This window comes from Lampris incognitus, chromosome 17 (assembly GCF_029633865.1).
Source record: "Lampris incognitus isolate fLamInc1 chromosome 17, fLamInc1.hap2, whole genome shotgun sequence".
Taxonomy (NCBI): Eukaryota; Metazoa; Chordata; class Actinopteri; order Lampriformes; family Lampridae; genus Lampris; species Lampris incognitus.
Window position 1 is genome coordinate 34,953,036 of NC_079227.1, and position 72,089 is coordinate 35,025,124.

The window sequence follows — 72,089 nt, forward strand, 5'->3', positions numbered from 1 at the left end:
GCAATGCAAACTCAACAACTGTGAACAACGGGAGAGAAAAGAGGGAAAAAACACATCACAACACGAGAGAAAGAAGAAAAAGAAAAACATATCCTAATGTCATGTACCAGGAATAAACAGAGCGCAAAGCCACGTGCAACCCAAATATCCACTCGGTTGCCATAGCGAGAAAAATTGAAAATAAATAAATAACTGTTTAGAGACAGCTAACGCAACTCTTCCAGGCCTTGTTATATACAGCCTCCCAATACCCTGAGAGACAGTCTATATTAAATGCCAAGGTATTTAAAACAGGGTAACGGCCCCACTTTATGGCCATTAATCTGCAGTGGCTTTGAGAGTGGCTGGGGCATGATGGTCTTGTTGCCCCCCCCCCCCCCAGGCACATATCCTTGGTCTTACTCACATTGAGTTTATGATTACGCTTATCAAGCAACTCGGTAGGCTCGGCAACATAGTCCACATAAGACTGAACATTGGCCAGGCAAGCTACCAGAGCCGTATCATCTGCACACTTCACTAGGGTGAGGCAGTTGTTGTTGCACATACGCTCCTTGGTATGAATAGAGAATAAAACAGGGGTCAGCGCACAGCCCTGTGGAACCCCTCTAGCTCGTCAGAGAAACGTCTGTTCAGACTGACACGCTGGGTTTTGGTTTCATAAAACCTCTCTGGTCCAGAAGATCAAGGTGGGTTGAACTTGCAGGTCACAGAGACACGTGGATGGAGGGCTGCTGATAGAGGGCGCTCCCGCAAAACACAAGGCCTGTAGCCAAGCAACTGCTTGCACATGATCAAGGAAGGTTGAATCAGTTCATCTCGACACAATCTTTATTGACAGATACGTGTCATCATCATCTAAGAGACAGCTTCAGTCTCAGCTGACTACAGGTGTCCCCACCCTTATAAACAACACAGTGACTGCAGGTATCCTCACCCTTATAAACGACACAGTGACTGTAGGTATCCCCACCCTTATAAACAAGACAGTGACTGCAGGTATCGCCACCCTTATAAACAACACAGTGACTGCAGGTATCCCCACCCTTATAATAGATAGAGTGACTGCAGGTATCCCCACCCTTATAAACAACACAGTGACTGCAGGTATCCCCACCCTTATAAACAACACAGTGACTGTAGGTATCCCCACCCTTGTAATCAATAGAGTGACTGAAGGTACCCCCACCCTTATAATCAATAGAGTGACTGCAGGTACCCCCACCCTTATAATCAATAGAGTGACTGCAGGTATCCCCACCCTTATAAACAACACAGTGACTGCAGGTATCCCCACCCTTATAATCAATAGAGTGACTGCAGGTATCCCCACCCTTATAATCAGCACAGTGACTGCAGGTACCCCCACCCTTATAAACAACACAGTTGCATAACGACCCAAACCAACGACCAGTTTCATATGCAGATATGGGGGTGACCATAAATTAGTTTCAATGGCCGTGTGTACTGTTCACAGAGGATTTGGGAATGTTTGCAACCACAGCATTGTAAGATGGTGACAGATGTACTCTTAGCCCCCCCCCCCCCCGCCCACACACACACGCACACGCACACACACGTACACACACATACACCACCCCCTCAGTTCAGGGGTAGTTGTTCCCTCTTCACACAGATGGCCTCTTTGACTCCCCTTTCAAACCAGCGTTCCTCCTATCAAGGATGTGCACATCCTCATCCTTGAAAGAGTGGCCACTGGCCTGTAGATGGTGTAGACTGTGTAGATGGTGTAGACTGTGGAGTCCTGGTCTGTAGATGGTGTAGACTGTGGAGTCCTGGTCTGTAGATGGTGTAGACTGTGGAGTCCTGGTCTGTAGATGGTGTAGACTGTGGAGTCCTGGTCTGTAGATGGTGTAGACTGTGTAGATGGTGTAGACTGTGGAGTCCTGGTCTGTAGATGGTGTAGACTGTGGAGTCCTGGTCTGACGTGTTAGCTCCCCTGTGTTGTGTCATCCTCTTGGCCAGCGTCTGTTTAGTTCCCCCAGTGTACAAGTCACGGCAATCCTCCCGGCACTTAACAGCGTACACTACATTGCTCTGGTTTTACCGGGGGACCTGATCCTTGGGGTGGACCAGTTTCTGGCACAGTGTGTTTTGGGGTGTGAAAGCAACTGGGACGTGGTGTTTGGAAAATACGTGTCTCAACTGTTCCGACACTCCCAACACATACAAAATCACCACTGGTTTTTAGCTTAAGCAGCTGTTGTCCTTCTCCTCTCTCAGATTGGGTGTTCGGGCGTCTTCCTGGCTTTGACAAACGCCCACTTAGGATAACCACACTTAACCAGGGCCTGTTTAATGTGGGATTTCTCCCCTTCCCCGGCCGCTGTGTCGGTGGGGACGTTGTCAGCTTGGTGGGACAGCATCCTGATGACTCCTAGTTTGTGCTCCAGTGGATGATGAGGGTCAAACCTTAAGTACTGATCAGTATGTGTTGGTTTACGGTAAACATCAACATTCAAACGTCCCCCATCACCAATTGTAATTTCACAGTGTAAGACGACTAACCTGTCATGTTTCACATCCTCCCTGGTGAACTTGACGTGGTGTCCACAGAGTTAATGTGGTCAATGAAATGTGGTACCTCCTGAGATGTAATTCTAACCCAGGTGTCGTCCACAAATCTGAACCAATGGCCTGGGTGGTGTCCCTGGATAGGATAAAAGAGCCCTCCTTTCCACTTCCTCCATATACAAGTTGGCCACTTTAGGTGCGACTGAACCCATAGCACACCCATGCCTCTGCCTATAGTACTGCCCCCTGTATGTGAAGTATGTGGATGAAGACATATTTGCAGGAGCAGGCACACTTGGTCAGTGTTAAGGGTGGTCCTTTTGCGAGGGGTGGGGTCGTTTTTTAATTTGATACGGACCATCTCCACTGCTTCATCAACAGGAACGCACGTGAAGAGAGACGTAACATCATAAGAGACCATTGTTTCATCCACCCTCCATAATGATGTCCCTCACCTTATCCACAACATCCATAGTGTGCTGAATGTGATGTCCATCACTGTCTACCAAGGGGTTAAGAATAGATGCCAGATACTTAGAGATGTTATAGGTCACCCAGTTAATCATATAAACAATAGGCCATAACGGCACATCCTGTTTATGTAGTTTAGGTAACCCATACAGACTAGGTGTAGCGTCCCCTGGGTATAATCTGTGGTACAAAATTCTGTCAATATCATTGTCCTGTTCTAACAGCTTCAGACAATCTACCATTTTTTCTTGTAACCGCTGCCTGGATCTCGTTTCAGGGGCTCATAAGTATTTATGTCGCTAAGTAGCGTCATAACGTTCTCATGATAGTCTGGTTTAATGCAACAGTGCATCCGCCTTTGTCCGCCGGAAGGATGATGATGTTATTGTCCTTACTGAGAGTCGTGAGGGCATTCCTCTCGTCTCTGTTGATGTTGGACGGTGGTGCCTTCAGCCTTCAGCCCCTTAGCAAGGATGTCTTTCTCCACCTGGGTGAGTTGTCTGTCGGAAAGATTCTTCACCCACTTGTCCACATCACCGGCCTGTGTCTGGCATCTGTCTGTCAGCATGCTGTTGAGGGCACCTTCCTTTGTCTGCCGATATATATATAGACTCACTATACATACATACATATATATATATATATATATATATATATACATACATATATATATATGTATATACATATAGATAGATAGATAGATAGATAGATAGATAGATAGATAGATAGATAGATAGATAGATAGATAGATAGATAGATAGATAGATAGATAGATAGATAGATAGATAGATAGATAGATAGATAGATAGATAGACAGATAGATAGATATTCTGTAACCCTTCTTTAATAAGGATAGAATTTTACCTCAAGGTCAGGTGTAGTATGAGTTGACTGTGTGTGAATAATCTGGACGAGGCACAAGGTAAGCAGAGTTGCATGGAGTTATACTTTAGATGGATGTAGATAGGGAATAACAGTATGAACCAATATGGTTCGCAAATACAATAAATATATATATATACACTACCGTTCAAAAGTTTGGGATCACCCAAACAATTTTGTGTTTTCCATGAAAAGTCACACTTATTCACCACCATATGTTGTGAAATGAATAGAAAATAGAGTCAAGACATTGACAAGGTTAGAAATAATGATTTGTATTTGAAATAAGATTTTTTTGACATCAAACTTTGCTTTCGTCAAAGAATCCTCCATTTGCAGCAATTACAGCATTGCAGACCTTTGGCATTCTAGCTGTTAATTTGTTGAGGTAATCTGGAGAAATTGCACCCCACGCTTCCAGAAGCAGCTCCCACAAGTTGGATTGGTTGGATGGGCACTTCTTTGAGCAGATTGAGTTTCTGGAGCATCACATTTGTGGAGTCAATTAAACGCTCAAAATGGCCAGAAAAAGAGAACTTTCATCTGAAACTCGACAGTCTATTCTTGTTCTTAGAAATGAAGGCTATTCCATGCGAGAAATTGCTAAGAAATTGAAGATTTCCTACACCGGTGTGTACTACTCCCTTCAGAGGACAGCACAAAAAGGCTCTAACCAGAGTAGAAAAAGAAGTGGGAGGCCGCGTTGCACAACTGAGCAAGAAGATAAGTACATTAGAGTCTCTAGTTTGAGAAACAGACGCCTCACAGGTCCCCAACTGGCATCTTCATTAAATAGTACCTGTTAGAGCCTGTTTGTGCTGTCCTCTGAAGGGAGTAGTACACACCGGTGTAGGAAATCTTCAATTTCTTAGCAATTTCTCGCATGGAATAGCCTTCATTTCTAAGAACAAGAATAGACTGTCGAGTTTCAGATGAAAGTTCTCTTTTTCTGGCCATTTTGAGCGTTTAATTGACCCCACAAATGTGATGCTCCAGAAACTCAATCTGCTCAAAGAAGTGCCCATCCAACCAATCCAACTTGTGGGAGCTGCTTCTGGAAGCGTGGGGTGCAATTTCTCCAGATTACCTCAACAAATTAACAGCTAGAATGCCAAAGGTCTGCAATGCTGTAATTGCTGCAAATGGAGGATTCTTTGACGAAAGCAAAGTTTGATGTAAAAAAAATCTTATTTCAAATACAAATCATTATTTCTTACCTTGTCAATGTCTTGACTCTATTTTCTATTCATTTCACAACATATGGTGGTGAATAAGTGTGACTTTTCATGGAAAACACGAAATTGTTTGGGTGATCCCAAACTTTTGAACGGTAGTGTATATATATATATATATATATGCAAAATACAAGTATGAATTATACACTGATAAGTTGCAGCGCTGCAATACCCCTGTTGTGCACAACACCCAAGTAAACAAAATAATAAACAAAAGGAGATATCTCGTTGGGGCCCTTAACTGGAAGTTTTACTTGAATACATCCAGGAAGTGAATGGCTACTGGAACAGTCTTACTCTAATAAATCCGTGACGTGTTTCCTGGCTCACAGTTCATCGAGTTCGCCAACAGGAGGCGCTACGCAGTCAATGACGGACGATTTAGGACGGATGAATCTGCTGACCACATCCGGTCCCAAAGTGGAATAGCGGGAAGACGCAACCTTAATGGCTAGGTTGTGGGCCGTGTTCAAACACCAGTTCGCTAAAAAAGAAATAAAAATGTTCAGGCTTGCAACCACGGTAACGACTGGTGACCTGCCAGCTCGCATAGAATGTAATGCAGAAGAGTACCGCCCAGCAAGCCTGACGTAGGATCACGGTCTCTTAAAGTGACAGTACCGAATTAGGCATAAGTACCCATAAATGCAAATGATTTATTGTAATATCATAGGGGGTTACACTCTCCCCTGCTTAAAACAGGTCGTCCTCGACCTATGATTAAAAGGACATAACCCCACTAATAAGATACTTAACTGAAAGCTCACATTATACATTGCATGAGGAGTTTGTTCTGCTCCCGGAACATAAAACTCAGTTCCTGCATTATTTTAAGAAGCTGCTCTAAACCTGCACTTGACACTGAGGCTGTGACACACTGACAGTGTATGTCTGATTTCCCTCTTAGGTCATAAGCCTCCGGTCTTTTCGGAGGACGGCGCTCCCGATTTGACCTGCGGGGCAGGATTGTCTCTTGCTCTTGAGACTCAGTTGCATCAGCTGTCTCTTCTTCATAAACATGACCAGCATGTGCATCTCTTTTCTTTGCCTCTGAAAACATGTCATCCTCAATGACTTGATCACTTGTGTAATCCAAAGGTCCACTTTCCATAGCCACAAATTCGGGTGCATCTGGATTCAGAGATGCTGTACTATCATCCAGGATCGTTCCTGTCCCCCTCGTTACACTGGAATCCTCCATGTCCGGTTCCATATTTGGTCCACTGTTCCGGGTTCTATGTCGTAGTACAGCATTGTCTTCCTCCTCCATCTCTGGAGACACTGGAAGGAATCCACAAGGAAGCAGAAGGTCTCTGTGTAAGGTCCGCTCGCGTCCTTCACCCATTTCTGGTCTCATAACATATACTGGTATGTCTTCACTCAACCGTTTCACCACTAAATAAACAGTTGGCTCCCATTTGCCCGCAATTTTGTGTTTTTTACGAATGTTGACGTTGCACACTAAAACCCTATCACCAACCTCAATGGGAGAGGCAGTTACCTTATGATCCCACCTTCTCTTATTCATCAGCTGATGCTTCTCAGCCATTTGTGATGCCAGTTCATAGGCAAATTCAACTTTCTTTTCAAGTCTCTCACAAACTGAGAGAGTGTCTTCTCACTATGTGCTGCCGGGCTGATTCCAAAACATATGTCAATTGGCAGACGGGGCTCCCTGCCAAACATGAGAAAGAATGGCGATTCTCCAGTCACATCATTTCTTGAACAATTATAGGCATGCACTAATGGATGGACATATTTCCGCCAATTCTCTTTCTTCTTACCATTGAGAGTCCCCAACATGTCTAATAAAGTTCTATTAAAACGTTCTACAGGGTTTGCTCTTGGGTGATAAGAAGTTGTCCTTGACTTGACCCCAATAATCTTGCACAGCTCTTTTATGAGCTCAGAAGTTTGCGCCTTTATCACTATGGAATCTCTTTGGGAATCCATAGTGGCTTATAAAGTTCTCCCACAATACACTGGCGACAGTTTTAGCAGTCTGGTCTCTTGTGGGATATGCTTGTGCATATTTCGTAAAGTGGTCCGTCAGAACTAAAACGTTCCTAGTGTCACGAGTGTCTGGTTCAATAGTAGGATAATCAATGCAAACACGTTTCTAATGGCGCAAACGCTTTGATGTTTACCAACTCAGCAGCCTTTTCTGCACGGGCCTTTCTCCTGAAACATCGTTCACAGGTCTTACACTTATGTTCAACATCTGCTGACATTTTAGGCCAATAAAACCGAGCATGAGCTTAACTTCAAGTCCAATCATAGCCCATGTGGCCAATTTCATCACAACCCCCTCCAAGGCTCTGGCACGGTGACTTTTAGGAATGATCAACTGATTGCATTGCCCTTCCTGCTGGTTGCCAACTTGTCTGTGTAATACTCCTATTAAAGTGAATTTGGGCCATTCCCCCAACAGCAGACTTACTTCCAGCGGTTCCTCCTTCTGTGCCACTAACTCTGGTTTCCTGTCTTCTCTGAGTATGGCAACAACCCATCTTAAGTTCTCATCCTCTTCCTGTAGCAGCTTCCAGTCGTTCATAGACATGCTGGGGAGAGTGTCTTGCCCTGGCCAGGGTTCTGGGTCTTCAAAGTTACTTGGTATGGCATCCTCACTGCATAGAAGCATCTCTACAGCAGCCACTGAATCGCTGTGCCCCTCCTGACTTGGCTGGGCATATTCAGGGTTGGTCAAATTCCTCAACACCATCACCTGATGTCTTTGACACACAGCCACCAAGGCTTCCCGTCTGAAGACGGCTTGATCATCCTCCTGAATGGGTTGAACACGGTTCTTGAGGAGGGCAATGTTATCGTCCATCTCTAACGTGTCCTCGTCATCACTTAAGGCATCCTGAGTTCTGCGGGACAACCCATCACCGTCCACATTTTTCTTCCCGGACTTGGAGAAGATATCAAAGTCGAACATTGCTAAGGCTGCAAGCCAGTGGTGGCCAGTAGCATCTAGTTTTGCTGACGTCAAAACGTATGTTAATGGATTGTGATCAGTGAGAACTTTTAATTTCACTCCATACAGATAGTCTTGAAATTTCTCACTGATGGCCCACTTAAGGGCAAGAAACTCCAGCTTGTGTACTGGGTAGCTTTTCTCACTCCTGCTTAGGCCACGACTGGCATATGCCACCACTCTCATCTTCCCCTCTTGAACTTGACACAGAGCCGCTCCTACACCGGTCACACTAGCATCTGTATGTAAGATGTAAGGGAGTTGCCAGTTGGCAAAGCCAAGAACAGGGGTGCTGGTAAGTTTGACAATTATGTCATCAAAGGCTTTTTGACACGAGGCTGTCCATCTTCCCCCAAGCTGTTGATTCCCAGCTGGCAACCGTTTTCTGCCCTTGTCTTTCCGGGAGATTGGGTCCATCTTCAGCAGGTCAATCAATGGCTTAACTATGGCAGAGTAATGCTCAACAAATCTTCGATAATAACCGCCAAACCCAAAAAATGACCTCAGCTCCTTCAGGGTGTTAGGTCTCGGCCAACTCAGGATTGCTTCCACTTTCGCTTGATCAGGTTGTATGCCCTCCTCTGAGATGATGCGCCCTAAATAATTGACTGACTTTTGAAAAAGTTTAGACTTGGATGGGAAAGTTTTAAGCCACACTCTGAAATCCTCTGCAATACCTTCATTAAGCGTTCCTCGTGTTGTTCTTTTGAATCTGAAAAGACGATTAAATCATCGAGAAATGCAATAACCTCTTGAAGGTTCATCCCAGCCATTACCTTCTCCATAGTGTGCTGGAAAGTAGCTGGTGAATTAGTAAGGCCTTGAGGCATCATTCTAACTGCCAATTACCAAATGGTGTAGTGAAAGCAGTTTTGGGTCTGTCGTCTTCGTCCACTTCGATTTGGTAATAACCGCTTTTAAGATCTAATACAGAAAACCACTTTGAGCCAGAAAGCAATAAGAATGTGTCTATACGAGGGAGTGGGTACGCATCTCTGTTAGTGACTTTGTTCAGTCGCCTGCAATCTACTACCATCCTAAGTGTCCCATTCTTCTTACAGACCAAAACTATAGCGGAGGCAAATGGGCTACTTGACTCTTTAATTATCCCAGTGGACAACAGTTCATGAAGATGGTTTCTGAGATCTTCAAAAATCAGCTGGTGAGACACGCTGTGTTCTTTCCTTGAAAGGTGAGTGATCAGTGAGTTCAATTTTGTGTGAAACACCATGAATTTGTCCAACATCCAAGTCATTAGAGGAAAATGCCTGCTTCACATCTCTGGTAAGCCTGGATACCATATGCTCTTTAAAGGCCTCAGGCACTGGGGAGTTTGCCAGCATTGCATTGAAATCCACGGATTCTGATTCCTTTTCTTTCTCAGTCGTGTTCATGTGCATAGAGGTGACAGGATATTTGTTTTGAGAAAGTCTACTTTGGGCTATATTCTCACAGCCTAACTCTCTCACCCAAGTTACGTCCATGCATTCAGCTATAATGCGCTTTGGTTGGAGGGTAATGTCATGTTCTGAGATATTCTGCACCGTAAGTTTGACTTTTTGGTGGGACCTGGGAGACACATGTAATAGCTGATTGTACACCACTAGGCCTCCAGGGCAGGAATAGATTTCAGGTTCAGTTAGCAATGCTTGGAAACCCTTTTTGTTGGCCGAAATGTGAAAAATGCCCTGTAGAACCTGATAATATAATAAATCCCCGATAATGTAATAACCCTGATAATGTAATAAAAAATGTACTTGAGGCCATTGAAAATGCAACAAAACCTGATAATGTAATAACTTCCTGATAATGTAATAAAGTGCATTTCCCTTGTAATGTAATAAACTATATATCATAGCTAACCCTAAACCCTAACCCTAACCCTAAACCCTAACCCTAATAACGCCCCGTTAATGTAACACATTATTACATTATTGGTAAAAAGTTTATTACATTATTGGGACATGCACTTTATTACATTATCAGGAAGTTATTATATTATCAGGTTTTATTGCATTTTCAATGGACTCAAGAGCAGATTTTTATTACATTATCGGGGTTATTACATTATTGGGAATTTATTACATTATCAGGTTCTACATGCCCTTTAATTCCTTCACTTCATTGCTGGCTATAGTAATAGGTGATTAAGATTGAAGCCTGACTTGCATTGATTTTGCATTACCTTGACAACCGCTTTGCCTCGCAAGATAACTTGAATAGGCCACCGCCCACTCTGGGTGTATTTGTAACTGATGCCAGTCTTTGCCCCACTCTTTTTTTGACAGTCCCTCACAAGATTTTTCAGTACATTCATCCCCACCAAAAGTGGCATGTTACTATTGTAAGGTTGGTCTGGGCAGATAAGAAACAACATATTAAACTTGGATCCTGTACCACACATGTTTTTAGGAAACCGTAGTTCAACTTCAATATAGCCCAAATAGGGAACTACTTGCCCTGCTGCACCTTCAATATGTAATAGATCATTAACAGAATAGAGTTCTCTGTGACCTAAATTCTGACGATAAAATGATTCTTATGAACAGGTAACTTGAGACCCTGCGTCTATTAAGCATTTACACTGAACACCATCTAAATAGGCTAAACCTTCACACGAGTCTCCCACCAGCCCTGCAGGGATTGCTTCAGATGGATTTAACTCAGAACTATGATTCAACAGAGAAGTCGAGGATGACTGGACATTTTTCTTATCGCGAGCCTCTGTCTGTCCTTCAACAGAGGCTCTTAGCTGTTTAACTGCTCTGTTGGAGAGGACTCAAGTGGTTGTGACAGCAACATTTGGTAACACTTTAGTATGGGGAACATAAAAAAAACTTAATTACTAGTGAATTAGTAATGATCAAGATGTCACTTTAGTATGGGGAACATATTCTAAGTAAAAAAAACTTAATTACTGGTGAATTAGTAATGATCAAGATGTCACTGTAGTATGGGGAACATATTCTAAGTAACAAAAACTTAATTTAGAGTAATTTAACACTATGAACACTTGTAGTTTTGTGTTTTGTTATGTAAGAACAGACCATATTCATTAAGTGTTATTAAGGGAGAATAACTCTTCTTGTGGTACTACCACCTTATTAAGTCCATACTAAGCAAAGCATATTGAGATGGTACTACTAATAAGCAATACTTCTGAGGTTCTCGAGGGAAAACTCATAGTTAATGGCTTACTGGTTGTATAATAAGGCCATGCAGAATGAGGCATGAATGAGTACGTAACAATGACCAATTAAGAGCCAATATGTTGCTAATTTGCATGCTAATAAGCACCTAATTAATGGTGACTACGTTCCCCATACTAAAGTGTTACCCAACATTTTACTCTTGTGGCGAGCAATCAGCTTCCGTTGCACGAGCTCAGCATTTGCAGGGTTTGAGCAGTGTTGCAGGTGGTGATCATCCTGTCCACACTGATAGCAGAACCCATTTTGTTTGCGTGAAACCTCATTGTATGATCCAGAAGTATTCATTTTTGCTTTGCTCTTGAAGGGTGTCATGTCTGATTTTGGACCTCCCGTACTGCTGACTTTGAGTTTAGCTAGCTCTTTTTCCAATTGCTCCATTTTGTCTGACAGTGAATTTTCAGTGGAGGAAACATTCGTTGCTTTACTTCTAACCAACGGATCGGCTGCGACGTGCACACTGCTGTGGGCTTTCAAGGGAGTGTTTCCCAGATGGCGCTTCTTTCTACTTTCTTTTGACTCCCACTCTGCCTCGCACGACCTCACCATGAACAGAAGCTCAAAGTATGTCACCTGTTGTCTGTGTGCTTCTGCCATGTAATCTCTCAGTTTCAGATGGGTTATTAGGGAATCGTCCCAACAACCATGCAAAACAACTGCAAGTCAGGATTTCCTGTTCCACTACTCTCTGCATGAGTGTGTGAAGCCGGTTTAAGTAGGCTGAGCATTTCCCGCCATTATTCTGATGAGTCTCAACAAACTGGATATATAACTCTTCACCAGTGGTCAAACTACCATAAGCCTTTTCCAATGCTATGAAATAAGCTTGGGCATCTGCAACATCCCCAACATAGTATAATACTGTGTTAAGAGCAGGGGGCAGAAGGCTATCCAGGATTTTACGTCTTTTATCGTGGGCAGGGAGCTCTGGGTCATTCATCAACTGTCTAGCTTGCACGCTCCATGTTTCAAAATCTCCTTCCGTGCTGGGTTTAGGAGTCAACCCTGAGAATGTACACGCTTGGTGGGATTTGTGGTATTTGGAGATTTGATTATAGTGTTTAACCACGTGTTCCACAATAACATGCTGCACCTCCTCTGGGATGCTACTAGTAACCCTATGTGGCACGGTGTGACTATTATCCCTGGTAGACTTGTCCAAGTCGAAAGTAACTTTGGGAAGTGGTGTGGAAGTAGCGAACAAACATTGAGCCCCACTCATCTCGGTTAGGCATGCCACAGGCCGTTTGCTTAACTCTATGGCATCACCCTTGTGAACAGAGGCTACTTTATTAATATTCTCTTGGGACTCCTCCACCATACCCTGAATAACATCATTGAAAAACTGATCAGAGGCAGCTTCAATATTTTTAGATGATGGTTCGTCATACTTAGTAACGGGAACTATAGTCCAGTACTGTCCGGAATATGGGTCAACATGGTCTGAGTCTAGTAGCAGGACTGTTTCTTTATCCTCAAATTCACAAAGGATGCCAGACGGGATAACATTATCAATCTGTTCGAATTTAGTTACTTTTCCAAGTCACCGAAAGGCCTCTGATAAGTCATTATGGTCCGTCTGGGGCTCAACATTCTTTAAAATAACCGAGCGTTCACTGTCAAATTTATACTGTTTGCATAACTCCATGTTTTCTATAACGATGCCTGTGTGCTTTGGACCCACAGAAGATTATTTCAGTCACACAGCCCCACGTTGGGCGCCAATTAATTCTATGTAACCCTTCTTTAATAAGGATAGAATTTTACCTCAAGGTCAGGTAGAGTATGAGTTGACTGTGTGTGAATAATCTGGACGAGGCACAAGGTAAGTAGAGTTGCATGGAGTTATACTTTAGATAGATGTAGATAGGGAATAACAGTATGTACCAATAAGGTTCGCAAATACAATAAATAAATAAATAAATATATATATATGTTATATATATATATGTGCATATGCAAAATACAAGTATGAGTATATACACTGATAAGTTGCAGGGCTGCAATACCCCTGTTGTGCACAACACCCAAATAAACACAATAATAGATGTAAGGTAGTAATGTAAATCCGCCACAGGGTGGCACTGTTACGCTGTATGTTCCCCTGGGAATGCCGCAAATGGCGATGTTTGTCCCTTTTGCAACACCGTACCCCTAAGTCTTGTCCCGGGCAAAAGGCTACGTTGATCAAATGTTTTTTTGTTTCTTCTGCCGGAAGCTGTGAGTATGATGAGGCCAGCGGCCAGCTGATTGATGAGAGGTGAAGTGTAAGCGAGTGCCAATAAAGTGTCCAGGTCTCAGCCACGATCACAAGCCTCCGCCTCCTTCCTTAGGAGTGGCTTCGGGACAAGTCTGTGAATGTCCTTGAGTGGCCCAGCCAGAGCCCAGACTTGAACCCCGTTGAACATCTCTGGAAAGACCTGAAAATAGCTGTGCAGCGACGCTCCCCATCTAACCTTACAGAGCTCGAGAGGATCTGCAGAGAAGAATGGGAGAAATACCCCAAATATAGGTGTGCCAAGCTTGTAGCTTCATATCCAAGAAGACTTGAGGCTGTAATCGCTGCCAAGGGTGCCTCAACCAAGTACTGAGTAAAGGGTGTGAATACTTATGTACATGCAATATTTCAGTTTTTTATTTTTAATACATTTGCAAACATTTCTGCAAAACCTTTTTCGCTTTGTCATTATGGGGTACTGTATGTAGATTGATGAGAAAAAAAGGAATTTAATCCACTTTGGAATAAGGCTGTAACATAACAAAATGTGGGGAAAGTGAAGGGGTGTGAATACTTTCCGGATGCATATTCTCTCTTCGTGCACTGTTTCTTTGTATGATTCTTTGTTGAACCACATCAGCAGCTGATGATTGCACGACGCACGAAACAGGCCTGTACTGCAATGCATTAAAACTTTTTTCCTGTATCTGTGTTGATATTCCGCTCCTCATATATATATATTATTCTTTTCTTTAAATTAGTGACTATAATTGGTTAATTGTGTGATGGAGTTACAGTATTCTGGAGGTGGGAGTGCACAGTAGCAATCCACAATCTGGCCCTCTGGTAGTGAGGATTACATTTTTGTGGCCCTCTCTATCATCAAATATGCCCATTCCTGAGCTATACTCTAGAAACTCGTCGACCGAACAATGATTATGATGTAAATTAATTATGATGTAAATTAATTGAGACAGAATCCAACCGACCATGTAGTACAGGCCGTGGAGTATTCGATTTAAAGGCAATTAATTGTAGGTTAAGGCCAAAGGATGAGTTTTAAGTTTGGATTTAAAGGACTCAACAGAGTGATTGTCTGATGGCAGCAGGCAGGTTATTCTACAAGAATGGTCCTGATACCAAAAGGCCCTGCCACCAACTGACTTTTTTTTTAACCTTGCCTACACACAATAGCCCTGTATTTTGAGAGTGGAGAACTGAGATAGAATGTAGTTTAAGGAGATCAGAGAGGTAAGATGGGGCAAGCCCATTTAATATTTTATAAGTCAGCAGAAGCACCTTGAACATGGAAAGGAAACTAATGAAGGGGGTAAGAATTGAGTCAGAATCAGAATCATGTTTATTGGCTATGTAGGTTTGCACAAATATGGAATTTAATTCAGGTTTGGTGGCTCTCATTGCACTTAACATAGAATAACAACACTACAACACAACAATCTTCATATATATACACAAGGATTGACTATACACAGGCGAAATAAGAGGTGGTGTAATATTGACATATTATGGTCAAATTTTCTAGATTTAGTCGGGATTCTAGCAGCATCTAAATAATATCACCACTAGCATGTGGCAGACTGAAAACAGAACATTACAGTCATCAAATCTGGATGAAACAAATGCATGTATCAGAGTCTCTTTGTCAGCCACGGACAGGAAATACCACATTTTTACTATGGTATGTAAGTGAAAAAAGGCAGTCTTGGTGATTTCCTTAATGTGCTTATCAAAGGAAAGGCTGGGATCAAATGTAAGATCCAGATTTCTGGCTGCCACCCTTTGTGAAATCACAGAGTTGTCGATTGTTATCGTTACTTGATCAAATCGGTATCTATGTCTAGCAGGGCTAATGACCAGCATCTCAGTTTTATCCGAATTTAAAAGCAGGGAATTTAGTGACATCCAATTTTTCACAGCAGCGAAGCAGGCCTCTAAGTTAATCATTTGAGTATCATCTTCAGCCCTTATAGGCACATAGTTGAGTACAATCAGCATAGCAATATAAATGTATTCCTTGATTGCGTATAATTTGGCCAAGAGGTGAAATATAAAGAGAGAAAAGTAGACGGCCAAGAACCAAGCCCTGAGGTACACCATATTTAACAAAAAACATATACATATACAACAATGAGTGTGTGTGTGTGTGTGTGTGTGTGTGTGTGTGTGTGTGTGTGTGTGTGTGTGTGTGTGTGTGTGTGTGTGTGTGTGTGTGTGTAAGATGCAACACTTGTCCAGTATACCAACAATCTAAACTGACATCTTCAGTCTAAACCGACTGCAGGTATCCCCACCCTTATAAACAATACAGTTGCATAATGACCGAAACCGATGACCAGTTTCATATGCAAGTATGGGTGTGACCATTAACTAGAGTTTCAATGGCCATGTGTACTATTCACAGACTACTATTCACACATTCCCAGATCCTTTGTGAATAGTACCCAGGGTGGGGATACTATGGCAAGCCCTTTTACATTTATTAGCTAGTCGTCTAGCTAATACATGACTGAAGAAGTCGCTTAGATAAGTGAGGAAACGTATCTGTCAATAAACGTTGTATCCAGATGAACTGATTCAACCTTATTTGCTTTCCTTACCTGGATCATTTAGCATGCATAAAGATACATAGATGTTGCAGCATTGTACTGCACATTACAATTCTGTACCATTTTAATGTTAATTACTTTTATCAAAGAATGTGTCTTTCAAGAAACCAAGTCACAAAATACAAGACTTCAAACACAAAGGCAAGTCAAGCAATTAAAAATTAGACTTTTCCAGTAATCAATATAGATTTATTTTTTATTACAACTTCACAAAATAAAATCTCATCTCCTTTACAGAACTTATTTTAACTAGCCGTAGCAACATGTACCCTGGCTCTGCCAAATGACGCAAGCTAAACAGGTATCGGCTTGGCTAGTACTTGGATTGGAGACCAGACCTGAGTTGCTGCCGGAAGTGGGGTTGGTGGGCCAGTAGGGGGCAGTCTTCCCTCTGGTCCTAATAAAAACAACAAATATCAAATCCCAATGCCCCAGTGCAGTGAGGGGGACACTGTGCTGCAGGAGATGCCGTCCTTCAGATGAGATGTTAAACCGAGGTCCTGACTTACTGTGGTCATTAAAGATCCCATGGCACTTAAAGCAAAGAGTAGTGGGCTTTCCGGTGTCCTGGCAAAATTCCCAACCTGGCTATCTCCATCTGGCCACCTAATCATCCCCCCATGTAATTGGCTTAATGATTCCTCCCTCTCCACCTCAAGCTGATGTGTGGTGAGCGTTCCGGTGCAAAATGGCTGCCGTGCATCACCCAGGTGGTGCTACACATGGTGGTGGTTGAGGTGAGTTACCCCCTTCAATGTGAGGTGCTTTGGGTGTCTAGAAACGTGCTATAGAAACGTAATGATTAAATAACGTTGCATCATAATGGCTAGCAAATTCATAGATGAGCAAAACATGGGCTGGACCAGAGAATTGAATCAAGCAACTTGTCTTTGGGGTTCCAGCCCATTCTGAGAAAGATTTTAGCGTCTGTTCCCTGATGCAGTCCCTATGAAAACAGATGAAATGAGATATAGCCAAGACATCTGGTATCAAGGGGGAAAAACCTGAGGGTAACGTCAGACATGGGAGATGTGTATGATTGGAATAAATATGATTCAGAAATAAACACTTGTGATGTCCGGTTAATTGAGCCTTCTCCCATCGTCGTGGGTGTAGTAGGGGTTGCTGTGGCCTCTGCGCTCAGTGTACGGGTTTGTCTGGCTCCGGTTCTGGTATGGATTCCTGCTCCCCCTTTCATCCGGGTCACTGTATATCATCTAAAATGCAAAAAGAGAGAGAGAGGGGGGGGCAATGATTAAATCTTTCTTTATGACTGACACTTGTGGAGATTACTTAATCATAAAATCTATTAATCCATATGCAGCATCGTTTGAGTGACAGTGCAAAATGTAATATTTTGGGGCGCTTTAGTTTTACTCCGTTATCCTTTCAACTCTATAACTTCCCCTCCAGAAGCTCTGCTGTGTTGTTTAAAAGAGCACCCGGTCATTACGACTCATTATGTGTGCCGGTTGCCGAGGCCACAGGGAGGTGATGGGTGGCGGGAGGCCGGGCAGATATCCAACAGGAGGTCTTGCTGGGGTGTGATCCTTGGCCGCCATGATTAAGTGTGGGCCCCCCCCCTCAATCTTTTAAAAGTCTCTTGGTTTTAAAGTTCAATGTAGCGGGTAGAGACAAACACCAAAGCATCTGGTAAACAATTCTTCTTTGGGGGGGGGGGGGATTCATAGCATACATTTGTCTGAAATCTGATTAGTTGCTGCAATGCACATTTCTCACGCAAAAAAATTTGAGTTGAGAACGTATTGGGACATGGAAACTGAGTTGTATAAAACGTGAGCTCCTGGTAGCACATATTTCACTACTGATTAAAATTCACAAATCTCAGCATGTATTTTTCAAACGGGCGCGCGCGTTCCCAAATCTCAGTACACATAATTTGCAAATGTCTGTTTGAGCATGTTCAGTAATGAAGTTACGATTTAACTTCCGTACTTAATGTCGTAAGGGTTTTGCTTCGTAATTCTCGACACCACCTGACTTCTCTGAATTCTCTCCGATCCTTTGCCTCTTCATAAACATGCACGCACGCACGTGTTAGCATGAGCATATACCCACACACGTGCACTCACACACGTGCACTCACAAACACACACACCAGTCACACCAGTCACACATGTAAATACAGATATGCTTACTGAATTGCGGTTCATGGGGGCCAGGTTCTGTGTGCTACTTCTTGGGGCCATCTCTCTGGTGTTGCGTTCCAAGCTGTTGTTTGCTGTGGCCCTTGGGATCCTTGGCGCCCCAGCAATTTCATAGACTGCCCTGCCATTCTCTGAGCCACTTTTGGGAACTGAGGGTGGTGGGCCGAGAGAATGGCTGTTGTAGGCAATCATGGAGGCGTTCTTGGCTTTATTCTTGAATCCCTTCTTCGGGCTTCTAAAAGAAGTACAGGTTTGCATTAAAAACAGCTCTTATCAAGAGTCAAAGATGACGTTGGTAGAGAAGTACAGGGGAAAACCTTTGCGTATGGCACAAGCGAGACAGAGAGACAGCAAGAGAGACTGACAAGAGGCAGGGGGATGGATAGGTGATGTGAGTGAAGAGGTGTGGATAAGAAACTAGCCTGTTTGCCACTATAGCTAGGCCAATCACTGTGACGAGCAGCAGTCCTCCCAATGTGGAGCCAACCACGATTAATGCCAGTTTCCATGCTGAAAATAACACAAAGATATCAATTAAAGCAAGGGCAAATGTCAAAAACAGGCTTCCCGAAAGTAAATAACGACTATTCGGGTTGTTCCGCAGAATTGGGTGCATTATGCAAGCAGGAGAAAACCGTTCTGGTAAAAATCGAGGAAGGCCTGTAAGAGTCCAGGTGTCCTTTGGGAATTTCTACCGCCACCCAACGTGAGCAGCAACATTTTAGTTTAGCCAACTGGACGTGAATTTGATTTCCAGAGGATGAAAAACAAACAAAGAATATTCCCGAGAGAGGAGCCCGAGACGTTGTTTCAATGACACATTGTGCGAATGATAAACCTATGAATGTTTAAATGGCGAATTAGCAGTCAACGCAGAGATGCGGAGCAAGTGCAAGAGTTCATTCGCTTTTGGTGGAGGAAGAAACTCACTCCCATATCAGTTCAGATTTAGATATACCAGATTTAGACGGTGAACGTGCCATCAATTCGTATGTCAAGGGCCCAAGTTACCAGTCAACCCGACCCTCCAGAAATAACGCCGAGTGGAAATCTGTTACGGCCTTCAAATGATAAATATTTCTAACTGGACAGAAAACATCTTACTTTTGCATTATATTTCAAACACTGTGTACTTACATTCATTGCAGTTCAAACCAGAATAACCGTATGGACAACTGAAAGACAAAAATACATATTCAGTTCAGCTTTTGTCAACGCTCTACTTTACTCCCCTTTTACTTGTATTCCATCGAGTGTTTGTTGCAGCTATTCTAGACTTAAAACCTACTCTGCTGTTCTCATTGTACATGTACCAACTCTAAGATGCACTGCATAAAATGCTGTGACAGCTTTTTATAAATAAAAATGCATCTCATATTGGATATGATTGATTGTGAAATTACAGAACTGTTTATGGTTTCTAAACACGTACTTGATGCATACTCCTTTCTCCGCTCTTTGACCAACAGGGCAAGCTGCAGAAGGAGACAAATTGTGATAGAATGTGATAACAAGTAATGGCAGACATTTATTGTTAAGGACACACACACACACACACTCAACTCCAGATCTACCTTGATAACAATCTCTTTGAACAATTCTAATCTGGCTTTCACCCCAAACATAGCACAGAAACAGCCCTAATGAATTCCTTTGTGCAGCTGACTCCGGTCTACTCTCTATACTCATTCGTGACCTCATCGCAGCCTTTGATAGTATATCCCATCAGCTCCTCATGGATTGTTTGGCTAGCACTGCGTATCAGTGGTTTGCTTCCTACCTTACAGACAGGACACATGTTGTACAAATTCAGAATTACCAGTCAGAAAGTTTGATAGTCCCTCATGGAGCTCCACAGGGTTCAGTGTTGGGGACACTCCTGTTTATTATTTGCCTCCTCCCTCTTGGCAACATCTTGCGGCACTATGGTATCCATTTCCGCTGCTATGCTGATGATACACAGCTTTATGTGTCCGCTAAGCCCACTTCCACTTTCTCCTCCAGTATCCTCACTGCTTGTCTCCATGATATGCAGATATGGAAGACTAACAATTATCTGTAATTCAACAGTAGTAAAACTGAGCTACTCCTCATTTGCATTAAATCTACACTCTCAAAAACTAATATTTGCGTACTCCCCATTGCTGGAGCCACCACACCTGTCGCCCCTTGGACTAAGAGCCTTGGTGTTATCCTAGATAGTACCCTTTCCTTTTCCAGTCACATAGACAATGTCTCCCGGATTGCCTTTTTCCATCTGCAAAACATTTCCAGACTACACCCTGCTTTAACCCAACACCCCACAGAAGTCTTAGTCAATGCTTTGGTCACATCACGCATTGACTACTGCAATGTGATCCTTTGCCGTCACCCCCAACAAACTTATTCGCCGACTTCAACTCATGCAGAATTCTGCAGCACAGATTATTACATATTCAAAGTCCACTGACCACGTCCTCCCCCCTGCTGGTTCAATTACACCGGCTTCCCGTGTCACAGCGGATTCATTTTAAAGTTTTATTATTAACATTCAAAGCGCTTCACACTCCAACCGCTTCTCATCTCACAAACCTCCCTCAGACTTGCACCCTATCTCGCTCCCTGCGGTCTAGCCACCAACCTCGGCACAATGGGTGCCAGGGCTTTCTCCTATATATGCTGCACCCAAACCCTGGAACTCCATTCCCCCATCACATCCGCATACTGGACTCCGTTACAGAATTTAAAACTGCTGGTAAAACCCGCCTTTTTAAACTAGCATACTCACTTAAGCAGCGTTAACAGCATCAAATTCATATTGTTTTCTATTCTTGCTGATGTGTGCTCTATTGCTTATTGTGCGTTTTATTGTTGATTGCACCAATGTTTTTTTTTACTGCTTTGTTTTATTGTATGCAAGGCGACCTTGAGTGTCATGAAATACTGCTTCAAGTAAAAGGTTTATTGTTATTATCACACACAAAATGTCGAGCAGCTCCACTCGCCTTGACAAACTCTGTTGCTGAAGGTGTTTTTAACATATTCGTCCCGGCACTCGCAGCTGAAGACCCCGCTGTCTGATGAACAAGTGGTGGTTTGGGAATCACAGGCACCAAGCACGCACACGTCTGTGGCTGTAAGACAGGAAAGAGGAAGAAGGTAACTTTTCTCAAATTCTTAAAAAAAAAACCCAAAAAGCTGCACGTGGGCTGGGTCATTTTACAGGTTTACAGTACAGAAGAGTTTCCAGGAGCCCTAAACAAAATCCAGGTCTATATCCAAATATCTTCCAGATGGCTTTTTTTGTTGATTGATTATAATCGATATTTTTTTTATAAATTTATTTCTGATTCTTCCCTTTTTTCTCCCAATTTAGTGGCCAATCGATCCCTATTTTAATTCAAACACCCACCCTGCATGCGTTCGCCAACTGCATCTCTCCGGCCGGCAGTCTCGAAGGAGTCGCCTCCCCACTTCCGTGACAAGGCGACTCCAGACCGAACTACTGCTTCTTCAGACACGCGCAGAGACGCATTCACGTGACGAACACAAGCCGACTCCGCCCCCCTCCCGAAGACTGCTGCTTCATGGAGTCCGGCCATAGTCGGATCTGACGAGACCGGGGCGCGAACCCCAGACCCCAGTGGGCAACTGCATCGCCACAAAGCCGATGCTTAGACCGCTACACCACCGCGGACTATAATCGATATTTTGATTGTGCGTATTAAGATTCGGTTCAGTCATTGTGCCAGTGTGGTGTATGCTGATGATGGGTGGTGCTATATGGCTTTGAATTAGACCTTACTGTCCCACTGTGGGGCTGAGTTGTGTTGTTTGTACAACTCAAAATGTGCACTTCGCAATGGAAGTTGGTCTGACACAAAAATGTGCAAACATATCAGGACTAAACGCTCGCTACAAACGTTTCAGTGTTACCAATATGAATGTTATCGTTTATGTTTTGGCGTTCTGAGCGTCTGGATCCCAAACAGCCTGCAGAACAGTGTGGCTACTGCAGCTTGAGTCAGGCCAAATATGACGCCTTCACAATCCATAATACACCTTTATGTGTTTTGTAGATTGTTAAAGCAAACTTTTGGGGGGGGGTTCTCCCTCTTTTTTTGAGGGGGGGTTCTCCCTTTTTCTCCCCAAACTGTATCCGGTCAAATACCCCACTCGCAATTCCACCCCCTCTGCCGATCCGGGGAGGGCTGCAGACTACCACGTGCCTCCTCCGATACACGTTCGTTTCACCTGACAGTGAGGAGTTTCACCAGGGGGACGTAGCGCGTGGCAGGATCACGCTATTCCCCTCAGTCTCCCCCCCCCCCCTCGAACAGGCGCCCTGACCGACCCTAGGAGGCGCCAAGTGCAGCGACCAGGACACGTACCCACATCCGGTTTCCCACCCGCAGACACGGCCAGTTGTATCTGTAGGGACGCCCGACCAAGCCGGAGGTAACACCGGGATTCGAACCGGCGATCGCCGTGTTGGTAGGCAACGGAATAGACCGCCAGGCGTTAAAGCAAACTTTCATCAAATTGTACTGGGAATAACATTTTTGTGGTTGTTCACGGCTATGGTGGCACAAAGCAATTGAAGATTTTCCTTCCAAAAATAGAGAATTAAAAGTGGACGTTATGGTTTCTTGGTTGACTTGATTTTCCGTGTTCCATTCTACAAATTAATAATAGGACAAACTAAAACACAGAATTGTATTGGTTGAATGGCCGGCAATTCTTGAGACGCTTCCTCTAAAGTCTACATAAACGTCCGCTGGGGGACGGGATTGATTGTAATCAGTGCTGCCCCCCAGCGGTTGTTTGGAATAGTACTTTCTCGTTCTTTACCGCTCGAGAGCCACCGGGGAATTCTGATAGGCCCGTGTTTTCTGCATAACACTCGGGTAAGATGAAGACCTAGCATATCCCCTACTTGACGTACCTTTAAATGACGATCCACTAAGAACACAGTTGTCGTTCTCACACTTCTTGATCGCGTCCTCAACGCCGGCCAGAACCGCTTGGTCTGTGACGGCCGAGTTCCTCTGGAAGACGTTCTGCACGCTCGCGTTTACATTGCCCATGTTCCGCAGGGACCGGAGGGCCGGGGACGCGTCATCACTGCGATTCGAGGGGGGAAACCGAATAATCAATATGAGTTGCAGACAGTGGTGGATCTAGAGATTTTTTCCTGGGGTGGCAAAGGGGTGGCAAGACTGTGTCCCAGAGGTGGCAGCTGCCACCCCTTGCCACCCTCTAGATCCGCCCCTGGTTGCAGATATCGCCATTGTAATGCATACTCTGCAGCTGGAGACCCATGGCATTTAGATTACTTTAGATACGATAACACAGACTGGGCCCATTCCCCAGTATATGTGAAGACTAGCTGGTGTTTGTAACAACACATAACGTCTTCTAATATCATATAATGAGACATTTGAATCATTTTTATCTTTTACAGACATGGAGATTAAACAGCCCCCTCCCCCCTTTTCCTCCCCCCGGCCAATTACCCCACTCCTCCGAGCTGCTCCAGTTGCTGCTCCACCCCCTCTGCCGATCCGGGGAGGGCTGCAGACTACCACGTGCCTCCTCCGATGCACGTGGAGTCGCCAGCCGCTTCTTTTCACCTGACAGTGAGGAGTTTCGCCAGGGGGACGAAGCACGTGGGAGGATCACGCTACCCCCTCCGAACAGGCGCCCCGACCGACCGACCAGAGGAGGCGCTAGTGCAGCGACCAGGACACATACTCACATCCGGCTTCCCACCCGCAGACACGGCCAATTGTGTCTGTAGGGACGCCCGACCAAGCCGGAGGTAACACGGGGATTCGATCCGGCGATCCCCGTGTTGGTAGGCAACGGAACAGACCGCCACGCCACCCGGACGCCCAGATTAAATAGTTTGAGCTTCTCCCAAAAGCACAGGAAAGATAATATCAACCAATAAAACGTTGCTTTTCGCCCTTACCAGAGACTGAAAACGGTGGATGTGATGTACCCGTTGAGCTCATGGAGGCCAGGTAGGAGCTGCGTGTGGAAGGGAGATCCATGTTCTTTAAGACATTGTCTCACTGGGCACAAATTACTCCTTTTGTTCAGTTACAGTTATACAATCACTGCATCATGAAACGAAAGTCATATAATAATGTAGTACTTCCACCACAAATGTCATTGTTGCTGGACCAAAATAAAATATTGTGATTCAGGGACACTCCAAATATTCACAACCGTGGTCGGTGAAGACCAGCGAGAGCTGTCTGCGAATACATACATGTATGCATCTTGAATGTACATGTTACTCTGTGACTGCCTGAGAAAAGTTTTGCCAGGTGCCTTGAATGTCCAAATACTACTACTACTACTACTACTACTACTACTACTACTACTACTACTTTCGGCTGATCCCGTTAGGGGGCGCCACAGCGGATCATCCGTTTCCATCTCTTCCTGTCTTCTGCATCTTCCTCTGTCACACCAGCCACCTGCATGTCCTCCCTCACCACATCCATAAACCTCCTCTTTGGCCTTCCTCTTCTCCTCTTCCCTGGCAGCTCCATATTCAGCATCCTTCTCCCAGTATACCCAGCATCTCTCCTCCACACATGTCCAATCCATCTCCATCTTGTCTCTCTTGCTTTGTCTCCAAACCGTCCAACCTGAGCTGTCCCTCTAGTATACTCCTTCCTAATCCTGTCCTTCTTCGTCACTCCCAATGAAAATCTTATCATCTTCAACTCTGCCACCTCCAGCTCCTCCTCCTGTCTTTTCATCAGTGCCACTGTCTCCAAACCATATAACATAGCTGGTCTCACTACCATCTTGTAAACCTTCCCTTTAACTCTTGCTGGTACCCTTCTGTCACAAATCACTCCTGACACTCTTCTCCACCCACTCCACCCTGCCTGCACTCTCTTCTTCACCTCTCTTCTGCACCCCCCGTTACTTTGGACAGTTGAACCCAAGTATTTAAACTCATCCGCCTTCAACACCTCTACTCCTTGCATCCTCACCATTCCACCGTCCTCCCTCTCATTCATGTAGTATAGTTATTCCGTCTTGCTCCTACTGACTTTCATTCCTATTCTCTCCAGTGCATACCTCCACCTCTCCAGGCTCTCCTCCACCTGCACCCTACTCTCGCTACAGATCACAATGTCATCTGCAGTCCACGGAGACTCCTGCCTGATCTCGTCCAGCAACCTGTCCATCACCACTGCTCAGAGCCGAATGAATCAGAATGGCCAAGTACCAGTTCTGCATATTATCATAAGACAGATATTAATGATTCATTCATTTATTCAGGAGCTCATTCGTTTATTTTTGTTCTTGCTGGTATTCCAAACCTTGTATCTTAAAAGATAGTAAGATGAACACACACACACACACAAAGTGGTGAAAACCAGGGCGGTTTGGTGGCTTACCGCTTTGGTGATTTTTTGAGACAAGTCCTGGAACTGCTGAGAATCTTTTTTCCTTAATTCTTCTGTGCAGGGCTCATTGGGCAGGTCAAAATATCCAGGGAACACCTTGGCTAAAGCAGGACATAATCTACTCTTAACATGACGTCATGAGCATTTCTCTTCCAGCCGCTGCAGGATCTCAGAAAGCAGAGGTAAAGACCAGCTCGTCTGGTCTAGAGTTTTGATAGTACGGACGCCGACATGGTGGATTAACACAGGATGAACCCATCCATGAGATGGATGATCACTGTGTATATAGAGAGGTGTTTCAGTCAATACTAGCCCCCCCCCCCCTTTTCTCCCCAATTGGACCCGTCCAATTACTCCACTCTTCCGAGCCGTCCCGGTGGCTGCTCCGCCCCCTCTACCGATCCGGGGAGGGCTGCAGACTACCACACGCCTCCTCCGATACATGTGGAGTCGCCAGCCGCTTCTTTTCACCTGACAGTGAGGAGTTTCGCCAGGGGGACGTAGCACGTGGGAGGATCACGCTATTCCCCTGAATTCCTCCCCGAACAGGCGCCCTGGCTGACCAGAGGAGGCGCTAGTGCAGCGACCAGGACACACACCCTCATCCGGCTTCCCACCCGCAGGCACGGCCAATTGTGTCTGTAGGGACGCCCGACCAAGCCGGAGGTAACGCGGGGATTCGAACCGGCGATCCCCGTGTCGGTAGGCAACGGAATAGACCGCCACGCCACCCGGGCGCCCTTATCTTTTCCAACTCAAGATAAAACATAACACCCCTGATCCGTCTGACATGGGATGGGGGTCTTGAGCTCCTCCAATTTAAGAGCATCAGGCGCCGAGCTAGCAATGTAGTAAGGACCAGCAGTTTATACATATTAGCATATATACTGTGCAGATAGGGCTTTAATGTTAATTACATCCTCCATGCGCCAGGAAGATAAGTACAAGCTTTAGAGAGTAAGTAATAACACTCAAGTCATTTCAGTGTTTTGCATGTAGTGATGACAGCGGGACAGTCTCATGTAACAGGAGTATTATGGTGTACCACACATACTCACCGTCCTCACAGCGGCGCTGCACCTTATTGTAGGATTGGCCGGCCAAGCACAGGCAGGTGAAGTTTTGACCTGCACGCCTCTCGCAGGTGCTCCCGCCCTCGCATGGGTTTGAAGAACAAGGATCTTGAACATCACAGACATCACACAGTTGTATAATATATCTGCTGCGGTGATTTGCAACCACGTGCTGTGTTTCCAATCAAATCTTAAGTGGATTAAAATCAGATGTCGATCAAAATGTCCCTAAGTTCAGGACTGCATATGCCAAAATATTCAAGGTAAAACAAGGGGGGAATTCCACCTAAAGGGATCTCTAAACGTTTTGAGATTTCTTAGGTTAAGGTTTTCTTTTATTGGTCTTCAAAAGTTTGCCAAAAAAAAAAAAGGAGCTTGATGAAAACAAATATTCACGTCTTAATTCCGACCAAGCACAGGAACTGGTTTCACTAGGTACCGCCCTTAAGGGACTGTACTAGTAGTTGGTGAAATCAGCTGGTGTGGAATTTGATTGAAGTGAAACTTGCCTAGCCTTGGCCCTCTACGGCATAGGGTTTAGCTACAACTGGTCTGGGTGACTGGACCAACCCTCAGGACGCTCAACTTAAAAAAATCCATAGGACTAGAGTTGACTGCTACGGTTGCAGCTGAGGCCGCTGCGAGTACGATACCTGCGGGTTGTGTGGTTACAGGAGCTGCTGTGCCTGGAGTATCTGGAGATGTTTCATTCGAAGATTCTGTACTTGTTGGTGACAGTGTGGTTGATGACGTGGTTGATGACCCTTGTGTTACTGTGGTTGGAGAAGCCAGAATTGGTTTTGGGGGGGGAGAAGCAAATCATTAAACGTCATCATTCAATATCTGTAACGCATAGAGGATCCAGCCAGTATAATGTGGTGGATTGTCATCATAGAATACCTAAGATCCACTACAGAGAGTCACTGCAAGAACTTATTTCTATTTTGATTGTGTGCCATCTTTGAAATTGTACTCAGCTCAGGGGAAAAATGCCTGGCATAAAAGATGTATTCATAAGAGATAACTTGTGTAAGACCTAAAGCAGAAAAGGTAAAACCCATTCAAATAATTTTACTCCTTAACGTAACTCCTTTCAGTTATGACTATTTTACTGCTGGTGCTTTGTCTAACAGGCAGTGCTTTATGACAAACGCTGACCAAATTATCTTCGCCTTAAAGTTACAATAATGCATATATATAACAAAATATATATAGCTGTTTTTTTTCTCGGAAACCATCAGTGGTGTTGGTAAGAGTGCCCAACAAATGAGGAGCGAAATATTAAGATAGATATAGGAAAAAACCTCATCAGCTATATATATATATATAGTATGTTTATACTATATGTTTTATATATAGTATGTTTATATATAGTATGTTTATATAAATATTACAGGGAATTCGGGGGACAACGCAACCACAGAAACTGCCGCGGCCGGGAAGCGAACCCGTGTCGCCCGCACCGCAGGAGACATCGCTAACCGCTCGACTACCGGTGATACGTTATCATTTCAATAATATTTGAACGATCCAAAACCCAGACGGACGTGAGTCGCCAGTGCTGCCACATCAGCACTTTCTCCATTGCCAGTCAAACTGACATGGATGTTTTCATGGCTTTTAGTTGTTACTGATGTTGTTGTGTGTGCTGGTGTGTTTTACGGGCTTTATCTGCTCGGTTGGTAATTGCAGCTTCGCTTCTCCTTCAAAGTGGCCTACCCCCACCCTCTTCCGGGTCGCCGCTTCATTCAGTGATTTGAAATTCCATTAACAAATGATTTTAATCGTTCCGGGCAATAATTTGATTAGTGCAGCCGTCAAGTAAACACCCTAATCAAAGTCTTTGTCAAATTAAGGTCTAAATCGGGACGTCCGGGTAGCGGTCTACTTCCTTTGTCTATCAACACGGGGATCGCCAGTTCGAATCCCCGTGTCACCTCCGGCTTGGTCGGGCGTCCCTACGCGCACAGTTGGCCGTGTCTGCGGGTGGGAAGCGGATGTGGGTATGTGTCCTGGTCGCTGCTGCACTAGCGCCTCCTCTGGTCGGTCGGGGCGCCTGCTGGAGGGGGGACGGGACTCGGGGGAATCGCGTGATCCTCCCACTCGCTAGGTCCCTGTAGAACCTGATAATGTAATACAAATCTGCTCTTGAGTCCATTGAAAATGCAATAAAACCTGATAATGTAATAACTTCGTGATAATGTTATAAAGTGCATTTGCATGTCCAACTTTGTCCTGTTGGTGGCGCTAGAGCTCTGGCGCTAGAGTTGCCAACACAGTGTCACCACTTGAACCCATTAATAGGTGGTCTGCTGTTAAATTATTACAATATTGGGAAATTATTACATTATCAGGACCTGCAAAATGAAGGCTAACCTGATCATGTAATAACCTCCTGTTAATGCAATACTTTATTACATTATCGGTAAAAAGTTTATTACATTATCGGGAAATGCACTTTATTACATTATCAGGAAGTTATTACATTATCGGGGATTTATTACATTATCAGGTTCTACAGTCCCCCTGGCGAAACTCCTCACTGTCAGGTGAAAAGAAGCGGCTGGTGACTCCACATGTATGGGAGGAGGCACGTGGTAGTCTACAGCCCTCCCCGGATCAGCAGAGGGGGTGGAGCAGCGACCGGCACGGTTTGGAAGAGTGGGGTAATTGGCCAGATACAAGTGGGGCGAAAAAAAGGGGGGGAAATTACCCCCCCCCCAAAAAAAAGAAAAAAGGAAGGTGTAAATCGACAAGCGTAAGGTAACTAACAGACCTATGTTTTTTTACGAGTCATTCGGTGTAATGGGGTCTGTGTGAAACATAAGCAGACTTCTTGGGGCGTATTGATTGTGCGCATGCACCAAGAAGTCGGCGATTTGGCCGCGGACATGTGACCCAGAAGCAACAGGACAACAAGGTGAGTGGGGCACACAACCACACTGCTGGAGCGCACTCACACACTGAGCACAGATGTTCTGAAGAGTGTACCGTTAACCAGAGAACATAACGAGGGAAGCAGAAAGGGTCACGCGGCACTTCCTCGTGCAACGTCACTTCCGTTCCACAGCTCGACTACCACACGAGTCTTGCGAACTCGGATCATTGAAGAGATGGCGTCATCTGCAAACGTGTTTACACCTTTATCAAGCCGTCATCTTAATTTGATAATTCGCAGCATTCAGATGATTGACTGAACGCGAGGGAGTGCTGGAGCAGCTCTGGGCCATCTGACCTCAGGACTTGGTGCCCGCGTGTCTCTGTTTCTCGTTTCCAGACCTCGCCTCCTTGCCTGCCTGAATGCCTGCAAACTCATCAGTAGTGGACTGACCAAACCTGAGGGGGGAACACGTGTAAGCTTGGCTGCGTTCACTTCCTGGCTGGCTTGTGGCTCGGGACCTTTTTCCGTCTGGCGTTGTTCGTTTGGTTGATGCGCCCGTCAGCACCTGCGCCCACCGTACAGCTTTCGCTGCATCCATATACTTGCTCCCATCATACGGACAACTGATTGCACACTCCATGTCTTGATTTTATTTTTTTTAAATAAAAATAATTGTTTGGAAATCGATACTTTGTATACCGCACCCTTTGTTATGGCCTGAATGAGCAGCGCACAACATCCATCCGTTATCCAAGGCGCTTATCCTACTCTCAAAGTCACGGGGATGCTGGAGGCTATCCCAGCAGTCTTTGGGCGGAGAGACGCCCTGGACAGGCTGCCAGGCCATCACAGCAGGCCCGACTCACACACACATTCACACCTAGGGACAATTTAGTACGGCCGAGTCACCTGACCTACATGTCTTGGGACTGTGGGAGGAAACCGGAGCATCCGGAAGAAACCCACCGCAGACACGGGGAGAACATGCAAACTCCACACAGAGCACGACCTGGGATGACCCCCAAGGTTGCACTACCCTGGGGCTCGAACCCAGGACCTTCTTGCCGTGGGGCGACCGCGCTAACCACTGCACCACCGTGCCGCCCAGTGCACAACAATATGCCTTAAATCAGTTTTCCTGGGTATGACCTAACTAACTGACAGTAACCATTAAAATAAGCAGACACAAAGCTGCCAGGATCTAGATATTTGTGGATTAGGTGTTGTCTCAATTAGCCAGCTGTAGAAATATCAAAAACAACATTTGTCTTCAAGGTTCACTGTTTATGTGTGTGTGTGTGTGTCTGTGTATGTTTGCGTAAAGTTGCAAACTGAATATCTTGGTTTTGCCAACATAACTGTTCATCGCTTGATCGGATGAAATCTATATCAGCATAATGAACCCCCCCCCATGTTAGTGGTAAAACATTTTGCAGTGTTGAGGAGGTTTCAATCAGCTTTTCCTGCATGTGATATCATCATTCGCATAAAAACAGCTTGATGGTGAAGCAGCTATGGGATGCAAAAACTGGGTAGGTTTTCATTCTACCCAAACACCATACTAGCTGATTTCACTACCCCCCCCCCACACACACACAAACACACACAGTTGAGGCTGTTCTAATTAGTGACATCAGCAAGTGTGGCATTGGGTTGGAGGGGAAACCTGCATAGGCTGCAAGGCTGACCACCACTGGTCTGGACTGCTGGAGTCATCCACCGACACATCTAAAATGGAGTTATTGATGTAGAAAAAGATGACCAATGGGATTACAAATGAAGAATCTTGTAATTACAGCACCTGGGGCTTCTGTGCTTGTAGGAGGAGGTATGGCTGTAGTAATAGGAGCATGTGTAGTTGTAGTAGTTGGAGAAGATGTAGTTGTTGTCGTTGGAGATGTAGTAGTTGGAGGAGATCTAGTTGTAGTAGTTGGAGCAGATGTAGTAGTAATTGCGGAGATAGTTGTAGTAGTTGGAGCTGTAGTTGTAGTAGTAGTTGGAGAAGATCTAGTTGTAGTAGTTGGAGAAGATGTAGTTGTAGAAGCTGGAGCTGTAGTTGGTGTAGTTGGAATTATTCTGGTTGTAGTAGTTGAAAAGCATCTAGTGGTAGCAATAGTTGTTGGAACAGATGTAGTTGTAGTAGTTGATGAGGGTGTAGTAGTTGGGGGTGATACGGTTGTAGAAGATAGAGCAAGTGTGGTTGCAGTAGTTGGAGTAGGTGTTACTATATTTGTGGGGATGGATGTAGTTGATGTAGTTGCTGTGATAATATGCAGGCTCAGGATCAATGTTCATGAGATTACCAGGATCTGCCATTTACCAGAGGTTCTTTCCCTCTTGCTGGCTAGTTTCCGCTGTCACTTCCATTGGTCCACCGTCCGCCATTTCTGCTACTGGGGATTGCTATCGATGGCTACTGAGGAAAACAGAAGTGCTATCCTCTTTCTATTTTGGTTGCGTAGTGGCTGACACACTTCTTTTGCGCCATAAACCAAGCCTTCATTTTCCCACGAGATCGTGAAGCCAGTGAAAGCAAGGCTTATAGGGAACCTATCTAAATGCCGATGGTGCCATTATTCTGCCATCGTCCAATACTGCATGAGTGTTTAGTGCATGAGCGTCTAGTGACTTGTTTCCATGGCTCACAATTACTAGCTCAACTTTAAGTAGACCCTTCTACCCTGCTTGGCTGGGGTGAATGCAGCTCTAGTTGAAGGAGTGATGAGATAAACCCCTGAACCTGCCTTGGCGATAACAATGAAGAACGTTGAGGTGTATTTCCCGGGATTCACTACAGACTCTCTTTAGTGTGCATTCCCCTGTGATGTGGCTTATACAGCCACATTTCCTTCAACGTTTTCCCTCAGCAATGTTGCAATGTTGGGGCACTGGGAGAGATAACGTTCTACACCAGGGATAGGCAACATGGTCCAGAAAGGTCCGGTGTGGGTGCAGGTCTTTGTTCCAACCAAGGAGTTATACACTCGAGTCTACAAATTAAGGTCCTTAGCAAAGACTATTGGTTGACTAATAGAATCGGGTGTGTAACTGCTTTGTTGGAACAAAGACCTGCACCCACACCACACCTTTCTGGACCATGTTGCTTATCCATTTTCTACACTCTTGCAGAATAAACAGAGACATTTTGGATCTCTTATGTCTGACAACTGACTGACTGGCCTTGCATCGAGTTTTGTCATCCTTTTTGGTTTGCCTGCTTGTCCCTTGAGCAGGCTGAGGTGCTGGGAGGCCCATAGTGGGGGGGTGTGAAGGCCATGGCTCTGAGGTTGGTTGATATCTTAACTGAATGTGTGGGACTGGTGACGGTTGATCCCGGACTGCCCCCCGAATTCGTGAAGGAGGTAACTAGGCGGCCTAGTTACCTCCTTCACGACGACAGTGAAGGTCATTGTGTGACATTTGTGGGCAAGAAAATAGGCTGGCTAGCTGTGGCTAGCTGCCACAGCTAGCCAGCATTTCCATTCCAAGGCCCTATGCACCACCAGAGCTGGCCATTGCAGACACAGAACATACAGTTCATGTATTGTGTGACACGTCAGAGCAAGCATATGGCTCAGTAACCTACTTGACTATGCAAGAAGGAAAGAAGATACATGTCTTCTTTGTGATGGCAAGATCCAAGGTGGCACCCAGGCACCAGATTTCCATCCCATGGCTGAAACTCTGTGTGGCATTAAGTGGAGCCCAGCTGTCTGCCCTCATGCATCATGAACTGACGCCACACATCATCAACACATTCCTGTGGTCCGACTCAACAACGGTCCTTACCTGGCTAAATATGATTCTTGTGGATTCAAAGTATTCATCGGGACAAGGGTTTCTGAGATCCAGGAAATCACTCAAGGCAAGGAATGGTGATACATTATGACTTTACTCGGGGAAAGACAATAGCTGATCTTACCAATCCCAGATGTTGGCTCTGGGAACCTCAATTCGGCCACAAACCAGAGGACCAATGGCCCTTGGCTGAAATCACAGGTGAGGCCGAAGGTGCAGAAGAGTTTAAAGGAGGCATCTTCTGTGGACTCACTCAGCATCTTCTAACAGTTCAAGCCATAGATGCCACACAGTTTTCAAACTGGGCGGAACTGCTCGGTGCTGCAGAACATTCTGTACAAGGGGCGGAAGCCTCGAACCCCACAACATCACAGCCTGCTAAGCTCTGATGCTGAGCTTCATCTCCTGAGAGCCTGCCAGAATGAATGTTTCCCAGAAGAAGAGAAAGCCCTTAAATCTGGTCAACAGGTGTCACCAAGCAGTAGATTAAGCTGTCTAGCCCCAGAATAGGACAATTCCGACAATATCTGACAATTCGGATAATGGAGATCCTGTGTATTCAAAAACACAGCTCACTCATGCAAACCTAAAATGCCATCCATCCATCCATTATCCAACTCTCAGGGTCGTGGGGATGCTGGAGCCTATCCCAGTGGTCATTGGGCGGCAGGTGGGGAGACACCCTGGACAAGCAGCCAGGCCATCACAGTAGGGCCGAGAGACACACACACACACACACAAACACACACATAGGGACAATTTAGTACGGCTGATTCACTTGACCTACGTGTCTTTGGACTGTGGGAAGAAACAGGAGCACCCGGAGGAAACCCACATAGACACGGGGAGAACATGCAAACTCCACACAGAGCACGACCTGGGATGACCCCCCAGGGTTGCACTACCCGGGGCTCGAACCGAGGACCTTCTTGCTGTGAGGTGACCGCGCTAACCACTGCACCACCGTGCCGCCCAGTGCACAACAATATGCCTTAAATCAGTTTTCCTGGGTATGTCCCAACTAACTGACAGTAACCATTAAAATAAGCAAACACAAAGCTGCCAGGATCTAGATATTTGTGGATTAGGTGTTGTCTCAATTAGCCAGCTGTAGAAATATCAAAAACAACGTTTGTCTTCAGGGTTCACTGTTTATGTGTGTGTGTGTGTCTGTGTATGTTTGCGTAAAGTTGCAAACTGAATATCTTGGTTTTGCCAACTTAACTGTTCATCGCTTGATTGGATGAAATCTATATCAGCAAATGAACCCCCCCCCACCCCACCCCCCATGTTAGTGTAAAAATATTTTGCAGTGTTGAAGAGGTTTTGTTGGGGGGGGGGTTGCATTTACGATCAGCTTTTCCTCCATGCGATATCATCATTTGCATAGAACCAGCTTGATGGTGAAGCAGCTATGGGATACAAAAATTGTGTAGGTTTTCATTCCACCCAAACACCATACTAGCTGATTTCACTAACCCCCCCCCCCACACACACACACACACACAAACAGTTGAGGCTGTTCTAATTAGTGACATCAGCAAGTGTGGCATTGGGTTGGAGGGGAAACCTGAATACTATACTCCCTTCAAGGTGCAAGGCTGACCACCACTGGTCTGGACTGCACAGACACATCTAAAATGAAGTTGTTGAAGCAAAAAAGATGACCAATGTGATGACAAATGAATAATTGTGTAATTACAGCACCTGGGGCTTCTGTGCTTGTAGCAGGAGGTATGACTGTAGTAGTAGGAGCATGTGTAGTTGTAGTAGTTGGAGAAGATGTAGTTGTTGTTGTTGGAGATGTAGTTGTAGTAGTAGATGGAGAAGATGTAGTTGTTGTCGATGGAGATGTAGTAGTTGGATGAGATCCAGTTGTAGTAGTTGGAGATGTTGTTGTAGTAGTAGTTGGAGAAGATTTAGTTGTAGTAGTTGGAGATGTTGTAGTAGTAGTTGCAGAAGATTTAGTTGTAGTAGTTGGAGATGTAGTTGTAGTAGTAGTTGGAGAAGATGTAGTTGTAGTAGTTGGAGATTTTATTGTAGTAGTAGTTGGAGAAGATTTAGTTGTAGTAGTTGGAGATGTAGTTGTAGTAGTAGTTGGAGAAGATGTAGTTGTAGTAGTAGGAGATGCAGTTGTAGTAGTAGCTGGAGAAGATGTAGTTGTTGTCGTTGGAGATGTAGTAGTTGGATGAGATCCAGTTGTAGTAGTTGGAGATGTTGTTGTAGTAGTAGTTGGAGAAGATTTAGTTGTAGTAGTTGGAGATGTTGTAGTAGTAGTTGGAGAAGATTTTGTTGTAGTAGTTGGAGATGTAGTTGTAGTAGTAGTTGGAGAAGATGTAGTTGTAGCAGTTGGAGATGTTGTTGTAGTAGTAGTTGGAGAAGATTTAGTTGTAGTAGTTGGAGATGTAGTTGTAGTAGTAGTTGGAGAAGATGTAGTTGTAGTAGTTGGAGATGCAGTTGTAGTAGTAGTTGAAGAAGATGTAGTTGTTGTCGTTGGAGATGTAGTAGTTGGATTAGATCCAGTTGTAGTAGTTGGAGATGTTGTTGTAGTAGTAGTTGGAGAAGATTTAGTTGTAGTAGTTGGATATGTAGTTGTAGTAGTAGTTGGAGAAGATGTAGTTGTAGTAGTTGGAGATGTTGTTGTAGTAGTAGTTGGAGAAGATTTAGTTGTAGTAGTTGGAGATGTAGTTGTAGTAGTAGTTGGAGAAGATGTTGTTGTAGTAGTTGGAGATGCAGTTGTAGTAGTAGTTGGAGAAGATGTAGTTGTAGAAGTTGGAGATGTAGTTGTAGTAGTAGTTGGAGAATATGTTGTTGTAGTAGTTGGAGATGTAGTTGTAGTTGTTGGAGATGTAGTTGTAGTAGTAGTTGGAGAAGATGTAGTTGTAGTAGTTGGAGATGCAGTTGTAGTAGTAGTTGGAGAAGATGTAGTTGTAGTAGTTGGAGATGCAGTTATAGTAGTAGTTGGAGAAGATGTAGTTGTAGAAGTTGGAGATGTCGTTTTAGTAGTAGTTGGAGAAGATGTAGTTGTAGTAGTTGGAGATGTAGCTGTAGTAGTACTTAGAGAAGATGTAGTTGTAGTAGTTGGAGATGTCGTTTTAGTAGTAGTTGGAGATGTAGTTGTAGTTGTAGTAGTTGGAGATGTAGTTGTAGTTGTACTAGTTGGAGATGTAGTTGTAGTGGTAGTTGGAGGAGATGTAGTTGTAGTAGTTGGAGATGTAGTTGTAGTTGTAGTAGTTGGAGATGTAGTTGTAGTAGTTGGAGTTGGAGTTGGAGGAGATGGAGTTGTAGTAGTAGTTGGAGAAGATGTAGTAGTAGTAGTTGGAGATGTAGTTGTAGTAGTAGTTGGACGAGATGTAGTTGTAGTGGTAGTTGGAGAAGATTTAGTGGTAGTAGTTGGAGATTTAGTTGTAATTGGCATAGATACGGTTGTAGTTGTAGTTGTCGTTGGGGGTGTAGTTGTCTTACTTGGGGCTGTAGTTGGTGGAGTGGTTGTAGTAGCTGGAACAGATGACAAACATTTAAATTGATGGGATTGTGGACTAGAAAGGAGTGAATCAGAGAGGAAGGTTCGACAAATGCTCTCAAGCAACCTGGGCCTAGATGGCATTCATATGACGATGCTCAGAGAAGCGGTCAGTAGCGGGAGGGGGGAAAGCCGAGGAAGAAGTACCACTTTTGCACTTTAAACAGACAGAGTGCACTTCCTTCTGCCAAGAAGTGTTGAGGAGGTTTTGTTGGGGGGGGGGGTTGCATTTACAATCAGCTTTTCCCCCATGCGATATCATCATTTGCATAGAACCAGCTTGATGGTGAAGCAGCTATGGGATGCAAAAATGGTGTAGGTTTTAATTCCACCCAAACACCATACTAGCTGATGTCACTAACCCCCCCACACACACACACACACACACACAGTTGAGGCTGTTCTAATGAGTGAAATCAGCAAGTGTGGCATTGGGTTGGAGGGGAAACCTGAATACTACAGTCCCTTCAAGGTGCAAGGCTGACCACCACCACTGGTCTGGACTGCAGACCAGTGGATCTCCAGTGGTAGATATGAAGACTATTCAGAAGCTGTGCAACTGAGTAGGAAAGTTCTGTTGCCCAAAAGGAAAGCTGCCTGAGAAAGCAGGCGTAAATTAAATATGATAAGCTGGCCATCCCGCCCAGGGGTGAACAAACTCAATCATCGGCTTAAAGAGCTTCAAGGTTATTTTTTTCTTTTATAAAGGACTTTATCTTATTGATTGATTGATTGATTGATTGATTGATTGATTGATTGATTGATTGATTTTACTTGTTATACTGTTTTTGTTTGTTTTATGTGTCCAAATAACATCCAAATAACAGCACCACATCTTTGTTGTTAAATTTGCCATGGAAGAGGTTAGCATTAGCTCACTTATAATATATGCAGCCTGGGGATCAATGTTCATGAGATTACCATGATCTGCCATTTACCAGAGGTTCTTTTCCTCTTGCTGGCTAGTTTCCACTGTCACTTAGATTGGTCCACCGTCCGCCATTTCCGCTACTGGGGATTGCTATCAATGGCTACTGAGGAAAACAAAAGTGCTATCCTGATTCTATTTTGGTTGAGTAGTGGTTGACACACTTCCTTTGTGCCATAAACCAAGCCTTCATTTTCCTGCGAGATCATCTAGCCAGTGAAAGCAAGGCTTATAGGGAACCTATCTAAATGCCGATGGTGCCATTATTCTATAGCCGTTACACTGCGCAATCAACATTTACTTCATAATGAGTTAAAGCAAAAAAAAAAGGTCTACTGTAGCTTTAATGTTTATTCGTTAAAAATATTGTTTTAAATTAAAATTTAATATCCAATGAAATGTGTGATTTAGGGGGGGGTGTTGAGCACTTTTGCAAGGCACTGTATGCATGGCACATCCTCATTAGGGGCTGAGCCCCACTAAATGTCATCCTACAATTGTCCCTGTTTTCCACTCATATCTGTGGGTGTTTGATTTGAAAGAGAGCTTAATTCAATTTTAATTACAATTATTTTTTTTAATTTTCCCCCCTTTTTCTCCCCAATTGTATCCGGCCAGTTACTCCACTCTTCCGAGCCGTCCCGGTCGCTTCTCCATCCCCTCTGTAGATTCGCGAAGGGCTGCAGACTACCACATGCCTCCTCCGATACATATGGAGTCACCAGCCGCTTCTTTTCACCTGACAGTGAGGAGTTTCACCAGGCAGACGTATCGCGTGGGAGGATCACGCTATTACCCCCCTCCCCCATACAGACGCCCCGACCGACCAGAGGAGGCGCTAGTGCAGCGACCAGGGGCTGGGTGTCACAGGCTCTGCACTCTCAATGTTTGCATCCTACCTGACGGGTCGCTCCTACCAGGTGACATGGAGGGGCTATGTGTCGGAGCCTCGTAGACTGACTACAGGCGTTCCACAAGGTTCGGATCTGGGTCCTCTCCTGTTCTCCCTATACACAACATCCCTGGGTTCTGTTATTTGCTCGCTTTTCTTCTCTTACCGTTGTTATGCCGGTGACACCCAGCTGATCTTGTCCTTCCCTCCCTCTGACACAGAAGTAGAGACATGCATTGCTGCGTGCTTGACTGGCATCTCGGAGTGGATGGCGACACACCACCTGAAGCTCAATCTGGACAAGACAGAGCTGATGTTTCTCACGGGGAAAGGTTGCCCACACAGAGACCTAGCCATCACAGTTGACAACACCGTGGTGACGCCAACTCGGACTGCGAGGATTCTGGGTGTGATCCTGGACAACCAACTGTTGTTTGCTGCAAACGTTGCATTGATTGCTTGCTCCTACAGATTTCTCCTCTATAACATCAAGAGGATTCGGCCATTCCTCACCGACGAGACAGAACAGGTGCTCATCCAGACTCTGGTCATCTCCCGGCAGGACTACGGCAACTCCCTCCTTATTGGCGCCCCGGCGTCGGTCATCAGACCTCTGGAGCTTGTTCAGAAAGCTGCAGTTCGTCTGGTGTTCAACCACCCTAAGTTCTCCCACACAACTCCCCTTTTTTCGTGTCCCTACACTGGCTCCCAGTAGTTGCTCGCATCCAGTTTAAGACTTTGGTGCTAGCCTACAGCGCAGTGAAAGGAACAGCTCCTTTTTATTTCCAGACCATGGTCAAGCCCTACACCCCCGCCCGACCACTGTCGCTCAGAGGCCCCTGCTGCCGATCAACCCAGTCACGGTTCTTTTCTGTCCTGGCCCCACAGTGGTGGAATGAACTCCCCACTGATGTCAGGACAGCAGAGTCACTGCCCTTCTTTCGACACAGGTTGAAACACCTCTTCAAGAACTACTACCCTGCTACTTGCTCTTAGCACTTATTGTATTCACTCATTTAAAAAAAAATATTTCTTGCACTTTTACTTTAGCACTGGTTTTGCTCTTAGATGCTTGTTTTGATGAACTTATGACCTCTGATGACTAGTAGTTCTCCTGATTTCCTACATTAAATGCACTTATTGTAAGTCGCTTTGGATAAAAGCGTTGGCTAAATGACTTTAATATAATGTAATGATCAGGACACATAACCCCCTTCCGGCTTCTCACCCGCAGATACGGCCAATTGTGTCCGTAGGGGTGCCTGACCAAGCCAGAGGCAACACGGGGATTCAAACCGGGATAATGAAAATGAGGTGGAATGCAGCTAACTATTTGTGATTGAAGTTTCATGTATATTACAGTGCAGTGTTTAAAGGAAAGAGATTGTGGTTATCTTCAACCCTTGTTTCCCAAATGTGTGATGTCATCAGATCTATTAACGTGCTAGCGAAGTGCATTAAGGAATTATTTGTCCTGGGTATGATGTTAAACTGCAACCGTCGGGTCATCGGTGACTAACCCGGCACCTCCACTTCAACCCCTGGGTTGTTGTGAGGAGAGTGTGTGGACACCCAGCAGGACTTAACACAAAACCTGTCAAAGGACGGATGAGTTCCTCTGTGAACCAACGGCCATCCATACCTGGAGAGGCGATAGGGACCACCAGGTACTGAAACACAATGATGGCTCAACATGTTGAGGCATCAGCTGTGCTCCTATGACCTCCATAGGTTACGGAACTGATGATAATGATGATGATGACGATGATGAGTTATAAGATCATATGCCTATGTGAAACGATATATGTTTATTTATTTCTGTTTATATTTTCAGAAACCACACAGATCCATATCCTTTGTACCCCTCTCCAGGTGCCTAGATAAAGTTTGCAAACTATTACCTGCTTCCGTGTCCACTCCTTAATCAGAGTCACACTGTGGACGGAGATCCAGCTATAACATTAGGTGCTCACACCCAGTTTAACAAATATATTTATAATATTGGTCATTCGAGCCGGATACATTCACCCACAGTGAGAGCATGGAAGAGCGGAGAGCAACAGCATCTACTGACAGCATCCCAAACACACAAAGAAGAAAGTAAAGGTAGCAGACTGTTGCATCTGCTACCACGATGCAACGGTCTGCTACCTCTGGTTTGGTGCAACCAACATCTCTTCCAGCACCTGGAGCTCTTAGCTATTCAGCAACCTAGCCAACCTTTGTACCGCTTCGGTCTGCCTACTGGCCTCCGTCTATTGCTTCTATAAATTCAGTGCACCAGTTGTCCACAGTAACAAATCCTCACTCTTTGTTCTCACTACCTGGATCCTCAATGCTGTACACCCAAACTGCCCCCGCTCCACCAATGTACTATCAAGCTCCCTCGGGAATAATGTAGTCTACATGTTACCCAGCTAATATTACATTGCCGCAGCCAAAATCTCAGCTAATTAACCCAAATGCTGTTCAGCCGGTGTACCAACCACAGCCCCAAGCTCCAAGTGTAGCAGTCATCGTTCATCTGTCATCTGCTACCAAGTCACTGAGTACAGAGTTGTGGCTCATGGAGAAACCAACTAACCTGCAGGAGATGGCCTTTTGTCTAATGTGGCACTGGGAAAACAATAAGCTTGGCTACAAGGTGAGGCTACTGGAGAGCCAACTTCCCACATTGAGAAATATTTATTGTGCACTAGCAGCAGAGTATGATTGCCTGGGCCTAGTTATCCCCTTCACAACGAGAGCAGAGGTCATTGTGCGACATCTATGGGCAAAGAAAAGAGGCTGGGATGACCCAAACCTCCCCCCTGACCTCCCTAAGGCCTGGATTAGCTGGGAGAATGAGCTGTCACAGCTAGCCAGAATTTCCATCCCAAAGCCCTATGCACCTTCAGAGCTGGCCATTGCAGACACAGAACATACAGTTCATGTATTCTGTGACACGTCAGAGCAAGCATATGGCTCAGTAAACTACTTGACCATGCAAGAGGGAAAGAAGATGCATGTCTTCTTTGTGATGGCAAGATCCAAGGTGGCACCCAGGCACCAGATTTCCATCCCACGGCTGAAACTCTGTGTGGCATTAAGTGGAGCCCAGCTGTCTGCCCTCATGCATCATGAACTGACGCCACACATCACCAACACATTCCTGTGGTCAGATTCAACAATGGTCCTTACCTGGCTAAATCTGACACTTGCCGATACAAAGTCTTCATCGGGACAAGGGTTTCTGAGATCCAGTAACACACTCAAGGCAAGGAATGGTGATACGTTGATTCCGCCAGTAACCCAGCAATGACATTACTCGGGGAAAGACAATAGCTGATCTTACCAATCCCAGTCGTTGGCTCCGGGGACCTCAATTCCACCACAAACCACAAGACCAATGGCCCTTAGCTGAAATCAAAGGTGAGGCCGAAGGTGCAGAAGAGCTTAAAGGAGGCATCTTCTGTGGACTCATTCAGCACCTTCTAACAGTTCAAGCCATAGATGCCACACAGTTTTCAAACTGGGCGAAACTGCTCGGTGCTGCAGAGCACTCTCTACAAGGGGCGGAAGCCTCGAACCCCACTACATCACAGCCTCTGTGATGCTGAGCTTCATCTCCTGAGAGCCGGCCAAAATGAATGTTTCCCAGAAGAAGTGAAAGCCCTTAAATCTGGTCATCAGGTGTCACCAAGTAGTAGACTAAGCTGTCCAGCCCCAGAATAGGACAATTCTGACAATGGATGGATGGAACATCGGGTCCTGTGTATTCAAAAACACAGCCCACTCATGCAAACCTAGAATGCCATCCATCCATCCATACATCCATTATCCAAACCGCTTATCCTACTCTCAGGGTCAAGGGGATGCTGGAGCCTATCCCAGCAGTCATTGGGCAGCAGGTGGGGAGACACTCTGGACAGGCTGCCAGGCCATCACAGTAGGGCCGGCACACACACACACACACACACAGACACACACACACACACAACTAGGAACAATTTAATATGGCCGAGTCACCTGACCTACGTGTCTTTGGACTGTGGGAAAAAACCGGACCACCCGGAGGAAACCCACATAGACACGGGGGGAACATGCAAACTCCACACAGAGCACGACCTGGGATGACCCCCAAGGTTGCACTACCATGGGGCTTGAACTGAGGACCTTCTTGCCGTGAGTTGACCGCGTTAACCATTGCACCACCGTGCTGCCCAGTGCACAACAATATGCCTTAAATCAGTTTTCCTGGGTATGACCTAACTAACTGACAGTAACCATTAAAATAAGCAAACACAAAGCTGCCAGGATCTAGATATTTGTGGATTAGGTGTTGTCTCAATTAGCCAGCTGTAGAAATATCAAAAACAACATTGTTTATGTGTGTGTGTGTGTCTGTGTACGTTTGTGTAAAGTTGCAAACTGAATATCCTGGTTTTGCCAACATAACTGTTCATCGCTTGATCGGATGAAATCTATATCAGCATAATGAACCCCCCCCCCCATGTTAGTGTAAAAACATTTTGCAGCGTTGAGGAGGGTTTGGGGTTTTTTTGCATTTGCAAATCAGCTTTTCCTCCATGCGATATCATCATTTGCATAAAAACAGCTTGATGGTGAAGCAGCCGTGGGATGCACAATTTGTGTAGGTTTTCATTCTACCCAAACACCATACTAGCTGATTTCACTAACTTTCTCCCCCCTACAGGTGAGGCTGTTCTAATTAGTGACATCAGCAAGTGTGGCACTGGGTTGGAGGGGAAACCTGCATGCTATAGTCCCTTCAAGCTGCAAGGCTGACCACCACTGGTCTGGACTGCTGGATTTAGCCACCGACACATCTAAAATGAAGTTATTGATGTAAAAAAAGATGACCAATGTGATTACAAATGAAGAATTTTGAAATTACAGCACCTGGGGCTTCTGTGCCTGTAGGAGGAGGTGTGGCTGTAGCAGTAGGAGCAGGTGTACTTGTAGTAGTTGGAGCAGATGTATTGGTAGTTGGAGGAGATCTAGTTGTAGTAGTTGGAGATCCAGTTGTAGTAGTAGTTGGAGAAGATGTAGCTGTAGTGGTTGGAGATGTAGCTGTAGTAGTAGTTGGGGATATAGTTGTATTACTTGGGGATGTAGCTGATGGAGTGGTTGTAGTAGCTGGAACAGATGGACAAACATTTTAATTGAAGGGATTGTGGACAAGAAAGTAGAGAACTGGAGTGAATCAGAGAGGAAGGTTCGACAAATGCTCTCAAACAACCTGGGACTAGATGGCATTCATATGACGATGCTCAGGGAAGCGGTCAGTAGCGGGAGGGGGGAAAGCCCAGGAAAAAACTGTCGTGACACTTTTGCACTTTAAACAGACAGAGTGCACTTTCTTTTGCCAAGAAATTAAAGAGCAAAAAGAAGAAAAAAAAATCTATATAAATGAAGACTATTCAGAAGCTGTGCAACTGAGTAGGAAAGTTCTGTTGCCCAAAAGGAAAGCTGCCTGAGAAAGCAGGCGTAAATGAAATATGATAAGCTGGCCATCCCGCCCAGGGGTGAACAAACCCAGTCGTCGGCTTGAAGAGCTTCAATTTTTCTTTTATAAAGGACTTTATCTTATTGGTTTATTTTTTGATTTGTTTATTTTACTTTTTATACTGTTTGGGACCACATCTTTGTTGTTAAGTTTGCCAGGGAAGAGGTTAGCATTAGCTCACTTAAAATGTATGCAGCCTGGGGATCAATGTTCATGAGATTACCAGGATCTGCCGTTTACCAGAGGCCCTTTCCCTCTTGCTGGCTAGTTTCCACCGTCACTTCCGTTGGTCCACCGTCCGCCATTTCCGCTACTGGGGATTGCTATCGATGGCTACTGAGGAAAACAAAAGGGCTATCCTCTTTCTATTTTGGTTGCGTAGTGGTTGACACACTTCCTTTGCGCCATAAACCAAGCCTTCATTTTCCCGCGAGATCGAGAAGCCAGTGAAAGCAAGGCTTATAAGGAACCTATCTAAATGCCGATGGTGCCATTATTCTATAGCCGTTACACTGTGCAATCAGCATTTACCTCATAATGAGTTAAAGCAAAAAAATGGTCTACTGTAGCTTTAATGGTTATTCGTTAAAAGCATTGTTTTAAATTAAAATGTCATATCTAATGAAATGTGTGATTTAGCGGGGGGGGGTTGAACACTTTTGCAAGGCACTGTATGCATGGCACATCCTCATTAGGGGCTGAGCCCCACTAAATGTCTGATCCTAGAATCGCCCCTGTTTTCCACTCATATCTGTGGATGTTTGATTTGAAAGAGAGCTTAATTCAATTTTAATTACAAATTTATTTATCCCCCCCCCTTTTTCTCCCCAATTGTATCCGGCCATTTACTCCACTGTTCCGAGCCTTGCCGGTCGCTTCTCCATCCCCTCTGCAGATCTGCGGAGGGCTGCAGACTACCACATGCCTCCTGCGATACATATGGAGTCACCGGCCGCTTCTTTTCACCTGGCAGTGAGGAGTTTCACCAGGCAGACGTATCGCGCGGGGGGATCACGCTATTACCCCCCCTCCCCCGTACAGACGCCCCGACCGACCAGACCAGTCAGTGAAACGTTAATGAGACTAGGAGCCCACGTCACCGCCCCGATGATATGTCTACCCAGCCTTTCCCGACGTTGGAGTGGTCTAGGTCAGTGCGTAAGTCCTCCATCGGCACCAGGAGCACGGGAGTTTAAGAGGTGGACGTTCTTGGATTTAGCCTAGCCTCTGGGGGTCGTCCCGGGTCGTCCTCTGTGTGGAGTTTGCATGTGCTTCCCGTGCCTACGTGGGTTTCCTCCGGGGGATCCGGTTTCCTCCCACAGTCCAAAGACATGTGGGTCAGGTGAACTGGCCGTACTTAATTGTCCCTAGGGGTGAATGTGTGTGTGTGTGTGTGGGGGGGGGGGGGCTGTGTGATGGTCTGGCGGCCTGTCCAGGGTGTCTCCCCGCCTGCCGCCCAATGACTGCTGGGATAGGCTCCAGCATCCCCGGACCCCTGAGAGCAGGATAAGTGGTTCGGATAATGGATGGATGGAACATCGGTTCCTGTGTATTCAAACACACAGCCCACTCATGCAAACCTAAAATGCCGTCCATCCGTCCATCCGTCCATCCATCCATCCATCCATCCGTCCATCCATCCATCCATCATCCGAACCGCTTATCCTGCTCTCAGGGGTCCGGGGATGCTGGAGCCTATCCCAGCAGTCATTGGGCGGCAGGCGGGGAGACACCCTGGACAGGCCACCAGGCCATCACACACACACATTCATACCTAGGGACAAGTTAGTACGGCCGACTCACCTGACCTACATGTCTTTGGTCTGTGGGAGGAAACCGGAGCCCCCCGGGGGAGACCCACCCAGTCACCTAAAATGCCGATATCTAAACTGGATTGGCTTCTGGAGACCTTTCATACGCTCCACAAGGCTCTCACCCTTATGACAGGCAGCAGTTATAAAATGACGTTTCTGTCAAGTCATTTGTTGTGCAAGCGTGTAAAGCATTTACTGGGCCGAAGGGCTCCGGCGATAGCAGGGGACTTCCTTACGACCAGCAGGTCTCTGAGCGGACCGGTTAACTGTTAACAGGAGGACGGGGTCATAAAGTGGAGTCAGGAGTCTGTCCCGGACATGTGTATCCGCCATGCTGTGCACATGAGCCGCTACACTTCCGTGTGTCCTCGTCCACTGTAGGACTCGGTGGTGAAAGTCCACCACCAACAGACTGGCTTTATGTATTCCACAGGAGACAAAACTGAGACAGTAGAGGAAGCAGATGATCAGACAGGCGTATGGGAAGACTGTGTTGACCCTGCTGCCGAGTCGTCCCCCATTCTGTCAGAGGGACACCACGTCTTCCCGCCGGCCAGCCGCACATAAAAACCGCTGATGCCTTTTAGTGCAAGAGCTGGAACTAACTGCTCTCCAATTACTGTAAGCTTACTCTCTCTCTCTCTCCCCCCTCCCTCCCTCCCTCTCTCCCCCCCATCTCTGTGTGTCTCTCTCTCTCGCTCGCTCTCTCTTTCTGTCTCTCTCTCTCCCCCCTCCCTCCCCCCCCATATCTGTGTCTCTCTGTCTCTCTTCCTGTCTCTCTCTCCTCCCCCCCCCCCCTCTCTCTCTCTCTCTCTCTCTCTCTCTCTCTCTCTCTCTCTCTCCCCTCCCTCTCTCTCCCCCATCTCTGCATCTCTCTCACTCTCTCTCCCTTTCTCTCTCTCTCTCTCTCTCTCTCTCTCTCTCTCTCTCTCTCTCTCTCTCTCTCTCTCTCTCTCTCTCTCTCTCTCTCTCTCTCTCTCTCCCCCCCTCCCTCTCTCTCCCCATCTCTGCATCTCTCTCGCTCTCTCTCCCTTTCTGTCTGTCTCTCTCTCTCTCCTCCCTCTCCCCCATCTCTGTGTCTCTCGCTCTCTCTCTCTTCCTGTCTCTCTCTCGCCTCCCTCTCTCTCTCTCTCCTTCCTCCCTCTCTCTCCCCCCATCTCTGTGTGTGTCTCTCGCGCTCTCTCTTCCTGTCTCTCTCTCTCCTCCCTCTCTCTCTCTCCCCCCTCCCTCTCTCTCCCCCCATCTCTGCGTCTCTCTCGCTCACTCTCTCTTTCTGTCTCTCTCTCTCCTCCCTCTCCCCCATCTCTGTGTCTCTCTCGCTCGCTCTCTCTTTCTGTCTCTCTCTCCCCCCTCCCTCCCTCTCTCCCCCCCATCTCTGTGTCTCTCTCTCGCTCGCTCTCTCTTTCTGTCTCTCTCTCCTCCCTCTCTCTCTCCCCCCATCTTTGTGTCTCTCGCTTGCTCGCTCTCTCTTTCTGTCTCTGTCTCTCTCACCCCCTCTCTCTGTCTCTGTCTCTCTCACTCCCCCCTCTCTCTGTCTCTCTGTGTCTGTCTCTCTGTCTCTGTCTCTCTCTGTCTCTGTCTCTCTCACTCCCCCCTCTCTCTGTCTCTCTGTGTCTGTCTCTCTGTCTCTGTCTCTCTCTGTCTCTCTCAATCCCCCCTCTCTCTGTCTCTGTCTCTCTGTCTCTCTGTCTCTCTGTCTCTGTCTCTGTGTTTCTGCCTCTCTGTGTCTGTGTCTCTGTCTCTCTGTGTCTCTGTCTCTGCCTCTGTCTCTGTGTCTCTGTCTCTGCCTCTGTCTCTGTCTCTCTGTCTCTGTCTCTCCGCCTCTGTGTCTCTGTCTCTGTGTCTCTGTCTCTGCCTCTCTGTCTCTGTCTCTCTGTCTCTGCCTCTGTTGTCTGTCTCTCTGTCTCTGTCTCTCTGTCTCTGTGTCTCAGTCTCTGCCTCTCTGTCTCTGTGTCTCTGTCTCTGCCTCTCTGTGTCTGTGTCTCTGTTTCTGTGTCTCAGTCTCTGCCTCTCTGTCTCTGTGTCTCTGTCTCTGCCTCTCTGTGTCTGTGTCTCTGTTTCTGTCTCTGTGTCTCTGTGTCTCTGCCTCTGTCTCTGTGTCTCTGCCTTTGCCTCTCTGTCTCTGTCTCTGTCTCTCTGTCTCTGTCTCTGTCTCTGTCTCTGTCTCTGTCTCTCTGTCTCTGTCTCTGCCTCTCTGTCTCTGTCTCTCTGTCTCTGTGTCTCTGTCTCTGCCTCTCTGTCTCTGTGTCTCTGTTTCTGTCTCTCTGTCTCTGTGTCTCTGCCTCTGTCTCTGTGTCTCTGCCTCTGCCTCTCTGTCTCTGTCTCTGTCTCTGTCTCTGTCTCTCTGTCTCTGTGCCTCTGTCTCTGTCTCTCTGTCTCTCTCTCTCTGTCTCTGCCTATCTGTCTCTCTGTCTCTGTCTCTGTCTCTGTGTCTCTGTGCCTCTGTCTCTGTCTCTCTGTCTCTCTCTCTGTCTCTGCCTATCTGTCTCTCTGTCTCTGTCTCTGTGTCTCTGTGTCTCTGTCTCTGCCTCTCTGTCTGTCTCTGTCTCTGTCTCTGTCTCTGTGTCTCTGTCTCTGTCTCTGCCTCTCTGTCTCTGTCTCTGTCTCTGTCTCTGCCTCTCTGTCTGTCTCTGTCTCTGTCTCTGTCTCTGTCTCTGTCTCTGTCTCTGTCTCTGTCTCTGCCTCTCTGTCTCTGTCTCTGTCTCTGTCTCTCTGTCTCTGTCTCTGTCTCTGTCTCTCTGTCTCTGTCTCTGTGTCTCTGTGTCTCTGTGTCTCTGCCTCTCTGTCTCTCTGTCTCTGTCTCTGTCTCTGTCTCTGTCTCTGTCTCTCTGTCTCTGCCTCTGCCTCTGTCTCTCTGTCTGTCTCTGTCTCTCTGTCTCTCTGTCTGTCTCTGTCTCTGTCTCTGCCTCTCTGTCTGTCTCTGTCTCTGTCTCTCTGTCTCTCTGTCTCTGTCTCTGTCTCTGTCTCTCTGTCTCTCTGTCTCTGTCTCTGTCTCTGTCTCTCTGTCTCTGTCTCTGTCTCTGCCTCTGCCTCTGCCTCTGTCTCTGTTTCTCCCTCTCTCTCGCTGTTTGATCTTGTGAAATATTGTTGAGTTTTTGTTTAATGTAAAATAGAGTTGTTTAAAATTCTCGCTCTCTCACACTCTCTCTTCCTCTCTCCCTCCTTTCTCTCCCCTTCTCTGTCCCCCCTGTCTCTCTCCCCCTCCCCCCCTCTCTCTCTGCCTGTCTCTGTCTCTCTCTCTGTCTCTCCCTCTCCCCCTCTCTCCCTTCGCTTACTCACCCCCCCCCCCTCAGAAACACACACACACCACTTATGGAAGGTGTGACTGAGGGTGTGTGTGTGTGTGTGTGTGTGTGTGTGTGTGTGTGTGTGTGTGTGTGTGTGTGTGTGTGTGTCTGAAGGGCTCGCTGGGAAAAGGAACGGTGGCGTTTTCTAATAATTTCAAACCTACAAAAACCAAATGTGCTGAAGAAGACAAGCGGGCTGGCAGCAACTCAGAGCTCTTCCTCGCGATGCTCCCTCCTCTCAACAACGTATGGTCAGTGTTGGATGCTGCCTGGGTTGGCTCACCACCTCCCGTATGGGAGTGTTACAACAGAGCCAAGTATGAGTTAACTTTAATACCGCCACGGTTACTTTACCCTCACACCTTACCGAGGGAAACGAGCTGTAAGTGATCATGCTGCTGGCGCGAACCCCTAAAGGGTCCATTGCTTGTTAATATTCAAAATACGAAATAAAATACAGAGCAAAACGTTATGTCGTCAGTTATAAACACGTCTCAACTGAGGGGTTATGGCAAAAATATGTCCCTCTTAAAAAGAGTTTGAAAGGGTTTTAAGTCCGTAACATTAAGGCGACCTACCTGATGCGTACACAGCCACAACAAGCCACAAGGAAACGAGGAGTTTGCTCCTGACGAGCGGGGCCATCGTAACTGCCTCGAGTCGAATACTGTCCACGGGGAAGGAGGAGGACTACGCTCTGAAGCCCTGGACGATAAGGCCCTGCAGAGTCCTTCACCGGCTCACTGAGATATTAGTCACTCCCTGGGGAGGCGGGGCTGTCTGCACACACGACGGACGAGTGTTTAAGACGCAAGTAGAGGATTTCCCCCGCTTATCTATCTTTGCTAAGGTAAGGCCACAGAAATGGCGCGTGAACAATTTCACTTTGTGCCAGAACCAGGGGCGTAGCACAGAATTCTGGGCCCTGTACATGAGCAGTCTCTGTGGGCCCCGCTCCTCCTTTGTCTCTCACGCGTCACTTTTTTCGAGTTCTAGCCAGGCTGTTCTCATCCCCCGGTGGTAGTAAAACCCACAAAAAGTAGTGCACTACAATTCCTATGTAACCCACTCAGTTGTGGGCCAGCGTGTGATCACGTGACCTAACCCTAACCCTAAGCCCCGCACCCCGCAGAACAGCCCCCCCCACAGAACAGCCCCCCCCCCGCAGATCTAATGTGATTGGACAATTCTTGCGGCTGTCAATCATGTTCACACCCACCACGGTGCCTCAACTGTCAATCATCCACCATCTACGAACCCTGATAAAATCTATAATCTACATTGTCCTTCTTAATAACTCGGTGACTGTGTGGCCGTTGAAGCGACTGTCAGGTGTGCCAAGGTAAATTGCGCCCCCCCCCCAAAAAAAATTTTTTAGTATCAGCCGCCACTGATTTTAACCTATCTTAACTATCTCTCCCCTCTCTCGCGCTCTCTCCCCTGTCTCTCTTTCCCCCTTTCTCCCAGTGACCCCTGACCCCATCCAGGGGGGTCAGTGTAGACACTGTGGAATACTACAAGTACCTGGGGGTGTATATAGACAATAAACTGGACTGGGCTAGGAACACTGATGCCCTCTACAAGAAGGGACAGAGCCGTCTCTACTTTTTGAGGAGGCTGAGGTCCTTCAACATCACAATGCTCAGGATGTGGTGTGAGTCTGTGGTGGCCGGTGCTCTCCTGTTTGCTGTTGTGTGTTGGGGCAGCAGGTTGAGGGTAGCGGATACAAACAGGCTCGATAAACTGATCCGCAAGGCCGGTGACGTTGTGGGGGTGGAACTGGATTCTCTGGCGGCGGTTTCTGAGAGGAGGACGCTGTTGAAGTTACATGCCATCATGGACAATGTCTCTCACCCACTCCATGACGTGCTGGTTGGGCACAGGAGTACTTTTAGTACAAACCCCAATTCCAATGAAGTTGGCACGTTGTGTAAAACATAAATAAAAACAGAATACAATGATTAGCAAATCCTTTTCGACCTATATTCAATTGAATACACTACAAAGACAAGATATTTAATGTTCAAACTGATAAACTTTATTGGTTTTTGCAAATATTCACTCATTTTGAATTTGGTGCCTGCAACACACTCCAAAGAAGCTGGGACAGGGGCATGTTGACCACTGTGTTACACCACCTTTCCTTTTAACAACACTCAATAAGCGTTTGGGAACTGAGGACACTAATTGTTGAAGCTTTGTAGGTGGAATTCTTTCCCATTCTTGCTTGATGTACGACTTCAGTTGCTCAACAGTCCGGGGCCTCCGTTGTCGTCTTGTGTGCTTAATAATGCACCACACATGTTCAATGGGAGACAGGTCTGGACCGCAGGCAGGCCAGTCCTGTACCCCCACTCTTTTACTACGAAGCCACGCTGGTGTAACACGTGCAGAATGTGGCTTGGCATTGTCTTGCTGAAATAAGCAGGGACGTCCCTGAAAAAGACGTCGCTTGGATGGCAGCACATGTTGCTCCAAAACCTGTATGTACCTTTCAGCATGAATGGTGCCTTCACAGATGTGCAAGTTACCCATGATGCCATGGGCACTAACACCCCCCCATACCATCACAGATGCTGGCTTTTGGACTTTGTGCTGAGAACAATCTGGATGGTCCTTTTCCTCTTTAGCCCGGAGGACACGACGTCCATGATCTCCAAAAACAATGTGAAATGTGGACTCGTCAGACCACAGCACACTTGTCCACTTTGCGTCAGTCCATCTCAGATGAGCTCGGGCCCAGAGAAGCCGGCGGTGTTTCTGGGTGGTGTTGATATGTGGCTTTGGCTTTGCATGGTAGAGTTTTAACTTGCACTTGTAGATGTAGCGACGAACTGTGTTAACTGACGATGGTTTTCCCAAGTGCTCCTGAGCCCACGTGGTAATATCCTTTACACAATGATGTCGGTTTTTAATGCAGTGCCGCCTGAGGGGTCAAAGGTCACGGGCATTCAATGTTGGTTTTCGGCCTTGCCGCTTACGTGCAGAGATTTCTCCGGATTCTCTGAATCTTTTGATGATATTATGGACTGGAGATGATGAAATCCCTAAATTCCTTGCAACTGTACGTTGAGAAACGTTGTTCTTAAACTGTTGGACTATTTGCTCACGCAGTTGTTCACAAAGTGGTGAACCTCGCCCCATCCTTGCTTGTGAACGACTGAGCCTTTCAGGGACGCTCCTTTTATACCCAATCATGACACTCCCCTGTTTCCAGTTAACCTGTTCACCTGAGGAATGTTCCCAACAGGTGTTTTTTGAGCATTCCTCAACTTTCCCAGTCTTGTGTTGCCCCTGTCCCAGCTTCTTTGGAACGTGTTGCAGGCATCACATTCAAAATGAGTGAATATTTGCAAAAAAACAATAAAGTTTATCAGTTTGAACATTTAATATCTTGTCTTTGTAGTGTATTCAATTGAATATAGGTCGAAAAGGATTTGCAAATCATTGTATTGTTTTTATTCACGTTTTACACAACGTCCCAACTTCATTGGAATTGGGGTTTGTAATAGACTCATTCTGTCAAAAAGCAGAGCGCCACAGGAAGGCATTCCTGCCTGTGGCCATCAAACTTCACAACTCCTCCCTCAGACTCAGAGTGTCAGACACTCGGAGTTAATGGCCATTGGACTGGCCCTTTCGGGTTTTGTTTGTGCTGCTTGTTTTGTGCTGCGGTAGTGGAGTATAGATAGGGTGTTATGTGCACCATGCTTGTTGATATATATTTTTTTCCTATTTCTATTTCTTATTTTATCTATATTTCTATTTGTTTCTGTTTCTATTTACTTATCTTGTTAGTCTTTAGTTATTAGAGCGTCAGTGTCTGTAATAGAACTCAAGTTCCCCTCGGGGATGAATAAAGTATTCTGATTCAGATTCTGATGATTGTAGAGTGTTCAGGTTCATCATGGAGTATAAGTATTAGTTGTACACAGTTGGTCTTGCTTCAACATACATTTCTGATTTATTGACCTGGCATAACTGCCCTCTCAGCCATAAATATCCGCAGATGGAGCCCTGCTGGTTATTCCCAGGTCTCAGTTTGTCACAAAAGGTGACCAGAGTTTTGCAGCTCGATCCCTCACACTATGGACTTCTCTACATATGAAACTAAGGCAAACCAAGTCTCTAGCTTCTTTTACATCTCTTCTTAAACATGTCCTTTTTGAGGCATCCAAGTGGCGTAGTAATCTATTCCGCTGCCTACCAACACGGGGATCGCCGGTTCGAATCCCCTTGTTACCTCGGGCGTCCCTACAGACACAATTGGCCGTGTCTGCGGGTGGGAAGCCGAATGTGTCCTGGTTGCCCAATAACCCATCCTCTGGTCGATCCTCTAGTCAGACTAGCTTGGTCTAGCCAGAAAGGCTGAGGAAACCTCTTGGATGAGAGGCGAAACGTCTTCACGGATATATAACCAAGTCCAGTTGCACTTGATTCAACTCCTTTGGATGGCTTGGATAATGGATGGGTGGGTGGATGGCAGTTTCGCCAGGGGGACGTAGCGCATGGGAGGATCACGCTGTTCCCCTCCAGCCCCCCCCCCAAACCGACCGACCAGAGGAGGCGCTAGTGCAGCGACCAGGACACATACCCACATCCGGCTCCCCATGAATGCTGTGTGGACTGGGCACCTGGTACTGGTATGCTCCTTCTTGCCCTCTGTTTTAGGCATATTGGGAGAGGCTCCAGTCCCTGTGACTCTGACATGGGTTAATCATAAAGAATGAGTAAAATAATTCAAGACGAGTACCAGAAATTAATTAATCTTCGATGAAGGTGGCATGTAAGGCTGTTAAGCTAAACACAAAATTAAGGAAAAGTGTTGTGGTGATACACAAACGAGGACAGCTTCACCAGGGGCTGCTGCTCCTTTAAGGAAGACGTTCGGAGTTGTGACGTAGGCACGGTTTACAGTTTCCCAGGGGTGGAGCCATGTTTTCAGCAGCCTAGCGGTTAGCTTGTCGCCAGGAGAGATTGTGCTGTATCGGTGTTGTTTTGTGTGGCGAGTAAACGGAATTGACTCGACTCGACCTCTCCGTCTCCTCTTCCCTGCACTCACACAGTGTCTTCTTATCAGTAATTTATAATGGCAGTAATAGCCTGGTGTTGCATTACACATTATTGGTACTCATTTAATGAATTTATTACAGCCTCGCCGGCACTTGTATATCCTACTAACGTCCTCTACAAAGATATGCCAGTATCGTCACATGTTGGGTATAGCTGTAACAATCTCACGTCATCAGCATATGAAGATGTTGCTTCAAGTGACACAACCCACCGAAAACACGGAACTCTGCAAGTAGGGGATCAAGGAAATCGGGCGAGGGGTTGGACGCAGAGGACGACCCCCCCCCCAAAGGTTGGACTACCCCGGGGGTTCGAACCCAGGACCTTCTTGCTGAATCAAGCTGAAATCGACTACAATCTTGCAAACTGAATCGTCGCAGTATAAATGTCAAAGTGTGGCTCCAGCGATAGTCTTTAAGATTTCAAGTACACCTTTAAGCATAAAGCTTTTCCGTCATCGTCATGACAACTACACTATCATCCATTTCCACCCATGATATGTTACTATCAGTTACCTTTGATCCCAGCTGCACCTTTCAGCTGTGGCACAATAAAGCTACACCCTCCCCGTGTCCTCATAGACGTCAGCTGATAAAAACACCCCTAATATGACCAAGAATAATGGCGATATGGTTTCCAGATGAATTCATACTTTAATGTGACTGCTATATAGCACGAGCTTTTTTTGGACCATAATTCAGGTGCCGCTCGTGGAACTGAAGCCCCAGCGGTCTCCTTTCTATGACCTGAACACACTTGGAGAACAAGTTAATGTCTCGGCGTCCCACCCTCCACTTCTGTTCAGCTAATGTGTTCAACTAATCTGTTCAGATAATCTGTTCAGCTAATCCGTTCAGCTAATCTGTTCAGATAATCCGTTCAGCTAATCCGTTCAATTAATCTGTTCAGCTAATCTGTTCAACTAATCCGTTCAGCTAATCTGTTCAACTAATCTGTTCAGCTAATCCGTTCAGCTAATCTGTTCAATTAATCCGTTCAGATAATCTGTTCAATTAATCTGTTCAGATAATCTGTTCAATTAATCTGTTCAATTAATCTGTTCAATTAATCTGTTCAGTTAATCCGTTCAACTAATCTGTTCAACCAATCTGGCGGGAGGCGGGAAGCGAAACCGGGTCGCCCGCACCAGTCCACTAAAGGGTCCGACCCGTTAGCCAACCGGCTAGCAAGTCTACTCATCCATGCAGTGGCGCCCCCAAGGGGTGGCCACGGCCACCCTGATACTATCCCTGGCCCCCACGCTGGCCCCCCCAGCACGAGTCGCATATGCAGAATATGCTTCTTGATTATGCATAATATGCTTCTATCTGATATCTTACATTAGGTGCTATTCATTTAAATCAATAATGTATATGTTTCTTAACTCTCATATTGACAGTTTTCAACTAGCCTATACAGTATACTACAACAGCAGCATAGAATTCCCGAAATTCAGTCATGGCTTTTGGTTTTGGTGTGCCACCCCAAGATTTTCAGTGGCCCCATTTGGCCACCCCGATGAAAAATTTCTGGTGGCGCCACTGCATCCATGATCCTTACAAGTACTTTTCATGTATGCCGCCCCTCTTGCTCGCTTCTTTGGCAATCAAGGCACAAAATAAAAACGTTAAATCAACCATGACACATGTGGGGGGTGTGGGGGGGTCATAGTTCATGAAGAATCAAATACACAAAAGATGGTGATGCAGGCGTGGAGGATCCCATCCATCACATGTTCCTGTTGTTTGCCGATGTCGACATAACGTTTTCAACCAGGAGAGTGCCGGCCTCTCCCACGGTGGAGAGGACGTCTCCCTCAGGAATGCCATTTTATCTCCCGTGATGTCACGTCCTCGGGGCTTTATGCTCTGACACACGTCAACAGAGCACAGGCTGATAGAGGAAAGTTAACTGCCTCCGTGTGCTATTGCCACACCGAAGTCCAAAGTCTCCGATAGTCACGCATCCATCTTCCAAACACACCCAATGTTCTCGTCCTGGCGGGCAAAGGAGGTATTTTCATGACTCTCGCCTTTGGGGTGGGAACCTGGTGTTTGCCAGGAAGTACTGGGTGTGCCTGGAGTGATGTCTGTAGACCGGGACACAAATTATAACCTTTTCTTGTTCGCTTGTATGTTTGTTCGTTTGTTTTGGGAGCATGGTTTGCTCTGAGCCACATCATATTGTCAAAATCTAGAGAAGAAAAACTCAGCTAGTCAGTAACCCTGGTACAACAAGCAGATGGACGTGACAACCAGAGTACAAACCACCACGAAGGTCACCCTACTGAGCCTGGACTTGCCCGTGCTGTCCTCTGTAGGCTGCTTCTTGAAACAGCCGGTCTTTTACCCCCCCCCCCTCACATGAAGCTCTACAGTGAAGTAAACTGGTATTTTCTTGCCGAGATTTGCAGTTTTGCAAATCGGTACGCCCCATCAAAGATTTGCCATACGTTAAGGATTTTAACAGTTTTGGGGGCCTCCACATTAAATAAGAAAGCTACGTTTAGAAGCGCATGGAAGGTCTCCAGATACCATCAAACATATTTTGTTTGCGTCTGACAATATACGTTATCTTTTCCACTAACGTGTTTGAAGCCATTTCTTTAGTCCACATTCTGATTCCTGGCCCATCAGCACTTTTCCAACTAAGAGCAAAACTTGTAATACACACGTGTCTATGAATTTAAACGCTTCGCTTCCTAAGTGATGGTTGATAGGTTATATATACCCAGAATAAAAAGTTTAGGATCCAATGCTAATGTCTTTGATAACATTTAATCAATCATTTCCGTTGCCTACCACGTTACCTCCGGCACGTTACCTCCGACACGTTACCTCCGGCACGTTACCTCCGGCTTGGTCGGGCGTCCCTACAGACACAACTGGCCGCGTCTGCGGGTGGGAAGCCGGATGTGGGTATGTGTTCTGGTCGCTGCACTAGCGCCTCCTCCGGTTGGTCGGGGCGCCTGTTCGGGTGGGGGGGGGCGGATAGCGTGATCCTCCCATACGCTACATCCCCCGGGTGAAACTCGTCACTGTCAGGTGAAAAGAAGAGGCTGGCGACTCCACATGTATGGGAGGAGGCATGTGGTAGTCTGCAGCCCTCCCCGGATCAGCAGGGGGGGGGGGGTTGGAGCAGCGGCCGGGACGGCTCGGAAGAGTGGGGTAATTGGCCGGATACAAGGGGGGGATCCGAAAAAAAAGATCAATCCTGTTAATAACATCTAGCCAAAAGGATTTCCTTCCCATATACAGTGGTTTGGTGTCCCTCTTGCGTCATTACACTTGGTGCAGGTGTCAGGAATGTTATCATTAAACGTGTGCAGCTTAACAGGAGTTGTGTATGTGCACATCAGCCATTTACACTGTATAAGATTCAAGCTGCTGTTAAGTGTCGGCCTCTGAGCCTTCCTACGTGTCCTACCCCAGTCTTCTAAATGTATTTCATCATCCACGTCTTCCTTCCATGGCCCCAGGTTTGATTCTGGGGATTCATCAGACCCAGATTCAAACAAGCCATGCAAAGATGAAATTAAACCTTTATCATAGCAGTGTCCTGTAATTGCCGCCTCTAATGAGGAAATGACAGGTATATATCTAATGAACGGTTTGAGATGAGGATATAAAGTTCCCAATTTGAAGATATTTGAAAAAGTGATTCTTTGAATTTTCATATATTGTTGATATTTCTGCGAAGAACAAAGGTACTTTATCGTCACTGTACATATTTTGTACTTTCCTTAACCTTGTTTCAGCCCATAACCGAAATCCTGAGTCACATTTCCCTGGTTTAAAGTTAACATTACCCCAAATAGGACTGAAGCGTGACCAGGTAGGGGTGTATATTCGAATATTTACAAGTGTCAAACCAAATCTTAATCATATTCAGTACAATACGGTTGTCTGAGTGTTTTCTCGGGTATTTACAACCCGCTGAATACAAATACAAATACAAGAGCAACGGTAAGCTTGGCCAAACAGAACAGGATCCAAAGTCCATCCAGCCAGGAGGGATTTCAGGTGAACAATAAAACATGATGGACCGCAGTTTTCTGTTGGCTTCATCAGAACCCGACCTCTGGCGCGCACTGGGGCGGTTTGCAGCTGAGTGTGAAATGGCCGGGATGAGAGGTCAGCACTTCCAAGTCTGAGGCCATGGGAAAATGGTGGGTTGCTCCCTCCGGGTTGGGGATGAGTTGTTGCCTCAAGTGAAGGAGCAAGTATTTCGCGGTCTTGTTCACGAGTGAGGGTAGGATGGAGCGGGAGATTAACAGGCGGATTGGTGCAGCATCAGCAGTAATGTGGACGTTGTACCGGACCGTTGTGGTGAAGAGGGAGCTGAGCCGGAAAGCAAAGCTCTCAATTTACCAGTCAGTCTTCCTTCCAACCCTCACCTATGGTCATGAGCTTTGAGCTTTGAGATCGTGGATACAAGCGGCTGAAATGAGTTTCCACCGTAGGATGTCTGGGCTCAGCCTTAGAGATAGGGTGAGGAGCTCAGACATCCGGAGGGAACTCGGAGTAGAGCCGCTGCTCCTTCGCGTTGAAAGGAGCCAGTTGAGGTGGTTCGGGCATCTGATTAGGATGCCTCCTGGGTGCCTTCCTTTGGAGGTTTTCCGGGCACGTCCAACTGGGAGGAGACCCCGGAGCAGACCCAGAACTCGCTGGAGGGACTACATGTCCAATCTGGCCTGGGAACGCATTGGGATCCCCCAGGAGGAGCTGGAGGGCGTTGCTGGGCAGAGGGACGTCTGGAGTGCCCTACTTAGCTTGCTGCCACCGCGACCCGACGCCGGAAAGCGGCTGATGATGAGAGGAGAGATAAAATGGACGCAGTTGAGCTGCCCAGTAATACCATTGGATGTTTGGACATTTAAGGCCTCCTCGGTCATATCAGAATCAGAAACACTGTCGTTTTATTTCATTCATTTGTGCACATGAAATGAAATGAAACATATTTTCTCCCAGCCCACAGCAGTGCAACACAAATACAAAAACTACAAGAACTACAAGAGCACATATATCCAAACTAACACATTTATCTAAGCTAAAAAAAAATCACTGTCCAGCAGAGCAAACTCCAGCCAGGATGACTGTCGGAACTGCAGGTCTGCATGGGCTAGCAGTTTGCTTAGCTTGCCCCGCTTCCGCGTCCTGTCAGACCGCCCTCGGTGTTTCCTCTTGGGGCGCAGCTCCAGGCAGGGGCCTTGGTCCTTGGGCCCACCGGACGCAGCAGACCAGGCTTCGCAAGCCGATCCAACGCCAACTCTGCCAGCCAGACACCCTCGACACACCTCATTGCACTCCACAGACGACACCAAAAACACCTTCGGTGTTATCAGAGCTGCCGGTCTGCATGGGCTAGCCTGCCCCGCTTTCGTGTCCTCTCAAACCGCCCTCGGTGTTTCCTCTTTGGGCGCAGCTCCGGATAGGGCCGTGGTCCCTGGGCCCACAGGACACAGCAGACCAAGCTCTCCCAGCCGATCCAGCGCCAGCTCTCCCAGCCATCAAGCGAAGACACAAACTTAGATGCAGACATGGACAAAGACACTGCATGGACGGTACTGGGTGAGGCCGCCGCAAACGCGAATTCGCGCCGCCATCTTCCTACACCGGAAGCGGAAGGTTATGTGTTCTCAATTCTGGTCTGTTCTAGCCAGTGTCAAAATAAAAGAGCACTCCCGGGGTCGTGCGGTGTATGGGGCACGAGAGTTGCCATTAAAACCAGATCCATGCCTCTCGATTCATTCTCAGCGCCGGCTCAGCACAGCATGTTAAAAAGCGACAGCGTAAGAACCCTGTGCTGATTCTGTTGTCTAACCTTACTGCCTTCTCTCAGTCCCCATCTGTTTTCCTTTTACAGCCAAACCCTCTACTAAATACAATCCGGGAGCTAAGAAAAAACACTTGTGCAACCTACCTGTTTGAGCTTGAGGCCATGTTATATTGAATTAAGTTGAATAGTCTTAGGATCATTAGGTTACCTGTAGACGTGTTTCCTTGTTTACATGCGCAAACAAGCGTGCGCAGATTGTGAGGCAAAAGGGGCCACAAGTCTTGTGTTTGTAAACATTACTACTTACCGGGGCTAAGCCCCAGTAAGCCCCTGCATTAATACGGGCGTGTTTGTGTAAACTTACACATGCGGCCTAGAAGGACAGGTGGGCTTACCTTTGATTTGATGAAGCAGAACGTGTTTTCCTTCCATAACGGATGGTAGAAGCAGTCTTGGACATGACCACCAAAAAAGTGATCGTATGCTTCTAAAGAGTTGTTATAAACCTTCATTGGTTCTTTGGTAAATATACTTGGTGTGTCTATGAGGTGTCCAGTCACGTCCCTCCAGCTGATGTTTGGCAAATTCGTGACGTCACTTGTCCACTGAGCTCCAGCAGCAGAAACGGATCGGGAAGTTTTTCTCCAGTGTTTAGTGTAGGTTTCGACTCGTAATGCGTTCCGTCTTCCTTGCTTAGACCTTCAACATATTCCGAGATTTCCATTTTCTCCGATTTCTAACTTTTCTCCGTTTGAGTTCGAGTTTTGTACGCTTTCATCTGCGAGTTTCATAAGCACGCGCGCTGTTTCTCCACTGTGTTTTGCCACACGTTCTGCGCGCGCATCTCGTTTACAACGCGGCTTTCACGTCACGCGATAAGGGGTCAAAGGTAGTAGAGGAAGCACGTTGAGAACGCTGATCAATTGCCTCCCAAGAGAACCGATAATGGTGAACAAAATTGTTTAAGACATTATAAACATGACAAATTGTTTACAGAACAGGTTCACTGCAGTGCCAGCTTTGGAAAAAACATGTTCTTTGGAAATTATAAAATAAACATCTAAGTAAAAGTGGTGATTGACAACGTCCAGCTAGAAAGAGTATATGAGAATTACCACAAAATCTGCTGGAAGCCTCACGTAACATATGTGTGAGGAAAAGCTGGCAAGCAGCATTGCAGTCATGAGAAAAGCAAGTCACATTCTGGATCATAAGTCATTGTACACTTTGTATTGTTCATTTATTTTACCATGTACCTGATCTACTGGGTGGAGGTACGGGGTAGCACCTACAACACCAACCTACAACCATTATGAATACTACAAGAAAGAGCCATAAGGATAATTAACAATGCGGGATATCCTGAACACACCAACAAGCTCTTTTTAAAGTCAAGTGTCTCGAAGTTCAGGGGTTTAGTAGAGTTTAACACAACACAAATACTGTTCCAAGCAAGAAACAACCTACTACCCAGTAAGATACAGCTAATACTCCCAGACACAGAAGGGGGATATAATTTGAGGGGGGAATTAAACTTCAAGAAATTGTGTGTGGGGACAACTTTGAAGAGCATGGGGCATTTCAATCTGTGGGGTCAAATTGTGGAGCAGTGTGAGGATGGAACTCAAACAACGTACAAACACTGCGCACTTCAAGAAGAAGCACAAAGGTCTGATGATCAAGACATAGAGGGACGATGGAGAGTTGTGTCAACTGCCCAACTTTTATTTATCTCTAAACAGTTCTTATTACATTATTATTATTATTAAAAAAACTTAATTTAGAGTAATTTAACACTATGAACACTTGTAGTTTTGTGTTTTGTTATGTAAGAACAGACCATATTCATTAAGTGTTAGTAAGGGAGAATAACTCTTCTTGTGGTACTACCACTTTATAAAGGCCATACTAAGCAAAGCATATTGAGATGGTACTACTAATAAGCAATACTTCTGAGGTTATAGAGGGAAAACTCATAGTTAATGGCTTACTGGTTGTATAATAAGGCCATGCAGAATAAGGCATTAATGAGTACGTAATAATGACCAATTAAGAGCCAATATGTTGCTAATTTGCATGCTAACAAGCACCTAATTACTGGTAAATATGTTCCCCATACTAAAGTGTTACCTATTATGGTTATTATTTCTAAGGCACGGAGTGGATATCTGGGTTGTACGTAGCCCTGACGTGTGTTTATTCTTGCTACATGACATTAGGATGTGTTTCCTCCTATTGTTCACAGCAGGTGAGTTTGTACTGTGCAGCACAACTTGCATTGAATGTGACCGACACAGTACGCTGGGAATTGAGTTTGTAACGTAAAGTACCTGAATTGATTTAAGAGTAGGTGAGAAGGGGCAGGGGGAAAAAATAAGTGTATCCTTCCTCCTCCTCCTCCTTGTCCAACATGCAACACATAGTCTGAGCCACTTCCAGTAGTGGCTCTAGAGATTTTTTCCTGGGGTGGCAAAGGGGTGGCAAGACTGTGTCCCAGAGGTGGCAGCTGCCCCCCCCTTTGCCACCCTGTAGATCCGCGCCTGTGAGGGGGGAGGGGGATTCTCAATCGGCGACTTCTGTTTGAGATGAGTTTGGTGCGGGTCTCATTGACCTTCACCATGCATGTACATAAAATATACTTTAAAAACATATGATCTGATTTATAAATGGGGTGGCAACGGGTGGCAAGACTGTGTCCCAGAGGTGGCAGCTGCCACCCCTGTTGCCACCCTGTAGATCCGCCCCTGCTCACTTCAGATTGTTGGCGCTGGCTTATCTTGCGTGTTGTATCCTGCTTGTTTGCGTGGTCGAAATAAAGCATCGTTCATCTCCTTCTCTCAGGTCCGTCTCCTCTGTCCTCGCTGACTGACTGGGATCGCTTGGGCGATGTAGTCTCCCTCTCTTACTCATTTTCAAACCCGCTCGTATCTTCCGTTTTTATTTCCAATTTCGCTCTCCGGTTCCGACGCCATTTCCGCCACACGCCTTTACTAACAGTACAGCCGTGTTTAATGGAATCTGTGTAGGACTACTGGCTGCCCTCTAGTGGTCCGATGCTGAATAACTCATATTTGGAACATAGACGCATTTCAAATGACAACACAAATCCGGATGTTATGAGGCCCTAAAAAGAGAATACAAACTGGCTGTCTGTCCACTGTCAGAGACAGTCAGCAGAGACACGTCCTCACCAAGTACAGGCTCACCGACCACAGTCTAGCCGCTGAAAAGGAAAGACACACAACACATCTTGGCTACCGAAACAGCAAATATGTGGTCCCTGTACGGCAGGTGAGGTGGAAGCGGAGATGCACTTCCTGCTAAATTGTGAGAAATTCCAGAACACAAGAGAAAAACACCAGGAGACATGTGAAAACCAGGCTCCAAACGTTCTCCTCCTGGATGAGAAAGAAAAATGGCCATTTATTTTAGGAGAGGGTCAAAGGTCACACCCTGCGGCACAATATGCGTCAGGATGCCGTAGACTTAGGGTCTGTAAGTGACCAAAACACTGTCAGTTACTGTTCAAGTGCTGTTCTGTGTTTCTGCCAGTTCTGCCTATTCCTTTTCCCATTTTCCTTGTTTGTTTGGCACTCTGTTGACCTGTTTTGTTGTCACCCGCTTTGGCAACATTGTAATTAATGCAGTCATGCCAATAACGCATCATTGAACTGAATTGAATAACACAGCCGTGTTTATTGGAATCTATGTCGTACTATTGTCTGCCCTCTAGTGGACAGATACTGCATAACTTTTTCTTTTTTTTTACTTGAAATTCAGTGTTTGTAAATCTCATAGCCTGCAATTCCCCATTATGCTGTCCCCTTTGCCATCAGTGCAATAAGTAGCAAGTGAGAGGGAAAGACATGTTAAATGAAGAGAGAACGAGTCCTTATTCTTTCCTAAGAAACAAGACAACCCTAGCTGCTTTTTTTTTTTAACAAAAAAACTTTATTGGCTTCTCTAATCCGTTTATAAACTCAATAACAGGTACAGCCCTGAAATCTTACCACAAGGGATCTAGAACAAATAAGACATAGGGATGGGGGAGGCTTCTGCTACAAAATTTGGTGTTGAAGTGACGATCAGAAAAAAGCCATACAAAAATGTCACATCATGCATACTGGAGGAAACAAAAAAAAAAAAAATTAACACTTTTTTTAGTGTTTTTGTACATTTTGTAAACAATATCCTTCTAGAGATCATATCAAAACACGTTATGGCCAGTAACAAAAATAAAGGATAGAACATGAGACAAATGAACTTTCTATGAGGCATCTAGAATGCAACACTGCTTGGCGTGAAAGCTTTTACGGACAAAAAAAAAAAAATCAAAAAAAAAAAAAATCAAAACTTACATTTGCATCATGACAAGTCAACTGCTCTCTAACTTGTAAACACAGGCGGTGTTAAATGATTATACATTATATTGAACCTATACTACAAATATGTCCACTACATACATGAAACGCGCATCCCTGCTTTCTTACGCTTCAGTGATGAGGTATATTTAGGTCAATCCTAGTTTTTTGTTTTTTTGTTTTTTTTTAATTTCTCCATCTTTCATCCACCTTTCCTCCTTTCAAAAGCATAGTGTGTTTTTTAGTGTGAAGCAGCCAGTCTTTGCTCCATGCGATCCGAGAAGCTTCAAAGTCTCTTGGCTGTGGAGTTCACAGACACGGTCGGGGCTGTTTGGGGTGGTGGTGGTGGTGGTGGTGGTGGAGGAGGGGGGGGTGCACACACACACACACACACAGGAAATGAATAAATTAAATATCAACCCTGGCTGCCGGGACAGAATGACTTGAGCCACGGAAGACAAAGAAGGCCATTGTTTATTCTTGAGAGTGCAGGGCTGCAAATTTTGTGTATGTGTTGTGTGTGTGTGTGTGGGTGTGTGGGTGTGTGTGTGGGTGAGACTGGGGAGGGGGGGGGCATCCCTGGACTTCTCAGGCGTCACTGAAGTCAGATTCTTTTCACTTCTGAAATCTGTGTGGTGTATAAGAACATGAGCATTAGGACAGACCGCTGCTGTGGAAGTGTGGGGCCAGGAAATGACTCGCCAAAAGCATCCGCTATCGAACCGCGGCTAGAATAAATACGTGGTGGGGGGAGGGAGGGGGGAGGGGGGGTCCTGCATCCAGCAATCATCGTTTTCGACAGTAGGAATAAAAGCATAAGGGATCCAGCATCATAGCCCCTTCTTTTGAAACAACTTAAATACAAAGAGGTACTCAAGAAAATTGTATTAAAAAAAAAAAAATATGGCATATCTTTTTACATCACCACCTCCACCCCACCCCCACCCCACCCCGGCCCCACCCCGCGCACACACACACACACACACACACACACACACCCACCCTTGAAAAACCATTAAAATACATCTAAATGCCCGTGGTCATGCCTAGTAAACCCCCTATTTAAACCCCATGAAACAATAGTCCACCCCTCCCCAGCCACCCCACCCCACCCCGCCCCCCATGTTCACAGTTTTCACCTCTTAAAAGAACAATAATCAGCATCATGATAACGACATAAGCAATTTGAACGAGTTGTTGTTGTTGTTTTTTTTTTTTCTTCCAATGTTGGTTCGTTTAAAAAAGTGCTTGTTTGATTCCGTCGATCGGGGAAAAAACAGAAAAAGGGCCAGAGAGAGCGGAGCGGTTAAAAACAAATCGTCAGGAAAACAAAATAAAAAACAAAGACGTGTTGGCAACAGCTTGACGAAGAGGTCACGGAGAGGACTGGCGTCCGCCGCGTCCCGGGACCGCAGGGCCGGGACGGACAGCGGGGCCCACAGACGAGTTTGGGGGTCGAACGTTTCGCCGACGACGCCGCCGCCCTGGCACGGGCCGCCGGCGGGCACGGCCGCAAGGGGATCGATTCTGCGTGCTGACCGACGGCACGCCGCACACACAACGCCCCCTTCGGCTCGGAGAGGAACGCACTGTGCGCATGCGGCGTGTGCTTAAAACAAAATGTGTAAAAAAAAATAATAACAACCCATAATAGCTAGTGTACAGACACGTGGCCCTTTATAAAACGTCAGTGGATGTCTTCACATTGACTCAACAGTACCGCAACCCTGACGAAACCTAAACACGGCAGAAACCTAACAAGATGAACATGTAACCGTTCTTTTTTTTTTGTTTGTTTTGTTTTGTTGTTTTTTTTTTGTTGTTGCAAGGAGTTAGAAAAATGAAAGCTTTGTAGTCTCCAAGTACACCTGTAAAAAGTGTGCTAATTGCATCTTATAATACAAAATCTTATTACACAATTTTTGCCTATTTCCTGAGTAAATACGTTTCTTGTAACAGACAATATATACTTTTTTTTTTTTTTGCCATTTGAATTCTGGGCCTTTCCCTGCCACAAACATTATTATTGAACGTATCGACATAATTCAATATTACTTTACAATGGTATGGTGATTGGTAGAACAAAGGTTCGAGAGAAAAAAAGGTAAAACAAGTAAGTCCATAGCTACTATCTAAATGGTTTAAATTACATTTATATCTACGGCTTATGTTCATATCATACTCACTACTCTAGTTGAGACTAAATACATAATAAAAAAAAAAAGAATATTAAAAAAAAATTGCATTTGAGGCCTTGGAAGACCATCCCTGGTAGAGTTTTCATGTCAATATTTAATGGCAGTGTTTTAATTTTTAAATTCAACCTCGCTACAAGAAGAAAAAAAAAAAAACCAAGATGGGTTTAGGGACAGCACACACAGTAAAAGGACAGCCCCCAACTGGGTTCACATTGTTTGAACCTTATCTGAAACTTTGGCTTGTCGGGGTTTTTGATCCTGTACTTACTGGCTCACTGACGTCAGCTAACAAACTGGTATACCCTGAGAATTCTGACACTGGAGTCCGTATTCGGTGGTCGACCTCCGCCCCAGGATCATTGCCATAGTTCAGAGGGGTACGGCGTCCGGACTTGAACTGGGAGCCAAAGGCCTGGGCAAAGTTCTCAATCTGGTAGGTGGCCTCCTTGGGGGCATCCAGGGGCGATAAGTCTGGATAGCTAGAACCATTGGTTGGTGCAGTGCCCCCGCCAGCCTTGGCCTGCTGCACCTTGGGGCCCTCACCCGAGGATGTCAGGTCCTGGGGGGGTAAATTAAAGGTACCGGGGGAGTGTTGCTTCTCTAGCTGCTCGGTCAGCTCCTGTGATGGAGTGAGCTGCTGGTGGCTGGTGGATTCCAGGCTGAGGTGGTAGCCAGGCTGAGAGGGAGAGCCCACCAACATGCCATAGTGGGACTTTGAAGAGGAGGAGGTTGAGGAGGTGGATGACGGGGCAGCAATCGGGAGAGGGGAGGATACAGCAGGAGGGTAGCCACACTCTAGCGGTGATGCGGTGTAGACATGCTTCTCAGAGAAGAGAGGCCCTGTCGGGCTTGAACTGCTGGACAACAGTGGGAAGGGCCCAGTGGGGCCTAGGCTGGCAAAGGGCCCACTGTGGCTGGTGCGTTCCAAGGCCTGCAACAGGAACTTGGAGTATTCACTCATCACCACCGTCTTATCACCACTATTGGGCGAGTCATCCTCCAGGTCTGGGGTAACAGGAGCAGCTGGCTGCAGGTCCACGTGGTGTGGGTGGTCTGACAGGTCAAAAGTCACATCGTGGTGGTGTGCACCTTCTGGCTTGTGGGTATAATGGTCCAACAGGCTTTGAAGCACCTCATCTGGGATACCTGCCTTGTCATGCTTGAGCTCCAAAGGTGAGGAGTCCAGCATGGCCAGTGTGGGCTCAGGCCCCATGGAACCCTGGATAACGCTACTACCATGGGGTGCCATGTGCAGCGAGCTTGCCCCATAGTCGTTGTTGGCTGCGTGGAGGTAGCGCCGCTTTTTCAAAAACTGCATTGCATCATCATAATTGCTGCTGGTAGCAGGACCCTGCTTGGGGCCCTGGAGCAAACCAATGTTGTCCAGGCCCGCAGCTCCCACATGATCGATAGAGCTAGGCTTCTGGGATATCAGCTTCTGCCCGTGGAGGGAGGTGGAGGACTGACTGACGTCTTCCAGTGATAGCAGGCTCTTGTCCAGACCCTTGCGACCAGCCTTTTTGAAGACCAATTTAGGGGTACGTCCCTGCACAGTTGGGCCAGCTCCTGAGGGGTGCTCCATGCTAAAGTCCTGCAGGCCTAGATTGTGGGCAACCTCTTCTGAGGAGGAGGGGGCCAACGTAGTTGCTGCTGAGGCGTTCTTTTTTCTCTTGCGCTCGCCGCCCTCACCATTTTTGGACTTGACACGCTTTCTTCCCGAGGTGGTAGCGTTTCCCTGAGTGAGCGAGTAGCTGCCCTGGCCTAGCTCCGCCTCGCTGAGCTGCAGCATGCTGGGGTCCAGGCCTTTCTTTATGGCTTCTCCACATGTCCTTTTGTGCTTCAGTAACCGGTCTGTTCTTGAGAAAAACTGGTAGGAAAATGGGGAAATAGGAAAACACAGGTGAGAAATTGTTTTGTTTTTTTTTATATTAAATGGACAAAATAATCTCTGAAATTTCCTGTCACAACAAGGACTTGTAGCAGTTGCGCTTCTTTGACAAAGTTTGATTATATTAATTTGGAAATTATCTTAATCATTCTAACTTGGAATCTCAAACCAGCTCGAGACCCTGGTATCTTTTTTCCACAATGAAATAATAAAATAAAAAACACAATATCAACCTAAAACAACCATGAGTGGTCAAAATGACTGCACGCAGTTTGTGCGTCATCGTCACTATTTATGACTTGTGTTGGTCGCGTCATTTCCTTCGTGGAGTTCATTGGTCTGTCCTAGAAACACACTAGCGTTCTCCAGTGCAGAGAAATAGTCTAAACTTAATTTGTGATTATGTCCAACATGTCTGGTTACAGACACCGTTAGACGCACCATGACTACCACCAAAGCATTGCAGTATTTACAGGCGTTGGACAGCGGCCATTTTAAATTGTTTGAAAAATAGTATTAAAGTTGTTAAAATGTGAAGTTTGGTGTCAGTTAGTTTCATAACAGACATGCTACCATGTGTAATGCATTAACATCTCAATTGGATATTTACCTTGACAGAATATAGGGTTTAAAAACCGTGGCGGTCACTTTGACCACCCATGGTCGTTCTAGTAGTTTTTCAGTTCCGGTCGTTGTTTGGGACCGTTTCAATATTCTAGTTCTTTTTTTACATTTCACGTTTTTTAGGCCTTGTTACATTTGTTAGATTAGCAATGTGTGTTCGACCATGTCTCCCTGAAGTTTAAATTGTTTAAAAATAGTATTATAGTTAAAATGTTAATTGTGGTGTCAGTCATTTCCTAACAGACATACTAACATATGTAATGCATTAATATCTCAGTTGGGTATTTATCCTGACAGAATATAGAGTTTAAAAAACGGGCGGTCAAAACGACCGCCCATGGTCGTTTTAGGTAAGAGTGAAATCCCGGTCGTTCCAGTAAGGTAATATTTATTCACTTTTCCAATGTAATATTTATTCACTTTTCCAATAACTAGACCTGTTGGGCAGAAGCAGGGGTCTTCCGGATGTGCATTGGACTGGATACAATGCTGCAATATGACTTCAGCCTCACCAATAAGTTATCATTAGTTACAATAAGGATAATGTAATCCTTTACATTCTTGATCTATCAACACCGGTCAAAGAGGGTTGATACAATGTTTATTGACAGATACGTTCCATCATCATCTAAGTGACCTCTTCAGTCTCAGCTGACTGCAGGTATCCCACCCTTATAAACAATACAGTGGCATAACCACCCAAACCAACCAACAGTTTCATATGCACATTTGGGCGTGACCATATTTGTATCTGCATATGAAACTGGTGGGGATGCACTAGTATCACTTTTTCACTCCTGATACTGCTCCAGAGTAGGAATCTTAAGTATCGACAAATACCGCGTAGCAATCTGATTCACTAGTTTTACTTAACAGTGTTGACTTCGACCACTAGTTTGGGGTCAGCGAGCAAAATAATTAAGAGAATTGTTTTCCCCCCCACTATTAAAAGAACAAATAAAATAATAACAACAACAATAATAATAAAGAATACTTGTTTCCATGTTCCAAAATGCAGTAAATCAAGCCATTTGGCTTTTATTTTACAACATATTTTATTCTATAACATATTAGTCATGGCTTTTGATATTGGATTTCAGGCTTCAATAAAATCTAAGATACTGATACTTGATTATTAACTTGGTGTCTGCCTGATTACTAGCACTGGTACATCCCTAGTATTTTCTGAAAAACGGCAAACGGCATTTACAGATCTCAGACATGTGGTGCATCCTGTGTCGAAGTGTCACCTGACTGTTGAGCCAGGTGACACGTCAACACAGGATGCACCACACTGCTGAAAAACAGTACGTCAACACTAGAATGACCAGGACAGTCATTGACTGTTTTGGATTTTTTATATCTTAATTGAAAAAAAAAAAAAAGATACAGACCCGCTACTCCTTGAATGCTCCTAAAATTGCATATATCTGCATTAAAATTAGTTTTAAATCAATCGCACAAAAAAAAAAAGAAAAGAAAAAAAGGTTACGATAAGATCTACCTAGAACGACCATGGGCGGTCATTTTGACCGCTTGTTTTTAAACTCTATATTCTGTCAAGATAAATACCCAGTTGAGATATTAATGCATTGCGTATGTTAGCATGTCTGTTATGAAACTAACTGACACCAAAATTAACATTTTAACAACTTTAATACTATTTTTAAACAATTTAAAATTCAGAGAGACATGGTCAAACTTGAATAGTAAAACTGAAAAAGTAAAAATATTACCTGAAAAACAAAACGGAAAACACATATTGCTAATCTAACAAACGTAACGAGGCCTATAAAACGCGAAATGTAAAAAAAGAACTGAAAATAAACATTGAAACAGTCCCAAACAACGACTAGAATTTAAAAACTAATAAAAAGTCCAAGGCGGTAATTTTGACCGTTTTGGATTTTCAAAGTTCTGAATGTAACTTTGTGAAAAAAAAAAAAAAAAAAAAAAGATACAGACCTGCTGCTCCCTGACCATTCCTAAAACTGCATATATTTGCATTAAAATTAGTTTTAGATCAATCGCACAAAAAAAAGTTATGAAAACGGCCACGCGTAATTTGCGCGTCATCATGCGCGTGATGTCAGGTGTGTTGTTTGCATCATTTCCTTCACAACATTCAGTTCTTGTTTTATTTCACGTTTGCTAGAGTAGCAATATGTGTTTTCTGTTTTGTTTTTCAGGTCATATTTCCAACACGTCTGGTTACAGCTGCCATTTCAGACGCAAATGTGACTACCACCGAGGCGTTGCAGTATTTGACCGCCCATAGTTGTTTCAGGCAGGAGTGAAACCCCGGTCGTTCTCGTGTTAAGGGGTCTTATGGGAACAAACACACCCTGTAATAATCTCAAGTGAATTCACTTTGCACAGGTTTGGAAGACAAATCGCTCAACCAAGCCGGCAAAAGGAGCATTACCCAACAACTGTCTACTAAACCCTCGCCGACTCTGCAGCATTTTGGACTGGATTTTGACTAGGGGCGAGAGAAGCTAACTGGACAACATGTACACCAGCAGGGGAAAAGCAGCGGTCAGCTCACTGACACACAACGCAGCTGCGTGATGTTGCCTACCTGTTGACAGGTGTCGCATCGATATGGCTTCTCACCGCTGTGCGTCCTCTTGTGCCGCTCCATGTGGTACTTCTGTATGAACCGCATGTTACACTGGTCACAGCTGAACGGCTTCTCACCTGCACCGAAAGCAATTAGCGA

General features: G+C 45.7%; 2 protein-coding genes across 2 annotated transcripts in view; both read right to left on the reverse strand.

Annotated features, from left to right (window-relative positions):
* Positions 1 to 14,875: 14,875 nt before the first annotated feature.
* LOC130127723 (mucin-13-like) lies at positions 14,876 to 50,153 on the reverse strand. Its single transcript, XM_056297442.1, has 13 exons — positions 50,024 to 50,153; positions 43,738 to 43,974; positions 27,467 to 27,586; positions 26,799 to 26,921; positions 25,732 to 25,841; positions 24,279 to 24,337; positions 23,250 to 23,428; positions 21,310 to 21,438; positions 19,758 to 19,800; positions 19,463 to 19,500; positions 18,748 to 18,835; positions 18,317 to 18,560; positions 14,876 to 17,374 (listed from the first exon to the last, which is right to left on the reverse strand). The coding sequence occupies exons 1-13, from the start codon at positions 50,088 to 50,090 to the stop codon at positions 17,240 to 17,242; spliced, it is 1,572 nt and encodes a 523-aa protein (XP_056153417.1). The 5' UTR covers positions 50,091 to 50,153; the 3' UTR covers positions 14,876 to 17,239.
* A 15,646-nt stretch (positions 50,154 to 65,799) lies between these two features.
* Positions 65,800 to 72,089, reverse strand: part of LOC130127547 (zinc finger protein 281-like) — a 15,343-nt gene continuing 9,053 nt past the window's right edge. The window contains exons 6-7 of the mRNA XM_056297217.1: positions 71,949 to 72,067; positions 65,800 to 68,722 (exon numbers count right to left, since the gene is read on the reverse strand). Coding sequence (XP_056153192.1) covers positions 67,079 to 68,722; positions 71,949 to 72,067 — 1,763 coding nt within the window. The 3' untranslated portion in view covers positions 65,800 to 67,078. The remainder of the gene's footprint in view (positions 68,723 to 71,948; positions 72,068 to 72,089) is intronic.

Excerpts from the sequence above, each read along its gene's own strand:
- LOC130127723 (XM_056297442.1), bottom strand. The coding sequence starts at position 50,090 with ATGGCCCCGCTCGTCAGGAGCAAACTCCTCGTTTCCTTGTGGCTTGTT. Across the intron at positions 24,338-25,731 it reads CTCAAAAAATCACCAAAGCG|CTCCTACCTGGCCTCCATGA; the intron begins GTAAGCCACCAA and ends TTCCACACGCAG. Across the intron at positions 17,375-18,316 it reads CCCCCATGAACCGCAATTCA|ATGATATACAGTGACCCGGA; the intron begins GTAAGCATATCT and ends TTTGCATTTTAG.